The sequence below is a fragment of the Triticum urartu genome, chromosome 6, assembly GCF_003073215.2.
Source record: "Triticum urartu cultivar G1812 chromosome 6, Tu2.1, whole genome shotgun sequence".
Lineage (NCBI taxonomy): Eukaryota > Viridiplantae > Streptophyta > Magnoliopsida > Poales > Poaceae > Triticum > Triticum urartu.
This window is the reverse complement of record NC_053027.1, coordinates 249,632,372-249,704,460: the sequence shown is the minus strand read 5'-3', so window position 1 is coordinate 249,704,460 and position 72,089 is coordinate 249,632,372. Positions and strand designations below refer to the sequence as shown.

At 43.8% G+C, this 72,089-nt stretch overlaps 1 long non-coding RNA gene across 6 annotated transcripts; it reads right to left on the bottom strand.

Moving 5' to 3' along the window:
* Positions 1-42,017: 42,017 nt before the first annotated feature.
* LOC125512980 lies at positions 42,018-50,453 on the bottom strand. Of its 6 annotated transcripts, none has more exons than XR_007285623.1 (6): positions 49,643-50,453; positions 49,106-49,346; positions 48,785-48,834; positions 44,762-48,325; positions 43,220-43,527; positions 42,018-42,348 (listed from the first exon to the last, which is right to left on the bottom strand). It is a non-coding gene; the product is annotated as an uncharacterized LOC125512980 (long non-coding RNA). The 6 variants fall into 6 exon arrangements; XR_007285620.1 differs by having other exon boundaries at positions 44,762-48,315; XR_007285621.1 differs by lacking the exon at positions 48,785-48,834 and having other exon boundaries at positions 43,220-43,275; positions 43,364-43,527; positions 44,762-48,315.
* Between the last annotated feature and the right edge of the window lie 21,636 nt (positions 50,454-72,089).

Genomic DNA, 72,089 nt, shown 5'->3' with positions numbered 1-72,089 from the left:
AAGCGAGGTCTAAGCTTGGGGGAGTTGATACGTCCATTTTACATCATGCTTTTATATCGATATATATTGCATTATGGGTTGTTATTACACATTATGTCACAATACTTATTTCTATTCTCTCTTATTTTACAAGGTTTGCACGAAGAGGGAGAATGCCGGCAGCTGGAATTCTGGGCTGGAAAAGGAGCAAATATGAGAGACCTATTCTGCACAACTCCAAAAGTCCTGAAACTCCACGGGAGTTAGTTTTGGAATATATAAAAAATATTGGGCGAAGAAAGCACCGGAGGGGGGCCACCCACCATCCACGAGGGTGGGGGCGTGCCCCCTGTCTCGTGGGCCCCCTAGCAGGCCTCCGGTGCCCATCTTTGGCTATATGAAGTCTTTCGTCCTGGAAAAAATCATAAGCAAGCTTTCGGGAAGAAGCACCGCCGCCATGAGGCGGAACCTTGGCGGAACCAATCTAGGGCTCCGGTGGAGCTGTTCTATCGGGGAAACATCCCTCTGGCAGGGGGAAATCGTCACCATCGTCATCACCATCGATCCTCTCATCGGGAGGGGGTCAATCTTCAAGTACCAAGAAGGAAGCGGGCAAAAATGTTGCACCCATGAGGAGGCGGGCCCTGGGACCGAGGAGGAATGAGAACAATAGCCTCTTACTTAAGGCACTCATCGCCCAGAACCAAATTACCAGCAAGTTGTTTGAATCAAAAAGTAATATTGTTTCTGACAACATGGATGATGCAGAATTCAATGCGTCTCTTGCTAAAAATAAAGCGGGCATACTTGAAGCACGCAATTACATCCATGTCCAGCCATTTCTTGTTGGCGAACACCTTGATGAGTGCAGTTCTAGTTGCCGCACGTTACATAAATATTGCATGGATCAAATGTCAGCAGGTCATCATGTTCTGCTAGTCCACTACAATAGAGATCATTTTTGTCATGATCTGGGTTCCTTCACTGTGGGTTTCGAGGACTTGCATCTCTTCTTCAAATTCAACATGCTCGATACCACTCTTGTTAGATGCCTGATTTCGTAAGTACTTAAGAAACCCTGATCAACTTCTCCATACAAGGTTGTAAACGATAAACAGCTAAATGTGTTTTATTCCCCTTAGGAGATTGATCGCGCAGAGAATAAAAAGGCAGAGTGTGTATTTCATAGGTCATGCATTAGCAAATGGCACAGTATTACATGCTAAGGATGAACAGGAGTGGGCCATTAACAAGGTCGCCCGTTTCTTCGAAAACACGTCCCATGCAGACTTATTTCTTTGGCCATATCATGAATGGTACGTCAAATAAACAACCACGCATACACTGATTGTTGATACGTCTTGTTGAGTATATATTGTGTATTGCACGTGTATTGGATTTGTGGCCCACCTCCTAGTCTTGTATAGTTGAGGTAGAGGTCTTCCCTTGTATCATATATACGTGCACCAGCACCCTATCAATACAACATCTATTGTATTGCAAACTTTTCCATCTACATGGTATCAGTTTCCTAGGTTTTTTTCTCGCTTCCGCCGTCGCCACCGCCGCCTGCGCGCCTCCCTGTGCCGGCCGCCGCCACCCAGCCGCCGCCGCTCGTGCGCCCTACGCGCCGGCCGCCACTCCTGCCTCGCTGTGTTTCCTTCGCGTGGCTTCATCTACGCGCGTGCACCCGTGTGTTCACGCTCGCTGGATTCCCTTGCACTTCAGATCGAGCTGTGACTCTTCCACTCCAGATCGAGTTTTTCCTCATGGTTGTATACAAGTGTGTACACGTGGATTGCTAGTTGTTGCCAAGCTCGAGCTTCGTATACAAGCGTGTCCACGTGGATTGCTAGCTATTGCCAGGCTCGATTGAAGCTCTTGCTGCTTCCGCCTGACCCGCCCGTTGGTGCGCCCCGCCTCCTTCCTTCCCAGCGCACGCCGCTCTTCTCAGCCGTCGCGCTCGTTTGTCGCCGCCGCCGACGCCGTGCAGTGCTTTCCCGCGCGCGCCGCCGCCGCCGCCGCTCCCCTCCGCCGCCGCCGCTGCCGCGCAGCGCCTCCTCGCGCGCGCCGCCGCTCCCCACCGCCGCCGCCGCGCAGCGCCTCCTCGCGCGCCGCCGCCGCCCCCCTTCATCTTCCTGCCGTGTCTGACGCTTTTCATGGACTCTTCGGGCTACTTCACCATCTGTGGTGGAACCGCTCCACCGCCGCACTATCAGCATGCTCTCCCCGCTGGCCACCAGGCGTTCATCGGCGCGCCCTTCCAGCCGACTGGTGCCGGCTACGGCACCCTCCTTGCACGGCCGCCTCTCGGTGGTTATGGCCCGCCCGTCCCGGCGCCGCCCTACAGGAGCCTTCCGCCGCCGCCGGTACCTATGCCATGGGACCCCACCCTCCTCGCCGCTCAGCACTCCACGCCATCGCCGAGTAGCTTTGTCGGTGGAGGCGACTGGTACATGGACCCGGGTGCTACTGCGCACATGCCAGCTCATCCCGGTAACCTAACCTCCTCCACTCCCGTTCACACACCCACTCGTATCACCGTCGGCAACGACTCCTCCTTACCTATTACTCATATCGGTAGCACTAGTTTTCCCTCCACTTCCACACCCATCACTATGTCTAATGTTCTTCTTTCACCTGATTTAGTCACGAACCTAGTTTCCGTTCGTCGTCTTACTCGTGAGAACCCACTTACTATTGAATTTGACAGTGTTGGCTTTTCTGTGAAAGACGCCCGTACCCAGATGGTCCTTCACCGATGTGACAGTCCCGATGAGCTCTACCCCGTGCACGCCGGCGCCTCCACATCCACACCCGTCGCCCTTGCCGCCGGCGTTGACCTTTGGCACGCTCGCTTGGGTCACCCCAACCACACTGTCTTACGTCAAATTCTTAGGAGTTTCTCTTTCTCATGTGATAAGCTCGACGAGCACTCTTGTGAGGCTTGTCGCTTAGGCAAGCACGTTCGTCTTCCCTTTAGTGCGTCTTCTTCAGTTTCCACTTTTCCGTTTCAATTACTTCATAGTGATGTTTGGACATCTCCCGTTGCGAGTAACACGGGCTATCTATATTACTTGGTGATTTTAGATGATTATTCTCATTATGTGTGGACTTTTCCCCTCTGTCGTAAATCCGATGCTTTCGCCACACTCACCGCCTTTTATTCCTATGTCACCACCCAGTTCGGTCGCCCCATACTCGCACTCCAAACTGATAACGGAAAAGAGTTTGACAATGTCGCTTTTCGCACACTTCTCGCCTCTCACGGCACCACCTTCCGTCTAACTTGCCCCTACACTTCCCAGCAGAACGGCCGCGCCGAGCACATTCTCCGCACTCTTAATGACTGCGTTCGCACATTACTCTTTCACTCTAACTTGCCCGCTCGGTTTTGGCCCGATGCCCTCGCTACCACCACTCTCTTAGTTAACATTCGTCCGTGTCGCCCTCGGTGGAACTACGCCCCTCACCACCTTCTCTTCGGCACACCACCGTCCTACGATGGTCTCCGCATCTTCGGGTGTCTCTGTTATCCTAGCACCGCGTCCACCACGCCACACAAGCTTGCACCACGATCCGTCCCATGCGTCTTTCTGGCTACCCTCCTAACACCAAAGGTTACCGGTGCTATGATCATGTCACTCATCGTGTGTACACCTCGAGGCATGTGTACTTTGTCGAGACGGTGTTCCCTTTTTTTCAGGTTCCTCCGGCTATGGCCCCTTCAGCGCCGGCCCCCGTGCCCCCTTCATGGAGCGATGCGCGACGGCTGCCCTCGGCTGCCCCCCCTGCACGGCGCCCTCTGCCGCCACCACCTGGCTTCGTGACTCCCTCCCCCGAGGTCGAGTCCGAGCAGGCCCCCAGGTCCCCGTCTCCCTCATACGAGGTTGAGCCCGGCACCTTGCCCGCCCACCCTACGACGGGCTCGACATCACCCTCGCACGTCGCCTCTTCCGCCACCGGCTCGACCGGCGCTGCTGCCGCCGCGGCCCCCGCCACCGCCGCCGTCTCCGCCGCCGCCGCGCCCCCCCCCCCAGCCGCACGGGGTGCCCCCGCCGTCGCGGCATCCGTCGTCCCTGCTGCCCCCCTCTTGGCATGACTACCCGTGCCCGAGCAGGAGTGCTTCGGCCCAGCACGCGCTACTCCTCCGACGAGTATGTGTGCGCCGCCTCGATGTCGACGCCATCACCCGTCCCCACCTCCGCTCGCGCCGCCCTTCGGGATCCCCACTGGCTAGCTGCGATGCAGGAGGAGTTTGACGCCTTACAGCGCAACCGCACGTGGCAGCTTGTTTCGCGACCCCCTCGTGCCAACATCATCTCTGGCAAGTGGGTGTTTCGCCACAAGACTCGCCTGGACGGTTCTCTCGAGCGCTACAAGGCTCGGTGGGTGGTTCGTGGTTTTCGGCAGCGCGCAGGCGTGGACTTCACCGACACCTTCGCCCCGGTTGTGAAACTGGGCACGATTCGCGTCGTGCTTCAGCTAGCGGTCTCGCGTGCCTGGCCTGTGCACCAGTCGGATGTCTCCAACGCCTTCTTGCACGGCCATCTCGCCGAGCAGGTGTTCTGTGAGCAGCCCACTGGTTTCGTCGACGCCGAGCACCCCGACTTCATGTGCTTGCTCTCCCGTTCTCTTTACGGGTTGAAGCAGGCGCCTCGGGCTTGGTACCAGCGTATCCCAGCCTTCCTGCAGTCTCTCGGATTTCGATCCACTCGCTCCGATGCTTCACTCTTTGTATATCATCAGGGAGTTGACACTGCATATCTGCTGCTCTATGTCGATGACATCATCCTCACGGCGTCCGCCCCCGACCTCCTTCAGCGGCTGACTGCTCGTCTTTGTGATGAGTGCTCCCTCAAGGACTTGGGGCCCCTGCACTACTTCCTCGGCATCGAGGTGGTCCGACGGACTGAAGGCATTTTTCTGCATCAGCAGAAGTACGCCCACGAGCTCCTGGAGCGTGCCGGTATGCTTAACTACAAGCCAGCGCCCACCCCCGTCGACACGAAGGCGAAGGTCTCTGCTCTCAAGGGGTCTCTTGCGTTTGATGGAGCGTTTTATCGCTCTATTGTCGGTGCTTTACAGTACCTGACGCTAACTCGCCCCGACCTGCAGTACGCTGTCCAGCAGGTGTGCCTTCATATGCATGCCCCGCGTGACTCTCACTGGACTCTGGTGAAGCGTATTCTCCGTCACATACGCGGCACCATGTCCTTGGGACTCACCCTAACGGCCTCTGCTTGCACCGACCTTGTGGCCTACTCGGATGCCGACTGGGCTGGCTGCCCCAACACGTGACGCTCTACGTCAGGCTACTGCGTCTACCTTGGGCCCTCGTTGATCTCTTGGTCATCGAAGCGGCAGCCCACGGTCTCCCGCTCCAGCGCCGAGGCAGAGTATCGTGCCATGGATAATGTCGTGGCCGAGTGCTCTTAGATACGTCAGCTGCTCCAGGACTTGCTTTATGATGTTCACAAGGCCACTCTTGTCTACTGCGATAACGTCAGCGTGGTCTACCTCTCCGCCAACCCGGTGCACCATCGACGGACGAAGCATATTGAGCTCGATATTCACTTCGTGCGTGAGCAGGTTTCCCTTGGCCGTGTTCGGGTTCTCCACGTGCCGACGACGCAACAGTTTGCTGATGTGATGACTAAGGGATTGCCTACTCCCGTCTTCGAGGAGTTTCGATCCAGTCTCTATGTCTCCGGTGACGCTTCGACTGTGGGGGGTGTTGAGTATATATTGTGTATTGCACGTGTATTGGATTTGTGGCCCACCTCCTAGTCTTGTATAGTTGAGGTAGAGGTCTTCCCTTGTATCATATATACGTGCACCAGCACCCTATCAATACAACGTCTATTGTATTGCAAACTTTTCCGTCTACATGTCTCCATCATATCTACTTTTCCAAACACTTTTGCCCTTATTTTGGACTCTAACTTGCATGAATTGAATGGAACTAACGCGGACTGACACTGTTTTCAGCAGAATTGCCATGGTGTTATTTTTGTGCAGAAATAAAAGTTCTCGGAATGACCTGAAAATCAACAGAAAATATTTTTGGAATATATAAAAAATACTGGTGAAAGAATCAACGCCAGGGGGCCCACACCCTGTCCATGAGGGTGGGGGTGCGCCTACCCCCCTGGGCGCGCCCCCTGCCTCATGGGCCCCCTGGTGCCCCACCGACCTCAACTCCAACTCTATATATTCACGTTCGGGGAGAAAAAATCAGAGAGAAGGATTCATCGCGTTTTATGATACGAAGCCGCCGCCAAGCCCTAATCTCTCTCAGAGGGCTGATCTTGAGTCCGTTCGGGGCTCCGGAGAGGGGAATCCATCGCCATCGTCATCATCAACCTTCCTCCATCACCAATCTCATGATGATCACCACCGTATGTGAGTAATTCCATCGTAGGCTTGCTGGACGGTGATGGGTTGGATGAGATTTATCATGTAATCGAGTTAGTTTTGTGAGGGTTTGATCCCTAGTATCCATTATGTTCTGAGATTGATGTTGCTATGACTTTGCTATGCTTAATGCTTGTCACTAGGGCCCTAGTGCCATGATTTCAGATCTGAACCTATTATGTTTTCATGAATATATGTGAGTTATTGATCCTATCTTGCAAGTCTATAGTCACCTATTATGTGTTATGATCCGTTAACCTCGAAGTGACAATAATCGGGATACTTACCGGTGATGATCGTAGTTTGAGGAGTTCATGTATTCACTAAGTGTTAATGCTTTGGTCCGGTACTCTATTAAAAGGAGGCCTTAATATCCCTTAGTTTCCAATAGGACCCCGTTGCCACGGGGGGTAGGACAAAAGATGTCATGCAAGTTCTTTTCCATAAGCACGTATGACTATATTCGGAATACATCCTACATTACATTGATGAACTGGAGCTAGTTCTGTGTCACCCTATGTTATAATTGTTGCATGAGGAATCACATCCGACATAATTATCCATCATTGATCCATTGCCTATGATCTTTTCACATATTGATCTCTGCTTAGTTACTTTTCCGTTGCCACTGTTACAATCACTACAAAACCAATACTGCTACTTTTGCCATCATTACTGTTACTTCCATATTACTTTGCTAATAAACACTTTGCTACAGATATTAAGTCTTTCAGGTGCGGTTGAATTGACAACTCAACTGTTAACACTTGAGAATATTCTTTGGCTCCCCTTGTGTCGAATCAATATTTTCTGGCGTCGTTGCTGGGGAGCATAGCTCTATTCTCTAAGTCACTTGGGATTTATATCTGCTGATCACTGTGAGGAACTTGAAATATGAAAAAACTAAGAGTTATCCCTCAACTACGAGGGGAGATAAAGGAACTGCCATCTAGCTCTGCACTTGATTCACCTTCTGTTTTGAGTAAACTTGTGACACCTACTCCTACTATTCATTTTGATATGTCGCATGTTATTGATGATGCCACTTCTGCTTTGCATGATACTTATGACGAAACTACTTCTATGCTTGATAATACTATGCCACTAGGTGAATTTCTTGATGAACAACTTGCTAGGGTTAGAGAGAATGAAATTATTGAAACTGATAATATTGATGAAAGTGATGATGAAGATTCTCCCCCTAGATATGAATTGCCTGTTGTGCCTCAGGATTATGTTATGGATGAAGAAACTGCTAGAGACTTTTTAGCTTACAATGATAGATATGATCTTAAGAAATTATTAGCTAAGCTTAAAGAAAAATCTTTGAATGCTAGAATGAAATATGACCCTGCTTTTGCTACTTCACCTATCTGTATTTCCGATAAGGATTATGATTTCTCTGTCGATCCTGAGTTAATTACTTTGGTTGAGTCTGATCCTTTTTATGGCTATGAATCTGAAACTGTTGTGGCACATCTTACTAAATTAAATGATATAGCCACCTATTCACTAATGATGAGAAAACTCGCTATTACTTTATCCTTAAGTTGTTTCCGTTCTCATTAAAGGGTGATGCTAAAACATGGTTTAATTCTCTTGATCCTGGTTGTGTGCGTAGTCCCTAGGATATGATTTATTACGTCTCTGCTAATTATTTCCCTGCTCATAACAAACAAGTTGCCTTAAGTGAAATATATAATTTTGTGCAAATTGAAGAAGAGAGTCTCCCACAAGCTTGGGGGAGGCTTCTCCGATTACTTAATGCTTTGCCTGATCATCCTCTCAAAAAAATGAAATACTTGATATCTTTTATAATGGACTAACTGAAGCTTCCAGAGACCACCTGGATAGTTGTGCTGGTTGTGTTTTCAGGGAAAGAACATTTGATCAAGCTGAATTGCTATTGAATAATATGTTGACTAATGAAAATGATTGGACACTTCTTGAACCAACTCCTAAGCCAACTCCGAAGAAAAGGGGTATTCTACTTCTCAGTCCTGAAGATATGCAAGAGGCAAAGAAATATATGAAAGAAAAGGGTATTAAAGCTGAAGATGTTAAGAATTTACCACCTATTGAAGAAATACATGGTCTTGATAACCCGACACAGGTAGTGAAGGTAAATTCTCTCTATAGATTTGATGAAGGTGATATTCCTCGCTATAAGTCTGCTAGCCAATGCTTAGATGAGTTTGATAATTTTATTGTTAAACAAGAAAACTTCAATGCTTATGTTGGTAGTCAATTGGAACGTAATGCTTATATGATTGAACACTTGAGTGATTATATGTCTAGAGTTAAAGGTGAACTTAAACTTATTAGTAAACATGCTTCTATGGTTACCACTCAAGTAGAACAAGTACTTAAAGCTCAGAATGATTTGCTCAATGAATTCAATAATAAGAAAATGATAATGTTGTTAGAGTTGTGACTAGAGGGGGTAAAATGACTCAGGAACCTTTGTATCCTGAGGGCCACCCTAAGAAAATTGAGCAAGATTCTCAGAGAACTAATATTGATGCACCTAGTTCTTCTAAGAAGGAGAAAAAGAAAAATGATAGGACTTTGCATGCTTCTAGTGAACCTGTTGTAGACACACCTGAGAATCCCAATGATATTTCTATTTTCGATGCTAAAACACAATCTGGTGATGAACATGAACCTAGTGATAATGTTAATAATGATGTTCATGTTGATGCTCAACCTAGCAATAACAATGATGAAGAGATTGAACCTGTTGTTGATCTTGATAACCCACAATCAAAGAATCAACATTATGATAAGAGAGACTTCGTTGCTAGGAAGCACGGTAAAGAAAGAGAACCATGGGTTCAAAAACCCATGTCTTTTTCCTCCTAAACCATCCAAGAAAAACGATGATGAGGATTTTGAGCGCTTTGCTGAAATGATTAGACCTATCTTTTTGCGTATGCGTTTGACTGATATGCTTAAAATGAACCCTTATGCTAAGTACATGAAGGATATTGTTTCTAATAAAAGAAAGATACCGGAAGCTGAAATTTCCACCATGCTTGCTAATTACACTTTTAAAGGTGGAATACCATAGAAACTAGGAGATCCAGGAGTACCAACTATACCATGCTCCATTAAGAGAGACAATGTTAAAACTGCTTTATGTGATCTCGGAGCCGGTGTTAGTGTTATGCCTCTCTCTTTATATCGTAGACTTGATTTGAATAAGTTGACACCTACTGAAATATATTAGCAAATGGCTGATAAATCAACTGCTATACCTGTCGGTATTTGTGAGGATGTGCCTGTTGTGGTTGCAAACATTACTATTTTAACGGACTTTGTTATTCTTGATATTCCCGAGGACGATAGTATGTCTATTATTCTTGGTAGACCCTTTCGAAATACTGCAGGGGCTGTTATCGATTGCAACAAAGGCAATGTCACTTTTCATGTTAATGGTAATGAGCATACGGTACACTTTCCGAGGAAACAACCTCAAGTCCATAGTATCAATTCTGTTGGAAAATTTTCAACGATTATTATTGGAGGTTTTGAATTTCCTCTTCCTATTGTCAAGAAGAAATATGATATTCTTATTGTTGGGGATGTGCATATCCCCGTTGATGTAACCTAGTGTTATTCGAAAATTCTCCGGTTTCATGCGATTCGGAATGAGTTTGTTAACAAGACTTGATCAACCTTGTTAGTGGATTCCTTTTGATGAGCATGAGATGGATGAAGTTAGAAAACACAACTTTTTGTACCCTCTTTTTACTTTCTGTTATTTAGATTTAATAAAGAAAAAATAGTATTTTTTGTCTGTTTTCTGAATTATCCTTGCAATAAAAAATACCCTAAAAATAAAAGTTCTCCAAATGTCCCGAAAATGAAATATGATTTTTTGTAGAATATTTAAGAATTATTGGCACTGAGAACACACTAGAGGGGGCAACCACCTGGCCACGAGGGTGCAGGGCGCGCCCTACCCCCCTGGGCGTGCCCCTGCATCGTGGGCCCCTCGTGGCCCCCCTCCACTTATTCTTGCACCCACACACTCCTTCTTCCTCTAGAAAAAATCACCACAGAGCTCAAACCCGTGTTCTAGCTCGTTTTGCTGCCATTTTCGATCTCCTTGCTCAAAGCTCCATTCACAAAACTGTTTTGGGGGATTGTTTTTTGGTATGTGACTCCTCCAATGGTCCAATTAGTTTTTGTTCGAGTGCTTTATTTATTGCAAATTTTTGCTGCTTAGGTGACCCTGTTCTTGAGCTTGCATGTCAAATTTATTTGGTCCCAAGTAGTTATATTGCATGATATGGCCTCTAGGCACTTGTGGGAGTAGTTGCTATCAATCTTGTTGAGTTTGGTTCACTTTTATTTTTGAGTTACTAAAAATTTCAGAAATTTTTCAGAGGAAGAAATATGTTTAGGAAAATGTACCAAGGTGGTTCCTCAAGGAAGCAAGGACCCAGGCCCGCGATACGTGAGCCGGACTGTGAACTACCAAGAGAATCTCAAGTGCGGCCTTGTGAATGGTCGTCAGAAAATTTTATGGTCCAAGCAGGAATTAAGGAGGAATTTGACGTGTATGTGTGTAATGCTGAACTTGAGGGCTTCATGTCAAGTAAGTGCCCCCAATATTATCACCTAACTGATTCCTTTGTGAGAAGGTTTAAATTTACATCATCATGCAATTCTCACACTATCCAATTTGATCTCTGTGATAAATCTTATACCATGGACTTAGAAGATTTTAATACTGCTTGTAAACTCCCGCAGTGGGGTATGTTAATGAACCTCGCAAATCTGAATTTAAAGAATTTCTTGCTAGTATCATTGTGGGGGAATCTAGAGAAATAACACAAGCTACCATAGGGAGCATTCATTTTCCTGCCATACATTATTTTGCTCTCTTTATAGGTAGATGCATTAATGGTAAGGATGAGGCATGTCACATGTGTGTTCCCGATCTTAGTGTTCTCAAGAGTACTGTATTAGGAGATAAACAATACAACTTGGGGGCCATTGTTGCACGTAGGTTGCATCATAACAGTATTAGTGGAGATTTGTTCGGTGGAATTTATGAAACCCTCTTAGCTAATTTTCTTGAGGTACCCGTACATGAAAATGATATGGAGTTGCCTCCTGCTTATCTAGATTTTAATGCTATGATTCGCCACCAGTTTACTGAGAGGAATGAACAACCTCTCCAGTACCGACTAATCTTTGACAGGCATCGCACTGTCCATGTTACTCTCCCTGCTCCTACTTTCTTTAAGTTTCAGTCAAAAGGGAGATATGTTATAACCAGGGAGGAGGTGAACGAGTACGAGAGGAGGACGGAGGCAGCTCGCCTCCAGGCTGCAGCTCGTGAGGCAGTAGCAGTTGCATGTCAGTACGACCCCAGTTACAACTTCGGATATCCGCCAGGCCATCCATGGGCATAGACCAACTTAGGCCAAAAGCCTAAGCTTGGGGGAGTACGTATTTCTCACTGACATTACATTCATGTTCACACACTCATGCCAGTTGTCGGTGCTCATACTTTTTCATTGTATCATCCATGCTAGTTTATTTTCTTTTTAAGCTTTCTTCATGTGTGTTTGAAAAAACCTTAAGAAAAAACAAAAAAATAGTTGTAGCTTTTAGCTAAGTTTACTTTCCATGCCTGTAGTAGTAATAACTAAAAGAAAACCAAAAAAGATTTCTCGTTATTCTTTTGTTTGTTGGGAGCTTTCCCGTGTAAATAATTTTATTGCTTTTCTTTGGGGGTCGAGAGGAGAAGACCATGATGAAAATGTTGAAGTGGCTCTTATATGCATTATTGTTGATCTAACTAAGAGCTCGTATTACCTTGTCCTCTTCCTTGTATTAAAAGCTTGCAGATTCCAGCTTAGTCCAATGCACGTGCACTATTATTATTATCCACATCGTTCGGTTGTGCAAGTGAAAGGCAATAGTGACGATATATGATGGACTGATTGAGATGAGAGAAGCTGGTATGAACTCGACCTCTCTTGTTTTTGTAAATATGATTAGTTCATCATTCCTGATTCAGCCTATTATGAATGAAACATGTTTGCAATGACAATTAGAGATTATAGTTGCTCATGCCATGCTTAATTTGCTAGGAGTTTATAATGGTTTACCTTGCATGCCAACATGCTATTAAAATGGTTGTGATGTGGTATGATAGGGTGGTATCCTCCTTTGAACGATTCGAGTGGCTTGACTTGGCACATGTTCACGCATGTAGTTGAAACAAAATCAACATAGCCTCCATGATATTTATGTTCATGGTGAATTATATCCTACTCATGCTTGCATTCAGTGTTGATTAATTTTAATGCATGTTCATGACTGTTGTCGCTCTCTAGCTGGTCGCTTCCCAGTCTCTTTCTAGCCTTCACTTGTACTAAGCGGGAATACTGCTTGTGCATCCAATCCCATAAACCCCAAAAGTTATTCCATATGAGTCCACCATGCCTTCCTATATGCGGTATCTACCTGCCGTTCCAAGTAAATTTGTATGTGCCAAACTCTAAACCTTCAAATGAAATTCTGTCTTGTATGCTCGAATAGCTCATGTATCAACTAGGGTTGTCTATATCTTTCATGCTAGGCGGGTTATTCTCAAGAGGAGTGGACTCCGCTCCTCACTCATGAGAAAATGGTTGGTAACCGGTATGCCCAGTCCCATGATTAAATCAAATCAAAATAATTGCAAACAAAACTCCCCCAGGATTATTGTAGTTGGAGGCACCCGTTGTTTCGGACAAGCTATGGATTGATGTTTGTTGGTGGTAGGGGGAGTATAAACTTTACCATTCTGCTTGAGAACCGCCTATAATGTGTGCAGCATGGAAGATATCGAGATCGCTCGGTTGTTATGTTGACAATGAAAGTATACCGCTCAAAATTTTATTTATCTCTATTTCAAAACCGAGCTTTGGCACCTCTACAAATCCGTTCTTCCCTCTACGAAGGGCTTATCTATTTACTTTTATGTTGAGTCATCATCATCTTATTAAAAAGCACCAGTTGGAGAGCACCGTTGTCATTTGCATGCATTACTATTAGTTTACATTGAGTATGATTGTGACTGGATCTCTTTTACCATGAATTGCAATTTCCAGTCAGCCCTTGATCTTCAGAGGTGCTCTGCATTTATGTTTTGCGGTCTCAGAAAGGGCTAGCGAGATACCATCTTGTTATATCATATTATGATTGTTTTGAGAAAGTGTTGTCACCCGAGATTTACTATTGTTGCTCGCTAGTTGATTATGTCATTGATATGAGTAAATCGGAGACCCAAATGTTATTGTGAAATATGGTTAGTTCATAATCTTTGCTAAAAACTTGAATGTTGGTTTTACATATTTACAACAATAAGAGCAAACAAAGTTTGTAAAGGTTTTTCTTTATCACTTTCAGTTTATCAACTGAATTGCTTGAGGACAAGCATAGGTTTAAGCTTGGGGGAGTTGATACATCTCCATCGTATCTACTTTTCCAAACACTTTTGCCCTTGTTTTGGACTCTAACTTGCATGGATTGAATGGAACTAACCCGGACTGACGCTGTTTTCAGCAGAATTGCCATGGTGTTATTTTTTGCAGAAATAAAAGTTCTCGGGATGACCTGAAAATCAACGGAGAATATTTTTGGAATATATAAAAAATATTGGCGAAAGAATCAAGGCCAGGGGGCCACACCCTGTCAACGAGGGTGGGGGCGTGCCTACCCCCCCCCCCTCCCGGGCACGCCCCCCTGCCTCGTGGGCCCCCTGGTGCTCAACCGACCTCAACTCCAACTCTATATATTCACGTTCAGGGAGAAAAAATCAGAGAGAAGGATTCATCACGTTTTACGATACGGAGCCACCGCCAAGCCCTAATCTCTCTCGGGAGGGCTGATCTGGAGTCCGTTCGGGGCTCCGGAGAGGGGAACCCGACGCCGTCATCATCATCAACCTTCCTCCATCACCAATCTCATGATGCTCACCGCCGTGCGTGAGTAATTCCATCGTAGGCTTGCTGGACGGTGATGGGTTGGATGATATTTATCATGTAATCGAGTTAGTTTTGTTAGGGTTTGATCCCTAGTATCCATTACGTTTCGAGATTGATGTTGCTATGACTTTGCTATGCTTAATGCTTGTCACTAGGGCCCGAGTGCCATGATCTCAGATCTGAACCTATTATGTTTTCATGAATATATATGAGTTCTTGATCCTATCTTGCAAGTCTATAGTCACCCATTATGTGTTATGATCCGTTAACCCCGAAGTGACAATAATCGAGATACTTACCGGTGATGACCGTAGTTTGAGGAGTTCATGTATTCACTAAGTGTTAATGCTTTGGTCCGGTACTCTATTAAAAGGAGGCCTTAATATCCCTTAGTTTCCAATAGGACCCCGCTGCCACGGGAGGGTAGGACAAAAGATGTCATGCAAGTTCTTTTCCATAAGCACGTATGACTATATTCGGAATACATGCCTACATTACATTGATGAACTGGAGCTAGTTCTGTGTCACCCTATGTTATAATTGTTGCATGAGGAATCACATCCGATATAGTTATCCATCACTGATCCATTGCCTATGAGCTTTTCACATATTGATCTTTTCTTAGTTACTTTTTCGTTGCCACTTTTATACTCACTACAAAACCAATACTGCTACTTTTGCCATCGTTACTGTTACTTCCATATTACTTTTCTACTAAACACTTTGCTACAGATATTAAGTCTTTCAGGTGCGGTTGAATTGACAACTCAACTGTTAATACTTGAGAATATTCTTTGGCTCCCCTTGTGTCGAATCAATAAATTTGGGTTGAATACTCTACCCTCGAAAACTGTTGCGATCCCCATACTTGTGGGTTATCAATTGTCTTTCAGATTTCGACATGGTTCGTAAGTTCGTGGTTTTCTTAATATGTAGCAATCACTGGATCTTGGTATTCATTGTTCCAAACAAGAACATAGTTTACTACCCGGATTCTCTCAAAGAGTCAATAAAGCCTCAGGATATGATGCATCTTCAGCAATTCATGGATAAGTATTGAATTCTATGATGTTGAAGATAATTTGCATTCATATTTGGTTAAAAACTTGAGTATGTGAAAGTTCACCTTCATTTGCAGTGTGTTGGCATTGTGGAAAAGTAAACCAGGGAACCTGTTCAAGAGGGAACTACCTCTGCAGCATGAGATCATTTCTCCACCAAGGCACTGAAATCTGTTATTTTTGGAAAATGCATCCAATAATTTGAAAATATCTTTTCTTACGCTAGTCAGATGTTCAAGTTTCTAAATAAACCTCTTTCTATTTCTGCCCAAAGAAGAAAAAAATACATCTAACTGGTTAGATTGTTCCTAATAGGGAAATACATGACTAATTTTGTACAAAAAAATTCGGTCTCCTCAGCAACAAGTAGGGACCAACCTTTGTGGATACTATGTTTGTAGACACATGATCTCCATGTGCAAATCTGCTGATTGTTGTGAAGATGCTCGCGAATTAGTACCAGTAAGTCTATCTTAATTAATATCTTCTACTCCACTCATATGGCACATTCCAATCTTAAAAATCCTGCAGCTCATCTTTGAACCAAGGACCCCTAAACTGCTCCCCGCTGGTGAATTGCTGATGGTTAGGAGATTTATCAGCAACTTCTTCCTGAATCACTTCATCAAGCCCACTGATGATAATGAAGATTTCATCATGACTTCTCCTGAAACAATGTGTAAGAGTTAGCCGCAAAACATATACGCATCGATCCATTATTTTCCATGTGATGAGGTCTTCATATTTCGTACACTATGATTAATTATGTATTGCATATGTCGACAAATCATTGAAATTTAGCTACCATTTGTTCAATTGCATATTGTTGCGAATTCTGATGAATGTTCTTCATGTGGACACTATTTGTTCAAATGCGTATTGTGGCGAATTTGCTTTTTGCATGCCGATTCAAATGCGATATTTTTGCTTTAACCTAGCCATTGATGCGCACATGGTTCAACTAAATGAGTGTGTGTGATCCAGAACGGAGAGCACACGTCAATCGTAGCAGAACCATCGGTGATACACGGCAAATCACAGATGATTTGCAGCACGTCTACGTGTGCGTAGGGGCTCCCGAACCGTTTGTGATAGCACATTATCGCACATGAGAGCTTATGGTAAACCATGCCAAATGCAAAATGCAGTCCCACTCGTAAATTGTTCAGGAAACGTGTGTGTGATCCTGAACAGAAAGCACACGTCACTCATACCGCAATCGTCGGTGATACACAACAAATCACAAACGATATGCAGCACTTGTATATGTGCAAAGGGGCTTCTGAGCCGTTTGTGATAGCACATTATCGCACAAGGTAATTGTTCAAGAAACGTGTGCGATGGTGTTATGCATGGTAGACGATTTCCGGAGAATACGCGCGTGCGATGGGGCACATATCGCACACGGTTCCTATGATGGCCTGTGTGCATTAGATACTGTTTCGCAAACGGTCCAGTATGAAACACCGTTTGGTTTCACTGCATCATTAGAATGTTTGATCACCAATCCCAGACGTGTGCCAGAATGTGGTGTGTGTGATATGTTGCTGCATCGCATACAATTACATTTGGCAACGCGTTTGCATCATGACTCCCTATCCCCGACGATTTCTGGGTCATGTGGGAAGGACCCCCCTATCGCACACACTAGCAAGGCGACAGTTTAAAATGTCATCACGGAAAGGGGTTAAAAACCATTTGTATAGCAGCTCGATGTACCAGTGATGGTCAATTACAATGTAGGGATAAACATGCTAATCCTTCAAATACACTTGGAGTGTATGCCAAGTGTCGGTGTCAAAACCAGCAGACCTCGGGTAGGGGGGCGAGCTATTAGATATAATTGATGGGTAACAAGAGGAAGAACACATGGCGTTTTACCCAGGTTCGGTCCCTCTCTATGGGGGCAAAGCCCTACGTCCTAGTCTTGCTTATATTATGGATATATCAAAGTACAAAGTTGGTCTACCTCGAGATCGTGAGTTATGGTATAAACCCTAGGGGTATGATGATGAATGTATGAATGGGTCCTCTACAAACTAAAACCTCTGGTTAATACAGGCACTAGGGGTATCTGGGGTTACAAATGGTCGGTTGCCATCTAAGGATTTACATGCCGAATCAAATCAGATATGCTTGAAGTACACGCCAAGTCTTCGGTCGCCACACATTGAACGTGTTGTAGGGTGAAACCCTAAGATGGATCTTTTCATGCTTGGAGGGGGGAAAGGGATGAACACCAAGAACACAAAGAGGAATTCACTCCAACAATTTCCAATCACATATCCACTAGAATAGCAAACACATAGATCCACAAGAATACAAGCACAACCAAAGGAAACAAGCACTAGGTAAACTTCTTCCCACTGCTAAGATATGAGGTCTTGATGATGACAATCTTCTCCAAGAGGAGGTCTTGAAATCCACAAGTGGATCCTCTCCTAAGAGGCCTTGATCTTCAATGGAGTGGTAGAAGGAGCAAAGCTCTCAAATATCTCACATATGTCTTTGCTAACCCTAAACATGACGCTAGGTACGGAATATATAGGCTTGGGGCGAAGTGGACAAAGTGGAGTCCCAACAGCCAAACTTAGCCAGCTATCCTATATGGCCCGTACCCACGGGGTAAGTTGGGTCCGTGTGCACACGGTTCCCATGCACATGGGGTGCTAGAGTGTGAGCTCCCTGTGTAGTCCGTGGGCACGGGGTCTCGGGGGCCCGTGGGCACGGGGTCACCTGGAACTTGCAGTCTTGCTCCTCTTGAACTCCTTCTCCTTCCTTATGGACTTGGGGTGCTTCTCCTTCTCCTTGGTGATGTTCCTCTTCATACCTAATGATACATAGTGCATTTTGGTGAGGTAGCAACCAAGTTCCACTCGTGTCCATATGCATGTCAAGTAGGAAGGAGTTCACCTCGGTTTCCATTGCTCGTGCTCTAGCTCTTGTCATGGGTCCACGTGGTGCTTGATGTGTTAGTGTAGAGTCCATGGGGATGATGGAAGAATGCTCCGCATCATCTCCCCCCCCTTGGGAGATATCTGTCCATGGATCATGATCTTCATCGCCATGTGATGTAGGGTAGAACCCTAATCCTCGATCTTTCACAAAAGGAGCGGATCCCACGAAGAACACGAAGAACACAAGGAGGGAAACGAGGGAAAACACAAGGGGAAACACAAGAGGAACACTCAAACTAACAAGAACAAGTCACACATGTGCTAGATCCTCGGATACATAAGGAAAGATACACGATCCACGGACAACTAAGGACGATACAAGGGTAACCGGTCTTCTTCGTGAGGAGGTCTTGAGTTCTTCTCCGCGAGGAGGTCTTGAATCCAAAGGGATATTCTCCGAAGATGTTGTGGTCTCTCTCGAGGAGTAGATCCGATGTGGATGAGCAATGATCTATCTCTCAAATGAGCTACACCAATGCTAACCCTCAAATGGTGGAGGTGGAGGAGTATATATAGTCTAGGGCCACGAAGGGGTAAGTGAGGGAAAGAGATACATGGGCTCGGCCCGATACGTTGTGCACAGACAGGCGTCGGACGTCCGACGGGTACCGGACGTCCGGTGGCTCGCGAGGATTCGGTCGTCCGGTACTTGTCGGACGTCCGACGTTTTGGCTCGGGAAAGCCATCGTCGGATTTCCGAACGGGGCCGGTCGTCCGGGCGCTGGAGGATGTCGGACGTCCGGTCAGCATCGGTCGTCCGACCACTGTAGGTCTCGCTGGCTAGAACTTGGGCTGGCTGGTGAAGACTCCAAGCGTCGGACGTCCGGTCCAGACCGGTCGTCCGGTGGCTGTAGATTTCTGGCAGCTTCTTCTCTTGGTCCTTGTACTTGGCATCCTCGCTAGCTCGTCCGTTTGATGTGGTGGCTCCGTGGCTTTCCTCTAAGTACCTGATCATGCATAGCACACACGTTGGAGGTAGTAGCCATGTCTCACATGTAGAAAGTGAAAGTTCAGAGAGGAGCGAGTTCACCTTGTGTCCAATGGTGTATGTTCGAGGTCTTGGCATATGTCCTCTTGGGGCTTGGAGAGTAGTCGGAGTGTACATGGGGATGAACGTGGGATGCTCCGCATCATCTCCCCCCCCCCTTGGGGAAGATCCGACCTTGGATCATGATCCTCGTCACCATGGAAATGGTTGTCGTGGACGGACTTGTAGTTGGACGGAGTTGAAGGCATGGCGTAATCCAAGTACTCCAAGGTGTCTCCGGTATGTGGTACATGCATAATGAGCAAACACGAAGTACACTTGGAAATACAATGGTTAGCGCACACAAAGTGTCCATCAAGTAAACACGTGTCCGTGCGACAATATTGATCATGACAAGGTGCATGAAGCTTATCCAAAATATATGGAAATGTATGCACAACATTCATGGGAGTAAAAGCAAGAATATGATCAATGCAACCATGGTGCAAAATGATGTCATAGTGAGATGGTTTATCAATAGCATGAATATGGTAATGGATGCTCAATGTGATGTGATCATGCAATTGATGGTAGGCAATAAGATCATGATGTATGAATATGCCATCAAGAAAGATCACAACAAATTTGCTAAGGAAATGCACAAGCTCATATATCATGGATGACATGGGAATACAAGATGCAACAAGGCAATCATAATGGGAGTCAATCCATGCATAAGATGCAAATTTGTCATGAGTGTAAGATGTCCAATGAGCATGAAAAGTGTGAGTACAATCAACAAATATGGAGGTGTTGGTGTACCAATGCTCGATGTCGTGGCATGAGTGGAGGTTCGAAGGTGCATCCAATAAGTCCGAGCGCTCCTCAATGTGAAGGTCCATAGAGCCAATCTTCAATGTCGGTCCTCCATCCAATAGGTGCAACATGTAGACAAGAAGAAGGAAACAACAATGAAAGAATGACCCATCCAATATGCGTATTTGAGGATGGCTCAAAGGGAAGGAGGTCACCTTTAGGAGATTGTCACAAAAGTTGGTGTTGCGCATCGTGTATGCCTTCGCATGACCAAGCTGTCGCATAACGGCACCGCCTTGTGAATCCTTCAAAATGAAAGAACATGACAAACACTCGGACAAACAAATGAGGTTAGCTGAAGTGCAAAACCTACCATTCATGTGGTAAGATACCCAACAAATGTATGCATCATGTTCATCACAAGAAAGGACAAGGGAGCATTTCATAGTATGGAGGCATATGATGTGAGAACAACCAAATGCACTAGGCTCAATTAAACAAGCATGCATCACAAGTAAGATGTCGAAGTCTCCATGATCAATAAGCATAGATGCAACAATTGGAGGCAAGAGACAATGATCAAGACAAGTCAAGTGATAGGCATGAACATATATGTCATCAACCCAAGAAAGAAAGTAAGAATGGAACATGGGTGATGCGACAAAGCAAGCAATCATGTGAATCAAGGCAAGCAAGCTAGTAGTGCGAAGTTGCAACGTACTAGAAGGAATCATGTCAAGTATGTCTTGTGTGCAAACAGTGTGTATGAATAATTTACATGACATAGCACAAACATGAAATGAGGATATGAGCAAAATAGGATCAATAGCATGAGGCACGTGATAAACATGGCAATAGCAACAAGGATCTCCACCAAGCATGCAAATACACATAGTAGTAGCATAATGGTGAAGCATGGGTAGATGCACGCAAGGGTCACAATTGCATGGAAAAGGCATAGAAGTAAGCATAGCATGCAAAGTGAACACGGTAAAATGAGAATGAAGTGACAAGCGGTATATAGCCCATAGCCGTGTGAGAGCCAAGTGAGAGAGATGCGCGTAGTTGTTGCGCGAAGAGAGCGGTGGGAAGGATAGTTCACGGGATCCCAAGTCATCTTTGCTCTCAAGAGCTCGTTTCGTCAACTCTTGGGATTGAGAGGTTGACGAGTATACCTGAGTACCTACACAAAACAAAGGAAAAAGTAAAATTGTGTGTGTGGTAGATATACACATCATCCATCATGATGTGCATGTGCAAGTGTTGGTTAGCTAGCACAAAATATCCAATGCTCAAACAAATGAGATGCGTGATATAGAAACATGTCATCCATCATGAGAGGTTTGCTGTTATGTATAGCATAATGGAGACTCAAATTGTGTAATGCATCATGGGAAATATCTAGAGCATTGTGAGGAATGGTATGCATATGGTGCACACAAGGATGTAATCATGCGATACACATAATTTTCATGGCAAGGCATATGAGATGAATTGTGCAAATAATGTAAAGGAAGCATAGCAATATCATCACATGAAAAACAAAAGCCAATGACCATCATCTTGTCATATATGCCATAAGTGCAAATGAGATTTATTGTAATGGGGCATGCATAGCTACTATGTTGAGATTGAAATGATGCAATATGGGATATCTCACTCATAGCATATGACAAGGTTAATGGATTGTCAAACATGATGTGACCAAAAGAATTTTCACATGATATCCTATGGAGCATAGCATCACAACTAGGCAACTCGACATGCTCGTCATCATAAATAGGTAAGTCATGACATGAGGAAGTCGCACTAGCATGAAGCATGGGAATAGGTGTGTCAACATCATGCAAGCAATCATTGGTAAAATAGTCCACTAGTGGGACAAGAGAAGCACCATCAGCTATGTTACCTTTGGAGCATCGCTCATGTGTTGTAGGTGAGGTGTCGAAGACCGAGTCGTGGTCATCTTCATCTTGATGGAACCATGTGGGGGTGCATCTTCTTCCATCATGGCCATCGTTGTCTCCATTGGAGGTATGGACTCTTCGAGGATAGGCATGTCGTCATGTAGGAGACCTAGCACCAAAGAAGAAAACACACTCGGAGTAGAGGTTAAGTCATTAGGAATCATAGTGGCCTCACGTGTCGTGTCAACTACCTCACTCACTAAGTGTGGTGGCCCACTCACTTCCTCTTGGATGCTCTCAAGTGTGGGGCTAGTGGTGGTCACACTCATCCTCTCATAGGAAATGCACTCAATGTCACAAATGGTGGAGTCACTCATATCACTCATGGTGGGGTGGCTCTCCTCACATGGGAATTGGGGCATCTCTTTATATGTGGGTGTCGGAGAGATGTTGGTGCAAATGTCTCCATGCTCAATCATGTCGTGGTCGTAGCCATGGATGAAGGCCGAAGATGGCACATCATCACTCTCCTCTAAGACCGAAGATAAGGTATCATGTGCGGTCTCGTAGCTTGACTCGGAGTATGAGTCCAATATGGGCGCCGTCTACATGTTGTTGAAGCAGTTCGTGCTCGTCACCGTGGTCAAAGGGGATGGCCCTTGCTCGACCTTCTTGTCGCCGTCTTGTTGTAGGAGGCCCATATGATGTGGCACCTCGTAGCTCGTCTCCATGACCGAAGGGAATGTCCCATGCTCGGCCATCTTCCTTGGGGGGCTTCCGAAGATGGAAGTGTCGCCCTCGCTCGTAGGGGGTTGCCTTGTACTTGAAGATGTCGATGTAGGCGAACTCATGGGAAGTAGGCAAAGATGCCGTATGTCCGAAGGCGGAGATGCCTTGAGAACACTTGGCGAAGATGCCGAAGTGGTGTTGGTAGTAGCCGTAGCGTGCTCTTGGTGGTGCTTGTCTCGCGATCTTCTCTTGTGCTCTTAAGGCTTGGCCTTGGCGTGAAGTAGAGCTTGTTGGTACTTGTACATTTGCGCTAGGAGAGCATCTTCATGATGATGGTGTCATTGTCGCACTTTAGCTCGTAGATGTCGTGTGTCTCCATCGTGCACATGATGCTTGGAGGTGACTTGCCCTTCATGACGATGTTGACGATGGTCGCCATGGAGATGTGGACATGGACGACTTGCGCTTGCGTCGGTTGGGCGCTCCGAAGATGATTGACTTTCTCGCCGCCGCCTTGAGGATGATTAAGGGGAAGAACGTTTGGCCAACAAAGTCCGAATCTTCTCCATCCTTGCATCTTGCTCCTCCTTTTGTGCGGAAAGCTTGTTGTCGATGTAGTCCCTTTTCCTCGCTTCCGAGTGGCGAATGTTAATGGAGAGGTTCTCGATGTGCTCTCTCAATCTTGATTGTGCACCTTGGATTTGTCGTTGTAGATCGAAGATTGACGCTTTGGTGATGAAGTTATTCATGTCGTCGTTGTTGTGGAAGACCGGAGATGAAATGCCTTGCCTATACATCACTCCAAGAGAAAAATGTGAGTGGTAGAAAGAGAAGAACGAATACCAAATGTACCTTGACCGAAGTTGAAAGTGGATCAATGATCACTCCACTGTGGACAAGGAAATAGCACAATTGGTACCAATTCTTGTCGGTTTCTCACACCTACACAAATAAGGCTAATGGTGGAGCTCGGTGAGGATAGTGGCACAAAAATTTGATGTGAAATGTTAGCAAGAGTCAATAATGTTGAAAGAGATTCACAAATTTGCAAGTGAAACAAGTAGACCAATAGATATATGTGGCACACGGAAACAAACAGACGGATAGATAAATGGGGTCGTGCAACCAAGGAATGAGCTCAAAATGTGGAATCCACGGAAAACGCTCGTGCTGCACAACTCAAGAGGGACGCTAGCACGATTGCTCTATAGGCGGATACGACACTTGTGCACAACCTATAATATGTAAAATGTATGAACTTTCTATCCCAAGTATGTATGTATGTATGTATGTATGTATGTATGTATGTATGTATGTATGTATGTATGTATGTATGTATGTATGTATGTATGGCTCCCGGTGTTATGATCCAAGATGATCTTATATGCAATGTGGTATGATTCTATGGCACTTACTTACAAGCTCTTTGCTCACTCTTTTTCTTTACTTAAAAGCTTATTCTTTTTTTTGTATGGCCACTTTGCGAAATGCACAAACCAAGATAGTAATTGTGTATATGCGGGAACAAACTTGAGGCACAAGAGATTATATGATGATACCAATATGATATGGTATGTATGCAATGTATGGTGTAGATCACTAATGTGCACAAGTAACGTTGCCGGCAATACTCAAATGGCTAATCTCGATAGGCAAGTAACGCAAAAAGGGCTAGGGGTTATCAATGCAATGGCAAGGGAATATACAATGGAGGGATACCGCGATACCAAGATGATATGGAGGTTACCGTCCTTGGCGATGATGAGTGGCGGTGATCTTGATGGAGATACCAAGATGATAGAGACTCGTCCCTAAGTAGTTGAAACACCTTAGGAAACGGAAAAACCGCAAACTCAAAATCTCAAATGACAAATGGTGGTAGCGGAAGCTCAATGGGATTGTGGAAATGGAGGGTATGGTGGTGGACTATACACAGGTGTCGGAGTTGAAAGCACGGTCCCTAAGTATCTGAAACACCTTAGGAGACACAACTCACAACACAAACAAAATTGGGTTAAGTTGGGGTGGCGGAAGTGTATGGTGGGCAAGCCTATGCGGAAGTTATGGTGGTGGTGGTGGTTGATGAACAAGCAACCATCCCTAAGTAGCCTCGACACCTTAGGAGACTCAAATCACTCCTCAAGCAACCACTAATGCGATGGGGATCAATATTGGTTAGGTTGCGGAAGTCGGTGGTGGAGTAGCGGATGATGTGGTGGAAGCCCTAGGCAAAGATGCCAAAATTGTCAAACTTTGATGGAGTCAAAAGATGTTGGTGGTATTTTGTGGGAAGGGGGTGTCAAGAGCTTTTCAACGAGCTAAAGAACGCGAAAATCAGACTCCGGATGAATTAGTTATGGCCGAAACAAAATTTGAGCGAAATCAGTTTTTATAGGTTACGAACATCCGGACAAGGTCGGATGTCCGGGGGCCGGACGTCCGGGCGGGCTCGGAAATCCGTAAATTCGGCTCGGGTTAGGGGTTTCGGACGTCCGGTCGTTCTAGGGGCTCCGGACGTCCGTGAAAGGCCGGTCGTCCGGTGGGTCGGGGTCAACACGAGATGCGAGTTTCGGGACGCGATTTTGGGCGGAAAATGGGGATTTGGGGGTCAACATTGATGAGATTTCATGGATGGAAAGTGGGGAAAATTTGGGAGATGCTAGATCAACTTGAAACCAAGCAAATCCATGGATCAAATCCAACAAAACTTCGTCAAACCAACAAATCACAAAAAAAATTTGGGGCTATTTTTGGTGGGGATTTTCAAAATTGGGGAAGAACACAACAAAATCAAGCTAGAAAACAACGAGGGGAGGCTCTGAAATCATGATCAACGTGGCTCATGATACCAAGATGATGTAGGGTAGAACCTTAATCGGTTTATCTTTCACGAAAGGAGTGGATCCCGCGATGAACACGAAGAACAAGAGGAGGGAAACGAGGGAAAACACAAGGGGAAACACAAGAGGACCACTCAAACTAAAAAGAACAAGTCACACATGTGCTAGATCCTCGGATACATAAGGAAAGATACACGATCCACGGACAACTAAGGATGATACAAGGGTAGCCGGTCTTCTCCATGAGGAGGTCTTGAGTTCTTCTCCGCGAGGAGGTCTTGAATCCAAAGGGATCTTCTCCGAAGAGGTGATATGTTCATTTTGCATCATGCTTTTATATCGATATTTATTGCATTATGGGCTGTTATTTCACATTATGTCACAATACTTATGACTATTCTCTCTTATTTTACAAGGTTTACATAAGGAGGGAGAACGTCGGCGGCTGGAATTCTGGGCTGGAAAAGGAGCAAACATTAGAGACCTATTCTGCACAACTCCAAAAGTCCTGAAACTCCACGGAATACCTTATAATAAATAATGAAAAATCCTCGCCAAAGATGAAGACCAGGGGGCCCACGCCCTGTCCACGAGGGTGCCCCCCCTAGGGAGCGCCCCCTACCTCGTGGGCCCCCTGGTGGCTCTTCGATGACCATCTTCTGCTATATGAAGTCTTTCGTCGAGAAAAAAACCAGAAGCAGCCTTTCGGGACAAAACTCCGCCGCCACGAGGCGGAACCAATCTAGGGCTCCGGCAGAGCTGTTCTACCGGGGAAACTTCTGTCCCGGAGGGGGAAATCATCGCCATCGTCATCACCAATGCTCCTCTCATCGGGAGAGGGCAATCTCCATCAACATCTTCATCAACACCATCTCATCTCAAAACCCTAGTTCATCTCTTGTATCCAATTCTTGTCTCCAAGTCCGGGATTGGTGCTAGTAGGTTGCTAGTAGTGTTAATTACTCCTTGTAGTTGATGCTAGTTGGTTTAATTGGTGGAAGATCATATGTTCAGATCCTTTATGCATATTATTACCCCTCTGATTATGAACATGAATATGCTTTGTGAGTAGTTATGTTTGTTCCTGAGGACAAGGGAGAAGTCTTGGCTATTAGTAGTCATGTGAATTTGGTATTCGTTCGATATTTTAATGAGATGTATGTTGTCTAGCCTCTAGTGGTGTTATGTGAACGTCGACTACATAACACTTCACCATTATTTGGGCCTAGAGGAAGGCATTGGTAATTAATAAGTAGATGATGGGTTGCTAAAGTGACAGAAGCTTAAACCCTAGTTTATGTGTTGCTTCGTAAGGGGCTGATTTGGATCCATATGTTTCATGCTATGGTTAGGTTTACCTTAATACTTTTGTTGTAGTTGCGGATGCTTGCAATAGAGGTTAATCCTAAGTGGGATGCTTGTTCAAGCAAGAACAGCACCCAAGCACCGGTCCACCCACATGTCAAATTATCAAAGTACTGAACGCGAATCATATGAACGTGATGAAAACTAGCTTGACGATATTCCCATGTGTCCTCGGGAGTGCTTTTCTGTATATAAGAGTTTGTCCAGGCTTGTCCTTTGTTACAAAAAGGATTGGGCCACCTTGTTGCACTTTATTTACTTTTGTTACTTGTTGCTCGTTACAAATTATCTTATCACAAAACTATCCGTTACACTTATTTCAGTACTTGTAGAGAATACCTTGCTGAAACCGCTTATCATTTCCTTCTGCTCCTCGTTGGGTTCGACACCCTTACATATCGAAAGGACTACGATAGATCCCCTATACTTGTGGGTCATCAAGACTCTTTTCTGGCACCGTTGCCGGGGAGTGAAGCGCCTTTGGTAGGTGGAATTTGGTAAGGAAAAATTTATATAGTGTGCTGAAATTTACTGTCACTTGTTACTATGGTAAGTAATCCTCTGAGGGGCTTGTTCGGGGTATCTTCACCCCGACCAGTAGAGCAAAGAGTTGCTCCTCAACCTACTGAACCTATTGAAAATGAAATTCCTTATGAGTATCCTTCGGGTATGATAGAAAAACTGCTAGCTAATCCTTTTACAGGAGATGGAACAAAGCATCCTGATGAACACCTAATATATGTGGATGAAGTTTGTGGATTATTTAAGCTTGCAGGTATACCCGATGATGTTGCTAAGAAGAAGGTCTTCTCTTTATCTTTGAAGGGAGACGCATTGACATGGTATAGGCTATGTGATGATACGAGATCATGGAACTATAGAAGATTGAAATTGGAATTTCATCAAAAGTATTACCCTATGCATATTGTTCATCGTGACCCCAATTATATATATAATTTTTGGCCTCGCAAAGGATAAAGCATTGCTCAAGCTTGGGGGAGTCTTAAATCAATGTTATATTCATGCCCCAATCATGAGCTCCCAAGAGAAACAAGTCTTCAAAAAAATTATGCTCGGCTTTCTGAAAATAATCGCACCATGCTCGATACTTCTTGTGCTGGCTCTTTTATGATGAAGACTATTGGATTTAGATGGGATTTATTGGATAGAATTAAACACAACTCTGAAGATTGGGATCTCAACAAAGGTAAGGAGTCAGGTATGACACCTAAGTTTGATTGTGTTAAATCTTTTATGGATACCTATATTTTCCGTAAGTTTAGCACTAAATATGGACTTGATTGTGAGATAGTAGCTTCTTTCTGTGAATCTTTTGCTAATTATGTTGATCTCCCTAAGGAGAAGTGGTTTAAATATCATCCTCCCATAGAAGTAAAAGTAGCTGCACCTATTAAAGTTGAAGAAAAGACTATCACTTATAAAGATCCTATTGTTCCTACTTCTTATGTTGAGAAACCACCTTTCCCTTTTAGAATAAAGGATCATGCTAAAGCTTCAGCTTTGGTTCGTAAAAGCAATATTAAGACATATACACCTCCTGAGCAAGTTAAAGTAGAACCTAATATTTCTATTGTTAAAGATCTCTTGTCTGATAATATTGATGGGCATGTTATTCAGTTCTACGGTGAAACTGCTAGAATTGCTAAACCTTGTGCTAAAGATAAAAATAGACCTGTGGTAGGCGTGCCTATTATTTCTGTTAAAATAGGAGAACATTGTTATCATGGCTTATGTGATATGGGTGCTAGTGCTAGTGCAATACCTATTGACTTATACAAAGAAATTATGCATGACATTGCACCTGTTGAGTTAGAAGAAATTGATGTCACTATTAAACTTGCTAATAGATACTATTTCACCAATGGGAATTGTTAGAGATGTTGAAGTCTTGTGTGGGAAAACTAAATATCCTGCTGATTTTCTTGTTCTTGGTTCCCCACAAGATAGCTTTTGTCCCATTATATTTGGTAGACCCTTCTTGAACACTGTTAATGCTAAGATAGACTGCGAAAAGAATGTCGTTACTGTTGGCTTGGATGATCTGACTCATGAATTTAATTTCTCTAAATTTAGTAAACAACATCGTGAAGAAGAATTGCCTGGTAAGGATGAAATTATTGGTCTTGCTTCTATTGCCATACCTCCTAGTGATCCTTTAGAACAATATTTGCTAGACCATGAGAATGATATGTTTATGAATGAAAGAAGGGAAATTGATGAAGTATTCTTTAAACAGGAACCTGTTCTGAAACACAATTTTCCTGTTGAAATCCTAGGGGATCCCCCTCCACCTAAGGGTGATCCTGTGTTTGAGCTTAAACCGTTGCCTGATAATCTTAAATATGCTTATCTTGATGAAAAGAAGATATATCCTGTTATTATTAGTGCTAACCTTTCAGAGCATGAGGAAGAAAGATTATTGAAAACTCTGAAGAAGCACCATGCTACTATTGGATATACTCTTGATGATCTTAAGGGCATTAGTCCCACTCTATGTCAACATAAAATAAATTTGGAAGCAGATGCCAAACCATTTCGTGATCCTCAACGACGTCTGAATCCTAAAATGAAAGAAGTGGTAAGAAAAGAAATACTAAAGCTTCTCGAGGCAGGTATAATTTATCCTGTTGCTGATAGTCAGTGGGTAAGTCATGTTCATTGTGTCCCTAAGAAGGGAGGTATTACTGTTGTTCCTAATGATAAAGATGAATTGATTCCACAAAGAATTATTACAGGTTATAGGATGGTAATTGATTTTCGCAAATTAAATAAGGCTACTAAGAAAGATCATTACCCCTTACCTTTTATCGATCAAATGCTAGAAAGATTATGCAAACATACACATTACTGCTTTCTAGATGGTTATTCTGGTTTCTCTCAAATACCTGTGTCAACCAAGGATCAATCACACACTACTTTTAATGCCCTTTGGTACTTTTGCTTATAGACGTATGCCTTTTGGTTTATGTAATGCACCTGCTACCTTACAAAGATGCATGATGGCTATATTCTCTAACTTTTGTGAAAAGATTTGTGAGGTTTTCATGGACGACTTTTCCGTCTATGGATCTTCTTTTGATGATTGCTTGAGCAATCTTGATCGAGTTTTGCAGAGATGTGAAGAAACTAATCTTGTCTTGAATTGGGAAAAGTACCACTTTATGGTTAATGAGGGTATTGTCTTGGAGCATAAAGTTTCTGAAAGAGGTATTGAAGTTGATAAAGCCAAGGTTGATGCTATTGAAAAGATGCCATGTCCCAAGGACATCAAAGGTATAAGAAGTTTCCTTGGTCACGCCGGATTTTATAGGAGGTTCATTAAGGACTTCTCAAAAAAAATTTGGCCTCTGACTAATTTATTACAAAAAGATATACCATTTGTCTTTGATGATGATTGTGTAGAAGCATTTGAAATACTTAAGAAAGCATTAGTCTCTACACCTATTGTTCAGCCACCTGATTGGAATTTACCCTTTGAAATTATGTGTGATGCTAGCGATTATGCTGTAGGTGTTGTTCTAGGGAAAAGAGTTGATAAGAAATTAAATGTTATCCATTATGCTAGTAAGACTCTAGACAATGCTCAAAGAAATTATGCTACTACTGAAAAAGAACTTTTAGCAGTTGTATTTGCTTGTGATAAGTCCAGACCTTATATTGTTGATTCTAAAGTAACTATTCATATTGATCATGCTGTTATTAAATATCTTATGGAAAAGAAAGATGCTAAACCTAGATTTATTAGATGGGTTCTCTTACTACAAGAATTTGATTTGCATATTGTTGATAGAAAAGGAGCTGAGAACCCCATTGCAGACAACTTGTCTAGGTTAGAGAATGTTCTTGATGACCCACTACCTATTGATGATAGCTTTCCTAATGAACAAATAAATGTCATAAGTACTTCTCGTAGTACTCCTTGGTATGTTGATTATGCTAATTACATTGTTGCTAAATTTATACCACCTAGCTTCACATACCAACAAAAGAAAAAGTTCTTCTATGATTTGAGACATTACTTTTGGGATGACCCACATATTTATAAAGAAGGAGTAGATGGTGTTATTAGACATTGTGTACCTGAGCATGAACAGGAACAGATCCTACGCAAGTGCCACTCCGAAACTTATGGAGGACACCACGCGGGAGATAGAACTGCACATAAGGTATTGCAATCCGGTTTTTATTGCCCTACTCTCTTCAAGGATGCCCGTAAGTTTGTCCTATCTTGTGATGAATGTCAAAGAATTGGTAATATTAGTAGACGTCAAGAAATGCCTATGAATTATTCACTTGTTATTGAACCATTTGATGTTTGGGGCTTTGATTATCTGGGACCTTTTCCTGCCTCTAATGGATATACACATATTTTAGTTGATGTTGATTACGTTACTAAGTGGGTAGAAGATATTCCAACTAGTAGTGCTGATCATAACACTTCTATTAAAATGCTTAAAGAAGTTATTTTTCCGAGGTTTGGAGTCCCTAGATATTTAATGACTAATGGTGGTTCACATTTTATTCATGGTGCTTTCCATAAAATGCTTGCTAAATATGACGTCAATCATAGAATTGCATCTCTGTATCACCCACAGTCTAGTGGTCAAGTAGAATTGAGTAATAGAGAACTCAAATTAATTTTGCAAAAGACTGTCAATAGGTCTAGAAAGAATTGGTCCAAGAAACTTGATGATGCATTATGGGCCTATAGAACTGCATATAAAAATCCTATGGGTATGTCTCCGTATAAAATGGTATATGGAAAAGCATGTCACTTACCTCTCGAACTAGAACATAAGGCATATTGGGCTATTAAAGAGCTCAACTATGATTTCAAACTTGACGGTGAAAAGAGGTTATTTGATATTAGCTCACTTGATGAATGGAGAACCCAAGCTTATGAAAATGCCAAGTTGTTTAAAGAAAAGGTTAAAAGATGGCATGACAAAAGGATACAAAAGCGTGAGTTTAATGTAGGTGATTATGTGTTGCTATACAACTCTCATTTAAGATTTTTTGCAGGGAAACTTCTCTCTAAATGGGAAGGCCCCTATGTTATCAAGGAGGGCTATCGTTCCGGTGCCATAAAAATCAACAACTTCGAAGGCACAGATCCGAAGGTGGTAAACGGTCAAAGAATCAAACATTATATCTCAGGTAATCCCATAAATGTTGAAACCAATATTATTGAAACCGTAACCCCGGAGGAATACATAAGGGACACTTTCCAGAACGTTTCAGACTCCGAAAAGGAATAGGTATGTGGTACGGTAAGTAAACCGACTCCAAAACAATTTTTAAGGCAATATTTCTCCGTTTTGGAATATTTAGAAAAATAGAAAATTAAGTAGCAGTCCGGGAAGGACACGAGGGTGGAGGGCGCGCCCTACCCCCTGGGCGCGCCCCCTACCTCATGAGCAACTCGTGTGCCTTCCGGACTCCGTTTTCTTGCACGATACGTATTTTGGTCGGTAAAAATTCACTATATATTCTCCCGAAGGTTTTGACTCCTGTATCATGCAATTATCCTCTGTTTTTGTTTCGAGTTGTCCCGCTGCAGATAGATCAGCATGTCTTCCCAGGATTTGGAAGGAGAAATCTATGTGGATGATTACTTAGCTAATCCTAAGGTCTATGGAGATGTGGAGCACGATGGTTGAACCACGGAGGAAGAAGAGGACTATGAACCCAATGGGAAGGAGGAGACGAGCTCAGATGAAGACGAAGCCCCATTACCTCAACCTGGGGATATGCACGTGGAGTTAAAAAAGTCAAGTCTCCCTGATAGGGTAAAGAAACCAAAATTCAAGTTTATCCCTTTTCGTCTCTTGCAGAAAAATAAGCAGGACCTATGCAAAAAGATATTAACCCTGGAGTGGGAGATTTATGATCTAAGGGATCAAAATGCCGTCGTCAAGTGTAAATTAAGGGAGAAGTCCATGCCATCAACTAAGTCAACAACACCTCCACCTTCTTCACCAACCAAGGAGATATAATCACATGAGTATGGGCACTCCCCTTGGCAACTGCCAAGCTTGGGGGAGGTGCCCCGGTATCGTATCACAATCACAACTCCTATCTTTACCGGTTTCCTTAGTTCGATCCTATTAGTAGTATTTTGATCTAGTAGAATAAAGTTTATGGCATGATCTAGTTTTGAGTTTTGCCTTATGATCTTTCTATGTAATCGAGTCCGTGAGCTATATAATAAAGATTAGTGTTGAGTCAAGGGCTTGATTTTCTTGCTATGATCTTGGGTGAATAAAATAAAAGAGAAAAAGAATAAAAAGAAACAAAAGTTCATATTGATCTTATTGATAGTAATGACTTCACATAGAAAGAGTGTGACGATTAAACGTTGTTGGGAGTTGGCAGACATAGCTTTGGTCATCGTTGTAATTAATAGGAAGTAATAAGGAAATAGAGGTTTCACATATAAATACACTATTACTGACATCTTTTATGATTGGAAGCACTCATCAAAATATGACATGCTAAAGAGTTGATGTTGGACAAGGAAGACAATGTAATGGGTTATGTTTTCTTATATCTGAGATAAAGTATGTTGTCATGGATCATCCAACATGTTGAGCTTGCCTTTCCCCCTCATGCTAGCCAAATTCTCAGCACCAAGTAGAGATACTACTTGTGCTTCCAAATACCCTTAAACCAGTTTTGCCATGAGAGTCCACCATATCTACCTATGGATTGAATAAGATCCTTCAAGTAAGTTGTCGTCGGTGAAAATCAATAAAAATTTCTCTAAATATGTATGATTAGTCTGGGAAAAATAAGCTTTATACGATCTTGTGATGTGGAAATAATAAAAGCAACGGACTGCATAATAAAGGTTCATATCACAAGGGGAAATATAAAGTGACGATCTTTCGCATTAAGATTTTGTGCATCCAACCATAAAAGCGCATGGCAACCTCTGCTTCCCTCTGCGAAGGGCCTATCTTTTATTATTATCTTCTACCTTATGCAAGAGTCATGGTGATCTTCACCTTTCCTTTTTCATTTTATCCTTTGGCAAGCCCGGCATGTTGGAAAGAACCTGATATATATATATATATAATTGGATGTAGGGGGCATGAGTTATTATTGTTGACATTACCCTCGAGGTAAAAGGTTGTGGGGCCGAAACTATAAGCCCCTATCTTTCTCTGTGTCCGATTAAATCTCCGTAACCACAAGTATTGCGTGAGCGTTAGCAGTTATGAAGGACTAGATGATAGTTGAGTATGTGGACTTGTTTTTTAGCTCTGACATAGACTTTTTCTGATGTTATGATAAATTGCAATTGCTTCAATGACTGAGGTTATAGTTTGTTGGTTCTTAATAAGGTTTCTGATTCATACTTTTGCATTGTGAATAGATCATCACTTGAACATAAGTAATCATATGACAATATCTGTATATGTTGCTGTTATGAGAATAATCATGATGCATGCATGTCCGTATTTTATTTTTATCGACGCCTCTACCTCTAAACATGGGGACATATTTATTGTTATCGGCTTTCGCTTGAGGACAAGCGAGGTCTAAGCTTGGGGGAGTTGATACGTCCATTTTGCATCATGCTTTTATATCGATATTTATTGCATTATGGAATGTTATTTCACATTATGTCACAATACTTATGGCTATTCTCTCTTATTTTACAAGGTTTACATAAGGAGGGAGAATGCCGGCAGCTGGAATTCTGGGTTGGAAAAGGAGCAAATATTAGAGACCTATTCTGCACAACTCCGAAAGTCCTGAAACTCCACGGAATACCTTATAATAAATAATGAAAAATCCTCGCCAAAGATGAAGACCAGGGGGCCCATGCCCTGTCCATGAGGATGGGGGGCGCCCCCCCCTAGGGCGCCCCCTACCTCGTGGGCCCCCTGGTGGCTCTCCGATGACCATCTTCTGCTATATGAAGTCTTTCGTCGAGAAAAAACCAGAAGCAACCTTTCGGGACAAAACTCCGCCGCCACGAGGTGGAACCTTGGCGGAACCAATCTAGGGCTCCGGCAGAGCTGTTCTGCCGGGGAAACTTCTCTCCTGGAGGGGGAAATCATCGCCATCGTCATCACCAACGCTCCTCTCATCGGGAGAGGGCAATCTCCATCAACATCTTCATCAGCACCATCTCATCTCAAAACCATAGTTCATCTTGTATCCAATTCTTGTCCCCAAGTCCGGGATTGGTGCTAATAGGTTGCTAGTAGTGTTAATTACTCCTTGTAGTTGATGCTAGTTGGTTTAATTGGTGGAAGATCATATGTTCAGATCCTTTATGCATATTATTACCCCTCTGATTATGAACATGAATATTCTTTGTGAGTAGTTACGTTTGTTCCTGAGGACAAGGGAGAAGTCTTGCTATTAGTAGTCATGTGAATTTGGTATTCGTTCGATATTTTGATGAGATGTATGTTGTCTAGCCTCTAGTGGTGTTATGTGAACATCGACTACATAATACTTCACCATTATTTGGGCCTAGAGGAAGGCATTGGGAAGTAATAAGTAGATGATGGGTTGCTAGAGTGACATAAGCTTAAACCCTAGTTTATGCGTTGCTTCGTAAGGGGCTGATTTGGATCCATATGTTTCATGCTATGGTTAGGTTTACCTTAATACTTTTGTTGTAGCTGCGGATGCTTGCAATAGAGGTTAATCGTAAGTGGGATGCTTGTTCAAGCAAGAACAGCACCCAAGCACCGGTCCACCCACATGTCAAATTATCAAAGTATCGAACGCGAATCATATGAACGTGATGAAAACTAGCTTGACGATATTCCCATGTGTCCTCGGGAGCGCTTTTCCTTATATAAGAGTTTGTCCAGGCTTGTCCTTTGTTACAAAAAGGGTTGGGCCACCTTGCTGTACTTTATTTACTTTTGTTACTTGTTGCTCGTTACAAATTATCGTATCACAAAACTATCTGTTACCACTTATTTCAGTACTTGCAGAGAATACCTTGCTGAAAACCGCTTATCATTTCCTTCTGCTCCTCGTTGGGTTCGACACTCTTACTTATCGAAAGGACTACGATAGATCCCCTATACTTGTGGGTCATCAAGAGGCTGCGGTCTCTCTGAAGGAGTAGATCCGATGTGGATGAGCAATGATCTATCTCTCAAATGAGCTACACCAATGCTAACCCTCAAATGGTGGAGGTGGAGGAGTATATATAGTCTAGGGCCACGAAGGGGTAAGTGAGGGAAAGAGATACATGGGCCCGGCCCGATACACTATGCACAGACATGCGTGGGACGTCCGACGGGTACCGGACATCCGGTGGCTCGCGAGGGTCCGGTCGTCCGGTACTTGTCGGACGTCCGGCGTTTTGGCTCGGGAAAGCCATCGTCGAATCTCCGGACGGGGCCGGTCATCCGGGCGCTGGAGGATGTCGGATGTCCATCAGCGTCGGTCGTCCGACCGCTGTAGGTCTCGCTGGCTGGAACTTGGGCTGGCTGGTGAAGACTCCAGGCGTCGGACATCCGGTCTAGACCGGTCGTCCGATGGTTGTAGATTTCTGGCAGCTTCTTCTCTTGGTCCTTGTACTTGGCGTCCTCGCTAGCTCGTCTGTTGGATGTGGTGGCTCCGTGGCTTTCCTCTAAGTACCTGATCATGCATAGCATACACGTTGGAGGTAGTAGTCATGTCTCACATGTAGAAAGTAAAAGTTCGGAGAGGAGCGAGTTCACCTTGTGTCCAATGGCGTATGTTTGAGGTCTCGTCATATGTCCTCTTGGGGCTTGGAGAGTAGTCGGAGTGTACATGGGGATAAACGTGGGATGCTCCGCATCACCATGGTATGGGGCCAAGTCCTTGACGTTGAAGATGTCGTTTACATTGTACTTGTCGCGTGGGATGTCGATCTTGTAGGCGTTGTCATTGTAGCGTGCTAGCACCTTGAAGGGTCCATCGGCTCGTGGTAGTAGCTTGGATTTGCGCTCGTTGGGAAAGCAGTCCTTGCGGATATGAAGCCATATGAGATCGCCCGGTTGGAACACCATTGGTGTCTTGTTGATGTTGAGCTTCGTGGCGAGGTGTTGTACTTGATGCTCGATCATGTCCCTTGTATCTTCATGCACCTTCTTGAGGTAACTTACACTTGCACTTACATCCATATTCACTCGTTCTTGAAGTACAAGTGGTAGGATGTTCAATGGGGACAACGGATTGAAGTCATAGACGACCTCGAAGGGGGACTTGCCGGTAGTAGACTGTCTTGCGTGGTTGTAGGCGTACTCGGCGATGGGTAAGCACTCCTCCCACTCCTTGATGTTTTTCTTGATCAACACGTGTAGGAGAGTAGATAGCGTCCGGTTGGTGACCTCCATTTGGCCGTCGGTTTGGGGATGATAGGCCGTCGAGAATAGTAGCTTGATGCCGAGCTTGGCGCATAGTGTCTTCCAAAAGTAGCTTAGGAACTTGACGTTGCGGTCCGACACAACGGTCCTTGGCACTCCATGTAGCCTCAAGATTTCCCTACAAAAAAGATTTGCAACATGTGAAGCATCGTCTATCTTATTGCACGGCATGAAATGTGCCATTTTAGAGAATCGTTCCACAACAACAAATACGGAATCCTTGCCATTTTGAGTCCTAGGCAAACCAAGCACGAAATTCATACTAATATCTTCCCATGGTTGATATGGAATTGGAAGTGGCATATGTAGACCATGAGATTGAGATTGTGACTTAGCTTTGTGGCATGTAGAGCATCTATTGGCGAAGTGTGCCACGTCGTGGAACATCTTTGGCCAAAAGTACTTGAAGGAGAGTGTGGCAAAGGTCTTGTCACGCCTGAAATTTCCCATAAGTCCTCCGCCGTGAGCCTCTTGCAAAAGTAACAAACGAAGTGAAGCTCGGGTATACAAAGCTTGTTAGTGCGCATAAGGTAGCCATTCTTGAGATAATAGTTCTCCCAACAAGTGTTAGCAATACATTTGGCATAAGGAATCACAAACGTAGGATCATGTGCATAAAGATCTTTAACATGCCCAAAGTCAATAACATTCAACTCAAGTTGAGTAACTAACATGCATTTTCGGGAAAGAGCGCCTGCGACTACAGTTTTCTTTCCCCTTAATGTACTTGATCACATAAGAAAAAGATTCAATAAATTCACTCCATTTAGCATGTCGTTTATTCAACTTGGTTTGACCTTTAAGGTACTTTAGTATCTCATGATCGGTATGTTATGTATAACAAATTCATGCGGGCAAAGATCATGCTCCCAAACATGCAATACTCGCACTAACGCATACAATTCTTTGTCATAGATGGGATAGTTAAGTTGGCACCGGAAAGTTTTTCACTAAAGTATTCAATGGGTCGCTTTTCTTGCATCAGAACTTCACCAATTCTATCACCACTAGCATCACAATGAACCTCAAAAGTTTTGTTGAAATTAGGCAATGCAAGAATTGGGGCATGTGTAAGCAAAGATTTGAGCTCATCAAATGCGATAGATTGAGAAGGTCCCCAAACAAAAGGTGCATTCTTCTTACTCAAGGCATGCAACGATGCGGCAAATAGTGCTAAAGTCTTTCACAAAGTGACGATAAAAACCCGCTAGACCAAGGAAACTACGCACGTGTTGCAAATTAGTGGGTTGTGGCCGAGTTTTAATTGCTTCAATTTTAGATTCATCAACATGAATACCCTTTGAAGACACAACGAAGCCCAAGAAAACAATCTTGTTAACACCAAAAGTGCATTTTTTCCATATTGGCATAAAGATGCTCTTTTCTAAGAGTTTGCAAAACGGCCCTAAGATGATTTACATGATCTTTGAGGGATTTTCTAAACACAAGAATATCATCAAAGTAGACCACAACAAACACACCAATGTAAGGATGAAGCACATAATGCATAACACGCATGAAAGTATCGGGTGCTTCCGATAAACCCATAGGCATAACTAGCCACTCGTGCAAACCAAATTTTGTTTTGAAAGTGGTTTTCCATTCATCACCTTCTTGTATGCGGATTTGATGTAACCACTTTTAAGATCACTTTTTGAGAAAATGGTGGCGCCACTAAGCTCATCTAGCATATCATCAAGGCGTGGAATGGGATGTCTATAGCGAACGGTGATAGCATTTATGGGTCTACAATCGGAACACATGCGGAAACTGCCGTCTCTTTTTGGCACAAGAATAACCGGCACGGCACAAGGACTCAAACTTTCACGCGCATGTCCATGGTCTATGAGATGTTGGACTTGCCTTTGTATTTCTTTGATTTCGTCCGGATTGACGTGGTATGGAGCCTTGTTAGGAAGAGGTGCGCCGGGATGAGGTCGATTCGGTGTTCGATGCCACATAGAGGAGGAAGACGGGGAGGTAGCTCATCAGGGAAGACATCCGCGAATTCCTGTAACAAATTAGACAACACTAGAGGAAGAGGGTTAGAAGTGTTAATCTTTGCCACCTCATCTTTGCACACTAGGACATAGTGTATGACACTCGATGGGTTCTCACACACTTCTCTCATCTCACTTTTTCTCTCGTGTTGTGGGGTCACTTATTTTGGGCTTGTGGCGCTCACTCTCTTTGTGGTGGTTCACTCTCTCACTAGTCTCTCCACGATGGGTGGATGCTTTCTTGTCCGCGATCACTTGGCTTGGTGACATAGGTCGTAGCACGTCCTATGTTCCCTTCAAGTTATAGTGGTTTGTTCTTCCGTTGTGGATGACGCCGCAGTCGAATTGCCATGGTATTCCCAAGAGAAGATGGCACACGGACATAGGAACCACATCACACTCCAAGGTGTCCTCGTAAGCGCTGATCTTGAACGAAACTTGCATGGTGTGCTCCACTTGAATGGTGCCGGAGTCGCTAAGCCATTGGACCTTGTAGGGGCGAGGGCGCTTCTTCTTGACCAATTGTAGCTTGGAACATAGCTCATCACTTGCCAAGTTGTGGCAACTTCCTCTATCGATGATGACTTTCACGGAACGTCTGTTGATGACGGCCTTAGTGTGGAAAATGTGGCACCGTTGATCTTCATCTTGTTGATGTTGAAGTGTCAAGACCTTGGAGACCACGAGAGCTGGACTTCAATCATTGTCACAGTAGACTTGATCTTCTTCTTCATTCACTTGACGGTGCATGGCAACATGCTCGAGGGCTTCCATCTCATCTTCACTCATGGAGTCGTATGAGCCATCATCATTTGCAATCATTGTTCGCCGGTTGATGCATTGGAAGGACTTGTGTTCATGCCCACACATGTGAAGCACTTGAGAGAACTTGTCTTGACGGGGTCATCCGGTGGTGTCGATGATGAGGGAGTCTTGGACTTGTAGTTGCTTGCCGGAGGATGTGTCGAGGAAGGTGTCGCTTGCTTGGAACTTGACTTGTTGCCGATACTTGGTGATGCTCTAGTCGAGGTACGAGGTGCCGAAGTCATAGTTGAGGGAACTTGAGTGTAGGAGTTGTAGTTCTTGGAAGAGTACTTGGCGTATTTGAAATCTTCTTGTACTTGTCGCTCCACCTTGGTCGCTTGATGAACTAGCTCGAGAAGGTTGGAGTAGGGTTGGAAATCGGCAATCTTCCTTATTGGGTGATTGAGGCCGTTCAAGAAGCGCATCATAGTTTGCTCATTATCTTCTTTGACATTGGCTCTTACCATGGCAATTCCATCTCTTGATAGTATTCTTCCATCGTCTTCGTGCCTTGCTTGAGAAGTTGTAACTTCTTGAAGAGATCGCGGGTGTAGTGTGTAGGCACAAAGTGAGCTCGCATGACATCCTTCATTTGTGCCCAAGTTGTGATGGGTGGTTCGCCTCTCTCTTGGCGGCGCTCGATCACTTGTTCCCACCAAATGAGGACGTAGTCTTGAAACTCGAGAGATGCCATGGCGGTCTTCTTTTCCTCGCCGTAGTTGTAAAGATGGAATGTCTTGTCGACTTTCAATGCCCATGAGAGATATTCTTCGGGATCATTGCTTCCGGAGAACTTGAGTTTTGAGTTTGCCGTAGCGAAGTTCTTCATCATAGTGGCGGTTTTGATGTTGCTCTTGGCATGGGGGAGGGTCTTCAAGCACTCGTTCCGCTTGATGTCGCTCTTGGCATGGGGGAGGTCTTCAAGCACTTGTTCTGCTTGATGTCGCTCTTGCCGTGGAGGAGGATCTTCATCGTGATAGTACTGGAAATCCCCTTTTAACCGACGGTTAAATTACCGTCGGATATTTTAGTTCACCATCGAATATCCTTATAATTGACGGTTCACTGTCAGCCATCTTCCATCGGCTATGCTTCGTCCGCCATTAAACTAATAGCTGCCGGTATAGTCGGCTAATACCTTCGCCCACAGCAATAAGCTGATGGTGAGCCATCGAGTATGTTTTGGTCTCTAGGAATCTCGCAATAACTGGACGACGCTTATAGCCGAGGGTCTCGTCAGGTATATCATCCTCGATAGTAATTGCACACCGTCGGTTTTCATAATGGTCGAGAGTATATGTCAGCCATCTTCCATCGGCTATGCTTCGTCGGTCATTAAACTAATAGCTGCCGGTACAGTCGGCTAATACCTTCGCCCACAGCAATAAGCTGACGGTGAGCCATCGAGTATGTTTTGGTCTCCAGGAATCTCGCAATAACTGGACGACGCTTATAGCCGAGGGTCTCGTCGGGTATATCATCCTCGATAGTAATTGCACACCGTCGGTTTTCATAATGGTCGAGAGTATATTTCACCTGACGGTGTTCGTTATTACCATGAGGAGAACCAAACCCTCAACTAATATATTTGCCAACCGTGGATACACCCCTTTGGGGATTCTTTTATTTGAGAGTCCGGTGAACACTGTCAATTTATTATTCACGTATGGTATAAAGTGATCCCTCGTGTATTGCTTTGACCGAGGGGTGTTGCACAATAGGGAAGTGAGATTCACAATAGTAGCATTTCAGAATATTGCATTTCAAATACATCTCATAAGTACACAAGCACACATCACAAAAGACCATAATATATATTTATTTAGGATAACCTCGGAAAGTATCATAGGCCTAATTAGTTGCATCCAAATTACATTGACCATTATGATCCATCTTAAAATTGTCAAATACAAAACAAAGTAGTAACTTGTACAAAGATTTTACATAAGCTAAATTTTCCACAAACTTTAGAACTTCTCTTTGTTGCATTACTTGAAGAGAACGTCGAGTTCATCACCGTCATCGCCCTAGTTATCATATTGCTCATTGCCACATGGATCATCATCACCCTCCACATAGATGTCATCTGCCACTTTGCCACTCTCCAGTCTTGCATCACATTCCCTAAGAAATGATAATACTAATAGTTGTAAGAGGGATGAAGTATAATGTTATTGTAATTGAAATTTAGTTGGCCTACAAGAACCAAACTGAATTGTTCAAATTTAAGTGAATGTTGCTTGGTGTGCGAAATACCAACACGTAATGTATATACAACTTTGAAATAAGAGACTCGGTGTTATACCTCTAAGCTCAGGTAAATTAACAAATCATAATTAGTGATATAATTAGACCAAAATGGCCAACAGATACAGGTAAAAAAAATCCTTATCTGAAAGATAATCGTTGTGTGGATATTCAGTTCATATGCTTTAACTTGAAAAGATTTTATCGCACTGTATGCTTTAACTAGTACAGTTGCTAGCATGGAGCTAATTTATTGGAATCCTGAAACTTGCAATTTTGTGGCGTGGCTTAACTAAGGTGTGAAGGTCCTGGCCTCAGAACATGAAATCAACTCTTGCTAGCACAGTAATACATGGGATGTAAAATGAAAACAAACACTAGGCTAACTTGTTTATTTCACTATGCAGTATAACTTGTGCTGGTTTTCTAGAGACCTAGTTCCTCCTCTAAAACTAGAATTTTTGTTACTGAAATACAACTCTCACTAAAAAATACCGATCATGTGCGTATTGTTGATCTTTAAAATATAGCAAGCTTCAGTTTAGTTCCCAGTAATCAATTTCTACAGACATTTGTAGAGATTTGCATGTGCGAATGGAAAAATTGATCTTACCATTATGGTCAAAGTAAGGTGCAACAAACTGCGATTAGCACGACGACAAATCTTGTAATAAAGTGCAAGAAGCAAGCAAGTCATTATGCTCAAAGTAAGATGCAACAAACTGAAGTTTAGCTCCCTCGTAGTTACCTTGCTTTGCTACTGCAAGATCTGAAGAGAAACTACAGAGTGGGGTTTCAACCTTGCTGCAAGCCAATTAACCTACAAGAGATTATTCATACAAGATACAAAGAACGGACCTTAAATACTTCAATAATTTTCTGCTATACATACGCAGCAGAGTGAAGTGATGTAAACTTGGCAAGTGATATAATGAAAGCATCACTTTGAGTCTTCATCGACATAGCTGTGGTGACATGTATTGTACAGCGAATCCCTGGAGGCACTGCCAGGTAGCCTTCTACCTGCTGCTTCACAGATGACTTGTCCATCTAATTCTGGATGACCCAGGGCAGTGGAGAAGAGATGGGAAAGGTAAGGGATTAGTAACATGATATTAACCATGGTCGGAGAAGAGTATAAATGATTGGCTAGCAAATATTTGATTGCCGACTGCACACTCTGAACTATACACTTCTGAAAATGAATTAGACTTGCTCTTGGAAGTGTAGAGCTACTACATTGTTGATTTGTAAATAGACATGCTCACTTTCTGGCTTTATTTAGGTGTGTAGCAAAAGCTAAAACTGAACCACAATCTCAGGTTTAGGGATGCACATGGTGACTGACCACAAAATGAATTAGAAACAAGTGCAACCCTGTAATTTTCAGCAAAAGAAAGATAAGTACAGTTAGCTGTTACAGATTTTAAGAGACACTTCAGTCATGTTTCTAATAACTTGGAACTATTGTAGCATTGCTCTTATATACGAATATCATGTTTCCATGCTTGTCTGGATAATACAAAAATTGTAGAGAGGAACTGAACCATGGTAATCATAAATCAAGGAGCAAGAAACAGCAAGGGTTATTTTCTCTTAGAGTAATAGTTGATGTATATGCAGCAACTCAATTTGGACCATCCAATATAGAAGTTAGCCTCAGGGTCCACGTGTTTTAGATAGCAAGCTATAACAAATTCGAAGTCTCCACATTATGACACTACTTGTTAGTATGTGCTTTGACTGGACTGGACAAGGTTACTTGCACATTTCTGAACTATAATATGTTAAAGTTCATATTCCTGCTAGCATATGACATATATGGTTGCCTCGTGAAATAATAGTTTTTTTCTTCTAAAAAGCTAAGGGTGCTTACTTCAAATATTCCTTTTACAAGACATATTCAAGCATTCTACTTCGGAGATTGGTGACACAAGACAATATCAGAGACGAATTTGGAGGCAATCGACTATTTGACCACAGTAAGAAAACTTCTAACAAATGTAGTTGCCGTGAAAGCCCAACCAGTACTAATTAGTATGCAGCAAGAGATATTTGGCAAGTTCTAACTGCCAGCGATCATGGTTGATGGGTCATGCCCTAACTAAGATTCATCGAACAATTTATCTATTGCTGCACAAAACGAATTGCAATGATAAAAATATGTACAAGTAGCACACACACACAATCAATTACTTATAATTCCCTGCAATTTTTTGACTTATAATTCAATCAAGGGTGTGACAGAGAAGGTGAGAGGGGTGAAAGGGAGGGGAAGAAAGAGGGATACCTTGGCGCCCCACTGTGAACGTTGCATGCCGACTGATCCGCCATCCCAGAGGAAGCAGAGGAACGCCTGGGGCACCCGTCAGAGTGGAAGCAAACGGACGCCTGGCACCCATCGGAGCGGAAGCAGGCGACGATGGACCTTCGATCCGTTTTGGAGAACGAGGGTGGGTTTGTTTTTGGGAGAGGATCAGGACTCAGGAGACTGCGGGAGTCTCGGAGAACGAGGGCGTTTTAGTTGGGTACTAGTAGAAATGCCCGGGAGAAAAAATAAATATAACCTGCTCTAGTGCCATTATGCAACAGTTTTTAATCCAATTATTTGAAACATCAGAAATAAGGTTACACTGAATATTTCTTTTGACTTTGAAATTTGGACGTACCCTAACAATATTTATGATGACCTATTTCAAGCGAGTATCGTGGTCGCTTCGATGGTGTTTTACAGCATAAGAAAACCAGATGTGCAGTTACTTGTTCATATAAGAGGAAAACTCTAAATTAATTTCTATTCTTAATGGAGCAGTTGGTAGTCTCGCTTCCAGGTTTTTTTTCGTCCCACCACTTCCGTCCGGTTTTTTTTCGTAGGTTAACCGTCGTAGATTTTTTTCGTCGCCTCCCCCACTTCATCGGTTTATTTTCACTTCACCCTCTCACACAACGAAAAAAACTAAACGGATCAGAACTTTCCATACTGACACAAATTATTTAGTAATTTCTTTATGTAAAAGAATCAATCACAATCAATCTCTAAAGATCAAATCTAAATTAATTAATCTTCATAACGTTTGTTTCCTTCCGAATCACATCCATAACTTTCCTTCCTTGTTTGGGCAGAAACTGTTTGGTAGCAGAGATTAGGAAGCTTCCTATGAGTGTAGTAATAGGAAGTATTCTTTTTCTTGATGATTCGTTTCCATGCATGATGATAGTAAATTAGGCCAACATTCACCACTATTTATCAACGTCATCAATCGTATCCATTCCTACCAGTTTTAAAGGAATCTGCTCGCTATGTCTTTTTTAAGGGGATCCGCTCGCTAAGTCGTCGTCGCACGTTATTTTCACAAGCAATTCCCCTAAAAAAAGGCGTGGGTATTGTAGTTGAACGCCCGCTGGGTTTTACGCCTGTCCCATCCTCGCGTTGTGCCACCGCCACCCACCGAATTTCCAGCCGCCCGAGCCCGTTAACTTCGCCAGCCATCGGGTCGACTGCCCCCGCCCCAAACCCCCATCCCCGAGCACTAGCTATCGCCGCGTTGCCGCCCCAAGCTCCACGCCACCGGGAACGAATCAAGCGTCGTCCCGACACCGCCGTCGCCGGCCCAGCACCTCCAGCCTTACATGGACAGCTTCAATGTGCAGTCTCCCTTGCTGCCTCACCTTCTGCCAGCGCATGCAGCGGCGGGGTTGGACGCGTGCGTGCTTGCTAGCTTGCTCTCCGTGCGTACGTACTTGCTCTGCGTGCGTCGCACCGGCCAATGCGCATGATGCGTTTGTGCCTGCTTTTCTGTATGTGTATGCCAGCGTGATGCGTGTGTGCGTTGCTGTGTGTGTATGATATAGATGGCCCGAGTGTGTGCATGCTGTGCTCTGCTCTTTGCTGATCTATGTGTTGGTGCTCCTGCTATATGTTCATGCCATACAAATGAAATTTCTGTTAATCTTCTGACATGTTGAATTGGTTCTCTCTATCTTCTGAAGGGATGAATGCAAAGCAGTCTATTAAGCCAGGCACTATTGCTGAGCTAAATTGACAAAAAAAATATTGGTAGCCATAGTTGTAGTTTAAGTAATAGCGAGTTGTCTGATACGTATAAAGAACCCGTTGCAACTAAGCCCGTTGCTAAATTGACAAAAAAGGTCGCCAGTGTCACTTGATATGTATGAGAATATTAAATGTATTATTAACATGATTAATATTGAACTCTTAAAGTTAATGTGGCCCCATTGCAACGCACAGGCGTTCTTCTAGTTTCAAGTGATATTGGGATGTGCATACAAGGTAAAGAAAAATAAGATTTCTACTGATTCATCTACTTGTGCATGACTACTAAAATCAATGTCTTTTTCGGTATTATATGATCCGAACTCTCTCAGGAGACTTAGTATAGTCTCAGTGTCATCAACAAATATAAGCATTCTGATCAGGTTAAGAACCTAGACCAACACAACAACATGAAATCAATATAATAAAATGTTAAATTAACGGAGATAAATAAGGCATAGAAAAAACAAAGGATGACCAATCTCAGGAAAAGAAGATGATATAAATCAACACCCAATTATACTGATTTCGTTTAAGAAAAACAGTGTAAATAACCTGTACGGTTGTACCAATAAGAGCATTTCCTTGGTATATCCTCGTAAAATAGAAAGTGTGAAACACTGAGATGTAAGGGATGTACTCATCTTCACCGTAGATCATAGAAGATCTAGCAATATATAAGTAGTTCAAATACTAAAGGATGTGTATACAATTCTAACACATATATTATCCAAAAAAATACACGCTTGGAAGTTTAAGGAGAAAAGCAACAGAAAACCAATGAGCAGAACGGAAAAAACATATGTACAGGAAGGAAACAACACTATGTTACTAAGATAGGAACGGCTTGCCACACAATTCCATGTGCTCTTGCTCTGGTTTGGTTTGTGTATGTTTGCCTTGAATAGAGACCTCTGATGAATTTTCAATCCGGAAACTAATACAAGGGTTACCTATCTTTGATTAATTTGTTTTGCCAATTAATATACTTTCTCCAGTCCATGCAGTTTTGATTGATAAACTTTCTCCGATCCATCACATACAGATAATTTGTTTCAACTTCTAGTAATCTTGCAAGCTACAAAATCTGCAACTATAAAGAACCAGCTCCAGTTTACTTGCAAAAACAGATTAATGAACAACATAGCATGGTGTTCGACTATTTGTCAGCTTGTACCTAACAAGCATCATCTCCACACTAATTGGTCCTGCTAGGTCAAAATTACCTGGATGCAACAACCTTCAAAGAATCATCCGTTGATATAGCCGATCGCCCCTGAATTTGAGAGAAAACTTACGCTTAGATAACACCCAGAAAGGTAGTTAAAAACAACTATGTAACAAGCAAGCACATCATTTAACTGTACAGAAGCATGCAAACATGTTTTCAAGAAAAACATTGGTGGTGCTGAGCACAATTAATCCAGCCGCCAATACTGCATCCAACATGCCTCAATTTCTAGGACCTCCAGATAGACGAACGAACGAAGTAATACAGCTTTTCCGTTTCCAAACAGATGGATGGGAAAAGTATGGCTCGCCAGGATGACGAGGATAGCACAGACGCCGCTGCCCCACCAAGTCTAGGTGAGCAGGTCGCACGCTAAGTTCCTGAAGGATGACCCCGCGGCCGCTACGCCGTGCAGGACGCTTCCTTGACGCGTTGCAGCAGCGGATCTCCACTGGCGTCGGGCGAGCAGATGCAGTCCTTGAAGTTGCGGAATACCCCAGGGAGGGCGCCCTTGCCATAGACCCCGACCACGCAGACTTCGAAAAAAGGAAGCATGGACCTGCACAAGTCTTGACGACATCAATGACATCGTCCTTCAGTCAACTCACAACAACCATAATGAAACCATTCTGATCATACTCAGTTTCAAATTGAACATAATAATATCCATGAACAAAGCTTATTTCTAACACACAGATTATAGTAGTGCCTCACAAAAGATTTGTACAAATACAAGGGTCGCCTATCTTTGATTAATTTGTTAATGCCAGTTGATATACTTTCTCTGGTCCATGGAGTTGAACATTACTTTGATTGATATACTTTCGCTGATCCATCACATACATATAATTTGTTTCAACTTCTAGTAATCTTGCAAGCTAAAAAATCTGCAACTATAAAGAACCAGTTCCAGTTTACTTGCAAAAACAGATTAATGAACAGCATAGCATGTCGTTCGAGTATTTGTCGGCTTGTACATTAAGAAGGCATCATCTGCATACTAATTGGTCCTTCTAGGTCCAAATTACCTAGATGCAACAGCCTTCAAAGTATCATCCATTGATATTGCCGATCGCCCCTGAATTTGAGGGAAATCTTATGCTTAGATCACACCCAGAAAGGTAGCTAAAAACAACTATGTAACAAGCAAACACATCATTTAACTGTACAGAATCATGTAAAACACATTTTCAAGAAAAACATTGGTGGTACTGAGCACCGTTAATCCAGCCGCTAATACTGCATCCAACATGCCTCAATTTCTAGGACCTCCAGATAGATGAACGAACAAAGTAATAAAGCTTTTCCGTTTCCAAACGGACGGATCGGAAAAGGAAAGTATGACTTACCAGGATGACAAGGATAGCACAGACGACGTTGCCCTGCCTAGGTCCAGGTGCCGAGTTCCTGAAGGACAATCCTGCGGCCGTTGCGCCGTGTTGCAGGACGCTTCCTTGAGGTGTTGCAGCAGCGGATCTCCACTGGCGTTGGGCGAGCAGACGCAGTCCACGAAGTTGCGGAACACCCTAGGGAGGGTATCCTTGGTAGAGACCTCGACCGTGCAATACATTGGAAAAAGGAAGTATCGACCTGCACAAATTTTTACGGGGCAACAATGGCATAGTCCTTCAGTCACAAGTCACAATAACCATAATGAAACCATTCTGATCATACTCAGTTTTAAATTGGGCATAATAACATACATGAACAAAGCTTATTTCTAACACGCAGATTATGGTTGTGCCTCGCAGAAGTTTGTTTCTAAAAAAAATCTCTCAAAAGCCATTTTGACAATGTCAGGCCTACTTTTGACAACAATTGGAAGGGGGCTAAAAAATTGATGCCAAACATAATATACCGAGATGTTTCGGCGAGAAGGAACTCACTATCCTGTGACGAACAGTGCAGAAGCAATCTCGCCGAAGTTCTGGAAGAACTCAAAAATTCGATGCGATGGAGGATTTTCGCGAGGAGCTGCTCCCGGGTTCCCTTTGTTGGTGCAGTGCTCTAATGGCTAGAATTGATGAGAGACGGCCCAAAGTCGAGGACTGGACGATAGTGGAGCTCTGACTCTGGCGATTGGAACGTCGTGGCAGACACCAGAGGCGAACCAAAGGATAGCGATGGGGAACCCTAGGCGTCGTGCTTGAACGATTCACCAGGGTAGACGGCCTGGAACCTGCGGCGACAATCCTCTATGTTGTAGTCGAATTTGTCCCCATCCACCTGCACCGCCGCCGCCGCCGCCACCTCCACCTCCACCTCCACCTCCGTCCCCTTCTCTGTACGCTGCCGGCTCATCCGGCCTACGGCTTGCCGCCAGAGCCATGGATTTGAGCACCCATAGAAACGATGGCATGGTGGGCGCGTGAAGGGGAAGGGTGCGGCTGCGCGAGGCCCTGGCGAGAATCCTTGGGCGGCGCGGCCATTGGGGAGCGGTGACGCAGCAGGGGAGGTCGCATCGGGGGCTCCCGTTGTGAGCAAGCGGTAGAGGACGGGAGCGGAGAATCTGGCCGGAGGGGAGGGAGGCGCGGACCGTGGGGAGCTCGGGCGCGCGCTGCGCAGCGCCGGAGGTAGCCGGAAGTGGCCGGCGTAGGTGGCGGCGGCGGCGGCGATGACTTCGTGGGACTTCGCGAGAGGCAGAGGAGGCGAGCCCGTGCTCCTCCTGTGGTCGCGTTTTTTTCTTTACAAATCAGCTTGGACCACGGGTTGAATAGTCCAACCGACAGGGTGTTTTCTGCAAAAATAAAGCGTTTTTCTATTCACTTGACAAGGGACTGCGGGGTCGATGATAAAAAATCACATGGGTCTTTGTGTAAAAACGCCGCAATGGTGAATCCGAAAGACTCAACCCGTGCTTTATTATTACTAGTAGAACGCCCGTGCGTTGCTACGGGCTATAATGCATATATATATTTGAGTAACTCAACAACAATGTCATGTAAACCTCCCCTCTCTCCGCTCTTCCTCTCTCTATATATCTCCATCTCTCCCTTCCTCCGCTCACCCTTCATCTCACTCTCTTACTCCTTGTAGCCGCCAGAGGGGATAGACATGGATGTCCAGCGTGTTGCATGGGTAGAGTTGGGGGATACAAGAAGAATAGAGGACTCCATAAAGATTCCCCGCTAAATTTTTTTGTACTCAGCATCACCCTATTTTTTATTTTAACTGATATATCCAAATTTTCTATATTTTATAAAATGACATTAACAACGCTTCTTCATCTCAAAATGGACAGCAACTGCATCAGCATTATCAGCCATCACATCCAATCCCATCTCTGCCTCTCTCTGCCATGCGCCTGTGATTGCGCCCACCACCTCACCCCGCTACTCAATGCTATTATGTGTTCACAGTATGGTCAGACATAAACTAAGCATCGTGACTTGTAAAATACTCGCCCATTAAGAAATGAAATATGCCTACTAAATAGTTTTTCTTTAGTTTACATTAGTGAGGCCTCACATGAATATTGCTTTGTATCAACAAAAACTCCATCATACAATAATTAAGGGAGGTAGGCTACATGCTTGTATTTCACCTCAGAAAGGATTAAAGAATCGTCTTCAACATAAATGCTACCTGCCAAATAAAAGACATGATACCCGCAAAATAAAAGACATGCTGAAGAGGAAAGTTGTAGTTACATATGATGCCATCTAATACTTGTATATGACCATGATGTAGTAAACGCTCTACAATGTTGAGCTCATTTTTGACGTTGAATTTGTTGATATCATCCCGCAGATGTTACACCATTCACAAATGCAAGAAAAGCTCAAGGCATTGAAATCAGCTGAGGTGATATAGAACCCATGAGTACAAATTAAATGACATAGATGTCGTATGAATCGGGTTTCTCACCTTGAGGCAATGGTTGAGCATAGAGGTGAGCTTGTTGATGACCTTCCTACAGATCTTGAGGGCAGAGCCACCGACAGCATCCTCTAATGACATCTATGCTCATCAAAGTCGGTAGCGTTCTTCGTGCGCTGCTCAAGGCGAGCGGCGGACTTGATAAGAATTTCTTGGCCACAGGCTTCAATGTGGCTCGTGTTGCTACAAGAGGAGCAGGGGCAACAGATATATAAATATACATTACTCAAATAATTTATACTCCAATATAATAGAGCCATCGCCCTTACCTTAAATATTTGCCTGCATGAACCATATAATACTACAGAAATTAGGCAAGTCAACACCAAATCCACAACATGGCGACATTATTCAACACTCACAAATGTACATATACATAACTAAGTTCACCAAGGATGTATATACCATAGTTTGTTTATCCAACAAATCGACATTTTAAACAACCTTTGTAGCATATAACCTTTCTCTTTCTCAAGATATTGTCAGTTCAATTGAGGCTTAGTGCTTTATTGAAAGCTGTCACGTAGACCATCACTTTAACAAGGTCATACTAAATATGTTGCTATTAATGACTTTTCACATGTTGTATGATCCCTGGTATCTTCTATATTTAAATAGCTACCCTCTCTAACTATTTCTCTCAACATGCAAGCATGCCGCATCATCACATAGCATGCATGCGAAAAGGCCCACCCCCACTACTTAATTTCCAAAGTTACATACAATCATCAACGTGCGGGGTGTCACCTAGTATATTAAACATCAGAATGCTACCAACATACTTAATTTCCAAACTTACATACAATTGATTTCTCAAATTTTCTCAGGGTACAATTCTTCTAAAGATCACAGAAAAATACACAAGCATTAAAAACCATAATACATGACTTCTATTGGTTTTTGTGCCAGAATTAGAAGCAAATCACTTCCATTCTTGTGTATCATGGCAAATTGGCAATGGCTCACCTCAGCTCGATGTCGTCCTCCATCTTTGTGATGTCACTCCTTTTGGGTGTTGCTTCTACAATCATCAACGTGGTAAGCAGCGCTGCTGACCATAGTCCTCACAAAAAAGAGCAGCGCCTGGCATTCATGAACCTAATAACGAATCAAATCTGACATTTGTCAATTTTATCAAAATGTGGAGCATGAAACTACAGGATAAAATTATAAAATTCTTTCCGTGAACCAAAAAAATATGGGCCTGTAGCTGGAGATGAATATATTCCAATTATCATAGCTGTGACTGAGAATCTGAGATAGATGACGTACTGACGTATGTGCCGGCCGACCGGCACCTCCGTGGAGAGTGGCAGCACCAACATGAATGATATTAACGGAGATTGGTTGGTCGCAACCTGGATGGGTTGAACACTCTCCCTCCCTCCTCCGCCTTGTCATCCTTGCTACTCGCGTTTGCCGTGACAATCGCACGCCTCTGGATCTTGGAGCTGCGTACATGCATGGAACTGAAAGGCAGGAGGAAGGCAGCAAGACAATCACGTGAAAGGGAAACATCCCTTGTTGAAGTCTTTGATGTAATTCAGGTCCGACAACAATAATGCAAACCTTCACATCAAAGTTAAGGTATTAACAATTATTATGTAGAAACGTGTTTACAACAAAGTACTTCAATAGTGGAGCAAGCTGAGCAAAGTATCCCACTTATGCGGGATATGGATCGTTTTGCAAGGACACACATACAAAATATGTGCAGAGAGGGAAATTGGGCTAAGAGAAAGGCAATGGCGGCTTACTATGGGCTCGCATTTGCACGCGCGTTGCTCCTGCTGCATGGAGATGAACGACTCCTGCTTGGCTGAGACATGAAATCCTTTTCCTCTCTCCCCCTGTGCATCTGCAATTGTGCAATCTGTTTTCACCGAGAAAAATGCGCCAGGATCTGAACCTTGATCTAAATCCAAGGTGAATAGAATGTGACGAGATGGGTGGAGAGTAATTAGCACTAAATTATAGGGTAACCAACCAACTAATTTGTTTCTACTATAAGAAGATCAAGGGAGATGCAGGTATCAATAACATGCATAAAAGTATTTCTTAAAACTAATCATGCATAAAAAATCAGCTTTCAGTATTACATACTTCCACCTCCTTCATATGCTTTACAACTTTGCTTTTACTGCTAGATCAAAGTCTCAATTGTTTAAACCCAGTTTTGATTTTAAACATTTATATTCAGATTCTAGTTAGTAGTTCCATTAGCCAGAAACTAATTCTTCAATCCACACATCATTCACTGATCTCAGGAGTAGGTAGAAGTTTACCTCAAAGTGAAGACAAAAGATTCACATGACCTCATTAAATTATTGGTCCAATATTCATCCTCCACTTCTTTTCTGTTTCTTCTCCATTTGTTATCGGCTAAGATGATACAGTAACATATCGCGAGAATCTGCTCCTATGCTTCCCGATCCTCAATTCTTCTTTCCTTAGACCTTGCCTGATTTTTCATCTAACTGAGACGATCAAATAGCATCAGCTTTGCACAACTTGCAAATAAGATATGAACTACAGTACACCCATTTAATGAATGTGTTGATACAATAAACATGAGAACAGACAGGGAGGAGCTCAGAACAGATCCATGTGCTCGTTGAGCTCCTAGCTCTGGGAGTCGTCCAATGCAAATCAAGTGAAATTAGGAAGCAATGTTACTCGGATGTAAAAGAACAGTAGTAAAAAGTTCAGACGCCTTAGATTGAAAAATAGAGATACTTTTAATCATAATTTAGCATGCAACCTAGAGTAGCCCATATGTTGAATATAAGTGCTTGCATTACCTCATAGCATTCTTTTTGATACTCATTCAGAAAGTTGGAGGCTATAACTGTCCAAAAAATCCACTTCTCCTGAAATATTATACAAACATCACGCTGCTGCCACCCTGATTTTTACTGAAAAAATTTCTAAAACATCATTTTAAACGGGCCATCTCCAACATTTCCACACAAATATATGGGCTATCATGCTGTAGGTCAGTGATTCGAGTTACCGAAAGAAAATACATCATGGTTTACAATTAAGAAAAATGTACTTGTAGCCATCCAAAAAATGTTAGCTATACATCTGTGCCATGTTAATTCTAAATCGATAGAACCCAATAGCAATTACCTTGAGTCTGTTTGGAAACGACAGCAGCTACCTTCACCAGCAGATAAAGAAAATACTTCTGTACTAACTGAAGGGCCGACTTCACGTACTATACTAAATGGTTTATAACTAAAACTAAAATGGAACTAATCTACTGGGGCAAATCACAGTACTTTGCTGTATGCATATTAGTATAGTATGTATATCCCAGTGCTGCTGCTACCTTGCAAGAAGAGGCTTGCTTGTCCCGGTTTCAGTACGCCTGCATGCACTGATCGATCAGGTCTAGAGTTCAGTACATCTGCATGCCCTGAGTGGCTGCGTCTCTCGTACGTCTGCATGCACTGATTCGGGTGCTGCAAGATGGGGCGGGGCGGGGTGGAGGTGTCCTGTTGGCGGCAGCCACTTCAGTATGGTGGAAGACGGCGACAGCGTGAGACGCGATCCGGGTGACGGCTGCGGCGGATGCACAAGGACGACGACGGAGAAGGAGATGGGCTCCGATGGCGGACGACCGGTGAGGCGAGGTCCTCCTGTTCAATGTGTGATTGATGCACGATTGATACGTGATTGATGCCATTGATTGGCGAGGGTGTGGGCCGCTTTGCGGGGCGTCACTGGAAATCCGCGACGGCAGCGGCGGCAGCTCGTCTCTGATCTCAACGGTGGCGAAGAGGGCCGCGAAGGCGGCTGGGGCGTCCTTGTCGATCGACGTAGGAAACAGATCGAGGGGAATGTGTTGTACATGGAAAGGTTGAATTCTGATTTGTGATTTTTGAATCTGTTGGGAATGTGTTGGCCAAGGTAATGAAGCGAAGCGAAACCAAACAACAACTCCTTCATTAGGAGTAGAGATATACCCGTGGCTAACTCTCCTTATGCAAACAACCACTTAGAAAAGGCAAAGGTCGATGCATTAGGAAAATTAAGATTTGAAATTGATTGTCATAAAACTAAATTTTATTGATTGGTAACGTGCTATCAGTTCCTTCCCGTTTATAACGTGTCTAGTTAGGAAACTTTGGAAAGGTTAGGAAAGTTTTTATTGTGAAGGTAAAAAAACAACTTGATGAGATATGGTGGTGGGATGTGAGACGAAAATAAACCGGACGAAAATAAACCAGATGAAAATAAACCAGACCAAAGTAAACCATGGACGCAATCCTACCAACTCAGACATTAGGAGTAGAGACTAGCAAACATGCCTGTGCGTTGCAACGGGAGAACAAAATATATCATATGCCTCGGTCCAATAGTACACAAAATCAAGTAAATCATCTTTTTCATGTTGTTAACCTGAGAAAAGTGGAACACTTGGTGATTCTAGCATTAAATGTCGTACTAAGACTAACTATTGACTTATGTTAGTCCTCATAGTGATGAAAATGTGGGCCATTATTAGCTGAAGACGACCCAAAAGCTTCAGTAAATCTTTGACTTGTGTATATCGTTCCACACATACGTGTGGAAGAAAGAAGGGTTAATTGGATAAATACCGCGTGTATTCTTGCGATTCCAAAAAACACCACTACAATTTACAAACTTTGAAAATGGTCCAGAAGATCAATGGCGTCGTCAAGGATTTACAAATGGCCATGTTGTGGAGCATGTAAAGACCTCCTTTGTGGTTTTGAGGAGGTTGGTGTTAATTGGGAATGGTCTATGCATAGAGTCGCGCATGCGTTTGCTATGGATGGCTACTTGAATAAAATTTGTAAGACTTCGTCCCGAGTTCCACCCGAGAGTTTGTGAGCTTAGTGGTGGCCTCGGAGTGTAACATTCCTTGAATTCCGTAAAAAAAATAGTGGCATGCTAACTCATGTCATATATTCAGCCAAAGATCATCTAATATTGGCATGCCAAATTTAACAATGTTGGTTGGTAGCTCCGTGTAAAAAAAAGGAAAAAAAATGTTGGTTGGTACTTAAATTAATTTTTTTGTGAAAGATATTCAAATTAATCGTAATAACATCTTATATTATGAGACGGATGAAATAGCCTTTTCAAATTGATTAATTTTTTAGAAAATACTTTCAAATCAATCATGGGATATAAGTAAATACAGTTCATAGTGTCCATGAAATTAAGTTAAGTTCAATTACGGCTGGTGAGTTCTCGCCAACATTAGTACATATCTTTCTCAAAGAGGTTGCTGGAAACTACAATAACAGTCACATCAGAAAAATTCTTAACATGGTGCAGTGCCCAGTGCATATATATACAGAGTTAATTGCATTCTGCTTTATACTATTAAAAAAATACATTCCGCTATACTTGTTTTCGGTTTTCATGTTCAGTTTATTAGAGAATGCATGACATCATGTTCAGTTTATAGTAGTACTTAAAATTCCCCAGGCTTTCCGTGCACATGAAAACTGCATCTTCTCTCTCCTTCTCTATTTTCCCAAACCGCTCTCATGAAAGGTGCTAGAAAAATCTTCATGCTTCTTGTTTCTTCATCGGAGTTCTACCAACAAAATTCCCTACCTTTTCTTCTTCCAATCATTCTCCAGAGGCAAAATCAACTGAGTATCTCCTCCCTCGATCTCCTGTTGCTTGTTCTGTCCTTGCTCTCCTCAGCCACGGGAGGCGGTAGAGCTTACACTGCGCTAGAGTGTGTCTACAGCTGCACGAGAGGAAACAAAACAGAGGAGCTTGTGTTCGCTAGAGGCTGCTTGCGAGTATGGCCTGCACGGAGCCGGCAAGCGTCGTTTCGGTCGTTTCCGTATCAGGTCGTGAGCCACAGTCGATGGAAGAAGACAGAGGTCTGGAGTTGGCAAGTGGCGAGCGCCTCGGGGGAGAGAAGACGGCATGCCGCGCACGAAGGTGCGGAGAGGCGGCGGGATCCTAGAGCAGAGTAGCGTGAGGCGACGGCGGAGATGCTGGGGGAGGTGCCTGAAAGTTTCATTGGTCGGAACCGTCCATACACCATGAAAGGCCGCGTCAAGAGGAGCGTCGACAGAATCGACGGCCGCTGTCTGCCCGTGTGCTCCGCTCTGTGCGTTGCCCCTGCCTTTGGGACAGTCCTACTGAGCGGACTAGAATGCCACGTGCGGCAAGATGTCACAAGTCGAACGGCGGGATCCTAGAGCAGAGTAGCGTGAGGCGACGGCGGAGATGCTGGGGGAGGTGCCTGGAAGTTTCGTTGGTCGGAACCGTCCGTACACCATGAAAGGCTGCGTCGAGAGGAGCGTCGACAGGATCGACGGCCGCTGTCTGCCCGTGTGCTCCGCTCTGTGCGTTGCCCCTGCCTTTGGGACAGTCCTACTGAGCGGACTGGAATGCCACGTGCGGCAAGATGTCACAAGTCGAAGGTCGTCTTCTCACGCACGCCGCCAGCCGGCCTCAACTTCGACCAAGCTTCAATTTGACTTCGCGATAGCTGTGCTATGAGATTTTGTTGAGCCAGCAGCGCACACACGCAATGATACGTGATTTGGACATGATTTTGTGCTAGACGATATGTATGTTGCGTGGTGATGGAGATTCAATGTCAACAACACACACGAAGGGGATGATGCAGTGTGGCTGGAGGAGCGGTCCCACGCTGGCCGCCGGGGAGTTCGGGCCGAAGGCGTCGTCCATGACAGCGATGAAGCTGCGTGCAACCATGGATGCAGAAGCCGAGTCCCATGCTTCGATGTTGACCTTTATGATTTTCGAGCATAGTTCAGCTACTGGTGTTGTTGTTGTGCTGGCCCTGGCCGCTACTGGTCCGCCGAGGACCACGGTACCAAGCATCTCATCCTTCCTCTTTTCATTGAATCTTGGCCGTAGAGGGACATATTTAGAAGAGAAGAGAAAACATGTTATATGGCAGCAGGACTTGAGGTCGTATGGCATTAGGACTTCTAGTCCGCGTAGGATTGCAGCCGTGACGGGAGAGATAGAAAGCTTAGTTGATATGGGCTAAAGCAGTGCTAGCGTGGAAGTGGTCAGGCCCAAGCGGACGCCGGCGATAGCGAATAAGATAGATACAAAATTTAGTACCACCTCGAATATGTTTAAAATTCAAACTGAAAATGTAAAATCGCGGAAAGAAGCGTATTGTGACGGTGAATCCACGGAGTCAATCCGTGCTTTATTATTAAAAAAACTAGCACAAATGCCCGTGCGTTGCAACGGGTACAAAATAAATAAACTTATTCTTAGAAATTTTAAATAAAAACTCAAACAACTTTGAAAGTAGCAAAAATATTATTTGAAGTGTTGAAAAGTGCATTTTCTATGCCATGTTGAAGGACCAATCTCATAATTCACAAAGAAATATTTTCTAATAATTAGTTCATAGTAAAACACATGAAAATCTGTCAATTTTGAACATAAAACAAAAAGGTAGTGTGGGTGCAAAGTTGAATGTTGAGCATCACCATAATATTCTGAAGTTGTTGATGTAACATTATGTATCCGGATTTCGCTAAGGAGGACTATCACTATGGCAGCCATCATATTCCTTTGTTTATATAGGAGGCAAGGATAAGAGCAGTAGTATGATGAGAGAGGGGAAAGAAAAGGCTTCCATGAAAACGTAATATAGTTCAGATTCACCAAAAAGCAACAAAATATCACTACATCAGATCATAGTTTGTGACAACACAATCTTTACTTTCTTGGTGCATCTGATCTGCATTCTATAGATTTCAATTACATTTCATGGATAAGAGCAAATTAACTTTCCCACAAAAAAAGAGAGCAAATTAACCTAACGTTTTTGTGACATATCTAGCCATCAACACAGGTTCCATGATCCACAACTTATGTCTCGAGATGTGCATTAGTTATTTCAGTTTAGAAAAAAGGATGTATATTGTGAAGAATCAATCTACAGTGTTACTTTGTTATTGTTACCTTAATGATGAAGAGTCTTTATCACGATGGGAACACCCACCAGCACAGAAAGGACATCCATGCACTAAGTGACCACGGGACGACATGAATCATTCCATTTTGGAAGGAGGGGCGGAGGAGTTGCCATCATATGCGGAGGAGGATTCCTCCGAGCCCAGAGGATGAGGAGGTGAAGAAGAGTCCCGACTGAGACTCTTTTCCCTCGGCTCGGTTGGGCCGTTCATACTTAGACCCATACGGATAACAAACCCAGCGGCGGACGAATCCTTCTTTTTTTAGGTATATATATATATATATCCTGGACACAAACGTCGATAATATTGCAGAAACAAAATTTAGTACCACCTCGAATATGTTTTAAATTCAAACTGAAAGCATAAAATCACGGGAAGAAGCGTATTGTGACGGTGAACCCGAGAGACTCAACCCGTGCTTTATTATTATAGCAAAAAGGCCCGTGCGTTGCAACGGTACAAAATGAAAATGGTTATAAACTCAAAATACAATTTACTATTTAAATAATGTTGTAGGTAGCATAACAATATTAGAAGTAAATTAAAGTACCAAGGACCATATTCTTGACACAACGAGTGGAAATTCGCTAATACTTCCAGAAAGAAAAGAAATTCCCTGAGGTTAGAAGCAAAATGATGCACCTTGTGTTCGTGTTTTACTTGTGAAGCTAACGTGAAGCTGACATCAAAACAGAAAGTAAAAAATCAAAGATATTAAAAGGCTTAGTAATCAAAGGAGATAAGCAATGTCCAATAAAAAGAGAAAACATTAATATTCGGAGTAATTGCGTACCAGTCACGCCTTAAACCATTTGCTACACAACGATTGTCGCATATAGGGAGTAAGTATATTTTCTTTTTTGCAAAAAAACTTTCAATATATTCATCTTACGTTATCTATTTTCCTTTTTCTTTTATTAAACATGTGTACACCGTTTATCATGCCTACTTTTCTAGATCACAACCGATATCTTGGCCTGCGTGCCACTTGTAGTATCTTTCTCTGTTCAACTTGTGGAATATTTTAATTTTAAAAAACATGTGGAATATTGGCACATTTTGGACCCATTCCAGGCATTGTGTATGAATGCCGATTTAATCGGTCAGTTTAATTAATAATCGGCCTCCATTAAATCCATCAATCCGCCTTTAATTAATTCCTCCATTCCATATATGAGCGAGATTTAATTGGGGTCTTTCTCCCATAATTTGGGATTGCTGGGATTTGATCTGGTCTCTCTCCCATTAATTTCACCAAACCATCTCTCTCCCCATAATTTTCCCTTTCATTACTTCCATATATGAGCGCCCGATTTAATTCTACTTTTTAATTCCTCCGTATATATATAATTCCTCTTCTCCCGTAATTCCTTCTTTTTGGGAAGCATGGTCGCTACGTATACATATCCTCTCTACTTTTACATGTGAACAAGACTTGTCTCAATTGGTGGCAGCGCTCAACATTGAAGTGGAGGTCGTGAGCTCGATCCCCCGTGAGCAATTATTTTTCTCCACGTTCTTTATTAGTCGGCCCGACTTTCCCAGATGCCGGTCACCGGCCCTTTTTCTGAAAGTACAATTGCAAGATAACACATGCACCTTTGTATTTCAGAAGTGAATCCGAGGCTAAAATAGTATTATCTTCTACTGACCATTCCACATATCAAATTTAGTCCATATACATATCGTATAGCAAGAGACGGAGGTTTGAAGGAAGGGGGGGATCTAACCTTGGATACTGCATCGTCGCCAACCTCGTTCGCCTCTCTAAACTGAATATTATGTCTGAAATATCCAAAATTAATAATTGGTAATAGTATTTATAGTGCTTCCCTACTACTCGAGGAAGGTAATATACAGCGAGACGAATGCGACAACGTCATTGCCTCAGCCATGTACGCCTCCCTTCTCACCAAGCCTAACTACAACAACAGACTTCAGTCCTTACAGGCCAAACAAATAGCAGCAACGTTAATGTTCATGCACTGCTTAAAAGTATTTGATAAATTATTAGTAGTACAAAATTATTACAAAATATCTAGTGCATGTTCACACAACAATTATTTTGCATCTTATTGTAGAAATTTATCAATATGCACAATTAGCATAAACTAAATTATAGGATTGTACGTAGGCAACACACAGCCACACATGTACCTTGATTTCTCTCTGAACTTCCCAGGCTTTTCCACTGATCTACTGAAGGGATATGTTGGCGTCGGTGGCGGTCAGCTCCCAATGAGGGGAATCAGGATTGCTAGCGCCCGTAAATCTTTTCAGTCATCAGTCTCCAGCATGCTTGGCTTCCCGCCGCCCACAATGGTTTCTAGCGTTCCATTGTGTGCCAGCTAGGTTGTAGTACTCAAAAGATGCAAAGAATACTCACATATGTTTCGCTGCTTCTTTATTTTTCGGAGACCAATGAACGTCTTGTTATTAGTACCACCAATTATATGCCACTCTAGGATTAGTCTACGTGATCATAGTTATGTCTTGATTTATTTGCCGCTGATTCGCTCGCCACACCACCGAATCAATCAAGACAATAAGATACCGATTCTCTGCCACACCACCGATCTGCTTTCATCGCTCACCCGCACCAACTTCCAACGATCCCAGTTAAAGGAGCACAATGGTTGGTTTTCTTCAGACTTTATGCGTACAACATTGGTTACTGGCGACAACGCTCAAATTTTGGACGACGACGAGGTTGCAGGTGAGCCTTGGGGGCTGGTCGTCACGCAGCTAGAGCGCGAGGCGCCGTAAAAGCCTGCTTGTCAGACTTGTCGGTGTTGCAGATGTCACGGAGGTTGTAGGCAAGCTTGATGACTTGCATCTTGCCGGAGATGAGCAAGTCGCGCGTGCCTTTGGGCTAGGTGTCGAGGACCACCTATATGAAGAAGTTAGACCACAATATACGCACCTAGATGAAGTGCCCCGCGGGATCAGCCTCGGCGGACGTCTCCTTGCCCAGCGGCTCCTCCGCCTCCACGGGATCCACCCTCACCTCTTTCCGAGCAAAATCGCTAGATTTTTTCGGCGCGCCTCCTTGTGTTTGCTCTAGATGGGAAGCGAGCAGGGGCGTCAATCAATCGGAGATCCAGATCGAGCAGGATTAGGGTGCGATGATGGGCCATAGAATGGGCTGAGGCCCAGGCAAGCGATCCGAGGAATCGGTCGTACGAACCATTAACTTTAGTACCACCTGGGATTTTGGAAAAATATGGACGTGTGGAAAAAAAACTGAAAGCGTAAATTCACGAGAAGTAGCATATTATGACGGTGAACCCACGGAGTCAATCCGTGCTTTATTATTAGGGATAGACTAGCACAAATGCCCGTGCGTTGCAACGGGAAAAAACTTTGACGTGGATTCAAATTTAATGAGAATTATTAAATGTTGCTCATTTTCTAATCGGCTCAGTGCGCCACTTCTTCTATCCAACTCTAACAAATTTTGTATTAATATTGATAGAAGAAGGGAACATAATTCTAAAAACATATAGTTCACTTCATATTTTTCCTATTCCTCTTTCCTCGAGTAGCAGATATTACTCGCATTTGTAGTGATATAGTATAAAATTAATGTTATTGCCGTGATGTCTACCAGAGTAGAGTTTCAGTAGAGCAACAAAAAGAAAAAAAAAGCCAGAATGAAGAATAGAGGGGAAAACTTGTGGAACTCACAAATTGTTGTTAATTCCCTCACTTCAGAATTGTTCAATTAACACACTTGATTTTCTGTTTAAAATTAGATTAGTAACACAAAGTCTCCAGCTTGAAACATGCAGCGTGCAATGATGAGCCATGAAATCAACTGCCCCACACAATCCCACTTTAGTTAGGAGTATTTCGCACTGCTTTTCAGTCAGGTCATGAAGTCAACTGTGTGGTGATTTCTTTTAATGCCCAAGACAGACCGACCTTTATAAGGTTGTCCGCTCTGACGTTAACCTTGCTTAGGCAACTTGCTGGTCATACCGGAGAATTTCTACGTATATAAAAGGCTACGGATTGATCTAAACGAACGATGTGGGACTAATCTAACATAAAATATGGATGCTCACCTGATCACCCCTAGCGCTATCTATTTTTTCCCATGCGGCTTGCGGCCCAGCAAAGGCCTAGCACTCTATTTTTCCAAGCCCGGCGAAGCACTGCAGGTCATCGGTAGTACTATTCATTAGTACTAACGGCCCGGTCCAAACAGCATCATGCGCTGGTTCAATTGGTCGCACCCTTGGTAACGAAGTGGAGGTGTTGAGTTCGACTCCTGAGTACCAGGTATATGTGGACTGGCTTTTTATTTTTAGTACCACCTCACTTATACGTTTTAAATAAAAACTAAAAGCGTAAACCCACGAAGAAAGCGCATTGTGACGGTGAACCCACAGAGTCAATCCGTGCGTTGCAACGGGTGAAAACAAAAAACCACAATCCCTAACCCACCACCCTGGGCAGGACTGCACGCACCTCAGGGTGGTGGGTTGTTGTGGTGGTCGAGGAGGATGCGTGTAGTTGTTGGGTCAGCGCCGGCGGCTTGGAGGAGGAGGCAGGCAGCGGCAGGTGCGGATGAGATGCGGGCGACTTAGGCGTGAAGGTGTAGGCGGCCTCGTAGGGGACGATGGAGGGGACACGCGTGCTGCCGTAGAGCGTGGCGACTGTCGGTGTCAAAACCGGTGGATCTCGGGTAGGGGGTCCCGAACTGCGCGTCTAAGGCGGATGGTAACAGGAGGCAGGGAACACGATGTTTTACCCAGGTTCGGGCCCTCTTGATGGAGGTAAGACCCTACGTCCTGCTTGATTAATATTGATGATATGAGCAGTACAAGAGTAGATCTACCACGAGATCAGAGAGGCTAAACCCTAGAAGCTAGCCTATGGTATGATTGTATGTTGTTCTATGGACTAAAACCCTCCGGTTTATATAGACACCGGAGAGGGATAGGGTTACACAAGGTCAGTTACAAAGAAGGAGATATACATATCCATAATGCCTAGCTTGCCTTCCACGCCAAGTAGAGTCCCATCCGGACACGAGACGAAGTCTTCAATCTTGTATCTTCATAGTCTAACAGTCCGGCTAAAGGATATAGTCCGGCTGTCCGGAGTGTTGGGGAACGTAGCAGAAATTCAAAATTTTCTACGCATCACCAAGATCAATCTATGGAGTAATCTAGCAACGATGGGAAGGAGAGTGCATCTACATACCCTTGTAGATCGCTAAGCGGAAGCGTTCAAGTGAACGGGGTTGATGGAGTCGTACTCGTCATGATCCAAATCACCGATGATCCTAGTGCCGAACGGACGACACCTCCGTGTTCAACACACGCACAGCCCGGTGACGTCTCCTACGCCTTGATCCAGCAAGGGGAGAAGGAGAGGTTGGGGAAGACTCCATCCAGCAGCAGCACGACGGCGTGGTGGTGGTGGAGGAGCGTGGTACTCCAGCAGTGTTTCGTCAAGCACAGCAAGAGACGGGAGGGAGAGGGGTAGGGCTGCGCCAAGAAGGAGATGTTCTCGTGTCTATGGCAGCCCAAAACCCCCACTATATATAGGGGAAAGGGAGGGGCTGCGCCCCCACCTAGGTTTCCACCCCTAGGGGTGGCGGCCAGCCCTAGATCCCATCTAGGGGGCGGGCAAGGGGGGAGAGAGGGGGGGCGCACCACTAGGTGGGCCTTAGGCCCATCTGAGCCTAGGGTTTCCCCCTTTTCCCTTCTCTCTCGCCTTGGGCCCTGGTGGGGGGCGCACCAGCCCACCTGGGGCTGGTCCCCCTTCACACTTGGCCCACGCAGCCCTCTGGGGCAGGTGGCCCCACCTGGTGGACCCCCGGGACCCTCCCGGTGGTCCCGGTACGTTACCGATAGCACCTGAAACTTTTCCGGTGACCAAAACAGGACTTCCCATATATAAATATTTACATCCAGACCATTTCAGAACTCCTCGTGATGTCCGGGATCTCATCCGGGACTCCGAACAACATTCGGTAACCACGTATATCTATTCCCTATAACCCTAGCGTCATCGAACCTTAAGTGTGTAGACCCTACGGGTTCGGGAACCATGCAGACATGACCGAGACAACTCTCCGGTCAATAACCAACAGCGGGATCTGGATACCCATGTTGGCTCCCACATGTTCCACGATGATCTCATCGGATGAACCACAATGTCAAGGACTTAATCAATCCCGTATTCAATTCCCTTTGCCCAGCGGTATTGTACTTGCCCGAGATTCGATCGTCGGTATCCCGATACCTTGTTCAATCTCGTTACCGGCAAGTCTCTTTACTCGTGCCGTAACACATCATCCCGTGATCAACTCCTTGGTCACATTGTGCACATTATGATGATGTCCTACCGAGTGGGCCCAGAGATACCTCTCCGTTTACACGGAGTGACAAATCCCAGTCTCGATTCGTGCCAACCCAACAGACATTTTCGGAGATACATGTAGTGTACCTTTATAGACACCCAGTTACGTTGTGACGTTTGGCACACCCAAAGCACTCCTACGGTATCCGGGAGTTGCACAATCTCATGGTCTAAGGAAATGATACTTGACATTAGAAAAGCTTTAGCATACGAAGTAGACGATCTTTGTGCTAGGCTTAGGATTGGGTCTTGTCCATCCATCATTCTCCTAATGATGTGATCCCGTTATCAACGACATCCAATGTCCATGGTCAGGAAACCGTAACCATCTATTGATCAACGAGCTAGTCAACTAGAGGCTTACTGTAACGCCCTCGATGCGGCTATAGCTCCCACGTGTCGAGGCACGACTTAGAGACATAACCGCATTGAAAGCAATGTCGCAAGTTAGGCAATCATCACAACATCCCATGTAATATATAATAAAAGGGGGAGATACATAGTTGGCTTACACTCGCCACGTCACATCAAAGTACATAAATAACATCCATCATTCAAACACTCATGGCCCGACTACGGCGCCAAAATAGAAAAGAACCCAACATGCGACAAGGCCCCGAATCAAACCCCAACTGGGCACCACTACTGATCATCAGGAAAAGACACGTAGTAACGCTGAGAGTCCTCGTCGAACTCCCACTTGAGCTTGTAAGTGCATCTAGTGCCACCCCTAGTTGGTTTTGGAGTATTGACGGCAAACCTAGTTGAGGGACTAATGTGTTTGTGAGAATTGCAGGAAAACACAGGTAGAAGTCCCTCATTGATTCGGTTTTACTACCAGAGATGACCCCTAAAAATGTACGAAGACATTGAAGACAATGGTGGTTTATGAAGATATTCATATTGAAGACAATGACATGAGAAGACTCCCTATGAAGCTTATGGAACTCGAAGACTTAGATCCTTCGTAGTTTTATTTCATTTATGTAGTGTCATAGGAATCACCGTACTGTTAAGTGGGGTCGAAGAGAAACCAGTCAGAATTGACTGAAGTGATGCAAATTCAAAATCTATGTCTTCGAGCGAAGACTTTGAGAGAAAATCTTGTCAGAGTAGGACAAGTCAGGCTTTACTTGTAGCCCAAGTAAAAGTTGCCGTGTGAGTTCGAAATCCGACCGTTGGTACACGTGTCAGTTCCTTTGTGACCAGGGGTCATTTGGACAGATCAGGTCGGGTTGCCAAGTGGCTATAAATAGTCCACCCCCCACAACCTTAAATGGTTGGCTGCTCAGATTTCAGCGCACGGCTTTTGTCGTTTGAGAGCAACCACCTCGAGCCTTTGAAAGAAAAATTCCCAGTGAGGAGAAAAGCCTAACCACCCAGGAGCCAGAGTAAAATTGGGCATCACTTAAGTCTTCGTGTCTGTGTGATTTGAAGACTTATTACACTTGAGGACTGTGCATCCTCCAGACGGTTAGGCGTCGCGTTCTGAGCATCCAAGAGAAATTGTGGATTGCCAGTGAACGAAGTCTGTGAAGGTTTGGGAGTCTACCTTGAAGACTTACCAGAGTGATTGGGCGAGGTCTGTGTGACCTTAGCTCAAGGAGAAAACGGTGAGGACTGGGTGTCTTGGACTGACTAAGTGTCCTTGACTGGGTGTCCGGGACTGTGTGTCCTTCGGTTTAAATACCTAGCCGCTCCAACCAGACGTACAGTTGTCACAGCAACTGGAACTGGTCCAACAAATCATTGTCTTCAACGTGTCACTGGTTTCATCTTCACTTCCCTTCATTTACAGTTATTCATTGTGAAGCCATTGCATGCTTGCTTTATCTTTTATCTTCACAACATGAATGTATGATCTGTTCGGCTTCATAACTTCTTCCTACCTGATCCTTATTACACTGAAGCTGTTTGTCATTGCGCTTTCACTCTATTGAATACATGACCATGGCTGCCCTAGTGTAATCTAACTTCCGCTGCATAGTAATAGGCATAATCTTCACTGTTTGTCTTCATAACTCTCACGTTTTGAAGACTTTCATAAAAATCGCCTATTCACCCCCCCTCTAGTCGATATAACGCACTTTCAATTGGTATCAGAGCATGGTGCTCCTTGTTCTGTGTGATTCGGTTTAACCACCTGAAGTTTTAGTTATGTCGACTGCAGGGATAATCAAAGTCTCCGCTGCTTGCCCCGTCTTCGATGGAACTGAATATCCCTACTGGAAGAATAAGATGCGCATGCATCTTGAAGCCATTGACATCGACCTATGGTATGTCGTCGAGAACGGCGTTCCCAAGGCTGGAGAAGGTGTCACTGCTGCTGATGTCAAGAAGTTCACTCAACTGGACTCCACTGCCAAGAATATCATATGTGGTCATCTGACCAAAGGACAGTATGGCCGTGTGAGTGCTTTGAAGACATCCAAGCTAGTCTGGGACTGGCTCTCAAAGGTCAATGAAGGCATCTCAACCCAGAGAGATCAAAGAATCAGTGTTCTTCGCAACCTCTTCAACCGCTTCAAGCGAAATGACAATGAGAATGTCCAACACACATTTGACCGGCTCACTGACATCACAAATGAGCTTCAAGCCCTCGGCGCCACTGAGATCACCAAACATGAAATCGTCAAGACGCTGCTGAGATCACTTGATAGTTCATTTGACATCCTGGCCCTGATGATTCAAGAACGTCCTGATTTCAAGACACTCGATCCGTCTGACATACTTGAGAGGCTCAACACACATGAGTTTCAACTTTCTGAGAAAAGAGATATCTACGGCCCAAACTATGGGCGTACTCGTGCCTTGAAGGCAAAAGCTGTCTCCTCATCTGAAGAAGAATCTGACTGCAGTTCTGATGATCCTGAAGACATTGGAAGAGAACTTGCAATGCTAGTGAAGAAGTTCCAAAAATTCACTAAGAAGAAAGGCTTCAGGAAATCCTCACGATCAAGCTCAAGGAATGATGAAGCTTCTGCTCATGACTACAAGAAGAAAACATGTCACAAGTGCAAGAAAACTGGACACTTCATCTCTGAGTGTCCACAGTGGGAAAATGAGAACAGAAGGAAGAAGAAGAGCAAGGAATATGATTCTGACGACAAGAAGAAGAAGAAATACTCAAAGTCTTCTTCCAAAACTTCATCAAAGTCTTCATCACACAAGAAGAGCTCATCTGGCAAGGCACGTGCGTTTGTTGGAAAGGAGATGGATTCAGAGGAGGAGTCCGCATCTGAGGAGGCAGAGGTGGAGTCTAAGGAGGAGTCTGATTCTGGCATTGCGAGTCTGGCTACAGCATACGTCGCCAAGTCCATCTTCAATACTGAAGACAATGACTGCATCACCGACACCGACGCAAATGACAAGAACGACTCCACTCCTACCTACTGCTTCATGGCACGCGGTGCCAAGGTAAACACACGCACTACTCGCTATGAAACATCAAGTGACGATGACTCTGAATGTGATTCAAAACCTAGCTACAAAACACTTGCTAAAATTGCAACTGAACAACAGAAAGCTATGGAACATATTCAAAAATTGTTAGACAGAAGCGATGATCTGTTGGGTGCTGAAATGACTCGATCTGAATCCTTAATTGAAGACATAAAAAACCTTCACGTTAAGTATCAGGAACTTGAAGATCGTTATGATACTCTCTCAACAACTCATGAAAAGCTTTCCTATGATTATCTTCAAAGGAAGCAAGAACTTGAGAAATTGAGGGTGGCTCATGAAGATCTTCAAAAGGAAAACGAGTCACTTCGCGCTGAACAGATCAGTCCCGCTCAGGAAGGATTTGAACCACCATGTCTTAAATGCATTGAGCGTGATAATGCTGCTTCTGTTGCTGAATGTTCCACTGCTACTACTGTTTCAATATCTTCAACTGTTGACGTGGTAACTAACCCCTCTGCTGAGGATACCACTGCTATTGCTGATGAGAATGCTAGGTTGAAGACATTGCTTGAAACAGGGATGTACAAAAGTCTGAAAGGGCATCAGACATTATGTGATGTCCTTAAGAAGCAGATTCTGAACCGAAACCCTAGGAAAGAGGGTGTTGGGTTCGTGAGGAAAATTAATGCAGATGGGTCTTACTGGAAACCTGAGCAGTACCCCAAAACCACATGGGTTGCTGCAAAGGAATCCTCAGCAGATCCATCCAATCTGTCTGGCTTCACTTGTGCTAACCCAATTATCATTGATGAATCCTTTGATGCAAACTATAAACTGTTTAAGAATCAGAATGATAAAGTGTTTGCCAGGTACATTGGTACTAACTGCAGGAATGGACCGCCTATGAAGAAGATCTGGGTTCCGAAAACATGTCTGGAAAATCTTCCTGTGAATGTCTTCATGAAACCTCACTTGAAGAAGACAAACCTCAGACCAAAGGCTTCATATGGTCCAAATGCTTCATACAAACAGGGGACTCACCTGAGTCGCACTAACGCAAATGTTTTGCAGGGGAACCATACTCAGGCATATGAATATGAGAGTGGTTCGTCGAACCGTCATGTTCATATGACCAAAAATTATTCTGCTTATTCCTATGAGTATTATTGTCCACCTGCTAGACTGTTTGCTAAGGTTTCAAAGCCAAAATTCTCAGATGCTGCACTTAGACTTATAGCTTCTAAGCCACCCTTGAAGATGTGGGTGGTTAAGAAAGCTTAACTCTCCTTTGCAGGGAAAGGTCTCCAGCACAAAAACAAAATCTTCTGATGCTATTGCTGGGGACCATAAAAATCTTGTGGGGCGCAAGATAAAATGCCCAAATGGCATCATTATGTACTTCGTTCCTGAATCGCATGCTACTCTCCCCATTAGTCCTAATCTGGATCTAAGTTTTCATAACCCACTGGTTCGTCAAATGTTTATGCTTCACAACACTCTTCGTGAAGCCTATCCCCCTAACTGCACTGTAGGGTACGATACCAACGACTTCAAAGTCTTCAGAATGGATTATTGACAGTGGGTGTACAAATCACATGACTGGCAGAAGAAGCCTTCTTATGGACTCAACTTTACGTCCATCCAACAAGAGCCACATTACATTCGCTGACACTGGTAAAAGTAAGGTATTGGGTCTAGGTAGAGTTGCAATCTCAAAGGATCAACACATGGATAAAGTCATGCTTGTTGAATCCCTTGGCTTCAACTTAATGTCTGTCTCAATGCTTTGCGATTTGAATATGATTGTAATGTTTGGCAAATATCGCTGCCTGGTGCTAATGGAATCTGACAAATCTCTAGTGTTTGAAGGGTATAGGAAAGGTGATTTGTATGTGGTAGATTTCTCAGCAGGACCACAACTTGCAGTATGTCTTCTTGCAAAAGCTTCAGAATGCTGGCTTTGGCATCGAAGGCTTGGGCATGCTGGCATGAGGAACCTCCACACCCTTGCGAAGAAAAAGCACGTCATAGGCATCGAGGGCGTCAAGTTTAAGAAAGATCACTTATGCGGTGCTTGTGAAGCAGGGAAGATGACAAGGGCAAAACATCCTTCGAAGACAATCATGACTACTACACAACCCTTCGAACTGCTTCACATGGATCTTTTCGGTCCCACTCACTACTCAACTTTTACTACTTCTGCATGCCTCTATGGCTTCGTAATTGTTGATGATTATTCTAGATATACTTGGGTGCACATAATCCTTTACAAGACTGAAGTGCAGGATGTCTTCAGACGCTTCGCAAATCGAGCTATGAACAATTTTGGCGCCAAGATAAAGCACATCAGAAGTGACAATGGCACTGAATTCAAGAACACTGGCCTTGATACATATCTGGACACCTTGGGCATCACACATGAATTCTCAGCTCCATACACGCCACAGCAGAATGGCGTCGTCGAACGCAAGAACAGAACACTCATTGAGATGGCCAGAACAATGCTAGATGAATACAAGACTCCAAGAAAATTCTGGACTGAAGCCATTGATACTGCATGCCATACAATCAATCGTGTTTATCTTCACAAGCTTCTGAACAAGACATCCTATGAACTCCTAACTGGCAAGAAGCCAAATGTCAGTTATTTCAGAGTATTTGGCGCAAAATGCTGGATCAAGGACCCACACCACACCTCAAA